This window comes from Moschus berezovskii, chromosome 20 (assembly GCF_049115385.1).
Source record: "Moschus berezovskii isolate FMDL1 chromosome 20, NW_MosBer_1.0, whole genome shotgun sequence".
NCBI classification, from domain to species: Eukaryota; Metazoa; Chordata; class Mammalia; order Artiodactyla; family Moschidae; genus Moschus; species Moschus berezovskii.
Window position 1 is genome coordinate 15,894,573 of NC_142479.1, and position 72,089 is coordinate 15,966,661.

Consider the following 72,089-nt stretch of genomic DNA (forward strand, 5'->3'; position numbering starts at 1 on the left):
TTATTGGAGCTATTGGGTGTTAGTTTGTTTTAATATATAGAGATGTGAGTGTTTTTCTTTCCTTCAAGTAGGAGTGTCCTTCATTTTAACAATAGCTTTTCCTCAGTGCTGTACCTGATGCTATAATAGAGTAGCGTCTCCTCCCGGATCTCCACAACTATGTACATGTGTAGGTGTGTGTACATACAAGCTCACAAAGGTGTGCTCGTGCATATCTTAGAAGAAATATGTTACTGGTAGTTGTCTTCCGTCTCTGTGTGCAGGAGATCTTCCCCCATTCTACCTTGTTGTTTTAGGCACTGCCAAAATAATTGCTCCTGCAGCTTTTTTGGTTGCTTAAGGGATTAACTCTTTCCTAAAGAAACTTCACTGAACTCAGAAAGCTGTTGAGAAAAACCTCACTAAAAGATTAATAAGACTTAAGTGTAACTAGCCTCCTCTGTATCTCCATCATAGAGTAGAAGTGTTGACTTTGGATGATCAGATTTCTCAGAGAGGACAGGTCCCTGGCCTAAATGAAGCCATCTGCAAGTGAAAGTATGCACCAGGGGAGGGAAGCCTCAGAGAAACAGCAGACACTGTGACTATATAGGTATTTGGGTGTGGGAGGGGGTCAAGATTTTTTGTAAAAATTCTATTAGGCTATGTCTGTATTAATTAGGGTTCTCTGGAGGAAGAGAACCAATGTAGAACCAATTCCTATGGAATCCATCGGAATGAGACAAAAAAAAAAAGACAGATTATTTTAAGAAATTGCTTCATGTGATTATGGGGAATGGTGAATCCAAAATCTACAGAACAGGACAGTATATGGAGACCCAGGGTAGTAAAAGCCCTTCTTTTGGGGGGGGTCTTCAATTATTTCTTGTAAGATCTTCAACTGATTAAATTAGGCCCACCCACATTATAGACGGTGATCTACTCTATGCAAAGTCTACTGATTCAAATGTTGGGCACATCTAAAAAATTACCTCAAAACAAAATGTAGATGGGTGTCTGACAAATGACGGGGTATCATCACCTAATCAAGTTAACATGGAAAATAAACCTCACAACTTCCCATCAACTGTGATTCTCTTCTCATTGTTGTCTGAAGGTAATCAAGATCTCAGACAGGAAAGCAAACATCTACTTGGGATATTTTGTATGCCTAAAATCACCTGAAGCATCAATCGCCCCAGTTATGCTATGCTATAAGATTATAGCTTGATTTCTTCTTTATAAAAAAATGTTTTTGTGGTAATAATAAATTAATATGTAGTTGTAAGAAAATACACAGAGAAATTCTATGTATCCTTTACCCAATTTCTCCCAATGGTAACATCTCACTAAACTCTAGTGCAGTATTACATCTAAGACATTAATATTAAAATAATCGAGATACAGAATATTTCCATCATCACCAGGTTCACTCATGTTTCCCTTATATAGCCAAATCCACTCCTTCCTGCCCCCACTACGTATTTGGCTGCTGGGAAATACTAATATGTTCTTTATTTCTGTAATTTTGTCATTTCAAGAATGTTATATAAATGAAATCCTATTACATAACCTTGAAGATTGACTTTCTTCATGCAGCATAGTTCTCTGAAGATTCATATAAGTTGTTGCATGTACCAATAGATTGTTCCTTTTTGCTGCTGAATAGTATTCCTTGGTATGACTTGTTTAACCATTCACCTTTTAAAGGACATCTAGATCATCTCCAGTCCTGACTATTAGAGAAGGTGCCATTAAAGAAGGTACCATTTTACACTCCAATGAGACATCCAGTTGCTTTGTATTTTTGATAACTTTTAGTACAGTCATTATTATTTTAGCCATTCTAATGGGGTATAGTGATACCTCATTGTGGCTTTCATTTTCATTTCCCTAATAACTAATGGAGGGCAAGGAAATCCAACCAGTCCATTCTAAAGGAGATCAATCCTGGGTGTTCATTGGAAGGACTGATGCTAAAGCTGAAACTCCAATACTTTGACCACCTCATGCGACGAGTTGACTCACTGGAAAAGACTCTGATGTTGGGAGGGATTGGGGGCAGGAGGAGAAGGGGATGACAGAGAATGAGATGGCTGGATGGCATCACCGGCTCTGTGAACATGAGTTTGAGTGAACTCCGGGAGTTGTTGATGGACAGGGTGGCCTGGCGTGCTGTGGTTCATGGGGTCTCAGAGAGTCGGACACGACTAAGTGACTGAACTGAACTGAATAACTAATGATGTTGAGTATCATTCCATGTGTTTATTTGACATCTGTACATCGTCTATATTGAAAGATTTCCTCAAATCTTTTCGCTATTTTGTGATTGAATTAGTTGATTTTTTTCCTGTTGAGTTTTGTGAGTTTCTTATATGTTCTAGATACTGGTCCTTTGTTGGATATGTGATTTGCAAATATTTTCTGCTAGTGCATCACTTTTCCTTCATCCTTTTAACCAGTCATTCTCAGGTTTGTCTTCTTTTATTTTTACAAAGGTCATTTTTATCATTTTTTTTCTTTTGTGAAATGAGTTTTTAGTGTTAAGCTTAAAAAATTTCACCTACACATATATACCATACACATTCAAACGTTTCCTCATGTTTTTTTCTAGAAGTTTTATAGATTTTGTATAGCTCTGTTTCTGGGTTCTCTAATCCATTAATCTAACAATATGTCTTGATTAGAATAGCTGCATAGTAAATCATAAAGTCCAATAGAAAGATTCCTTCCTCTTCATTCTGTTTCAAAATTAGTTTTACTATCCTTGTTCCTTTTCATTTCTCTATATATGTATTTTATAATAATTTTCTCTATACCTATAAAATTTCTTTTTAGGATTTTAATAAAAATTGCATTGCATCTGTATATTAAGTCGGAGTGAATTAATATCTTTACTATGTCAATTCTTCCATTCCATTCTATTTGTCTCCCCATTTTTTCAGGTCTTTGAAGCAATTTTCTCATCAGTGTTTTGTCATTTTTAGTGTAGAATTGTAGATATACTTTGTTAGATTTACACCTGTAATTCTTTCTTTAAAATGTAATGCAATATTAGTCTTTATTTCTTCATTGAGCAGACATTCTAGTCATTCTTGCCTCAATGCTTCTGTATATTCAGAGTTTATTAGTTGGACCTTCTGTTAATTTTTTTAAAAGCATGTGTTTACCTTTTAAAAACAATATCTTCTGAATGAAACATGTCAAAAATTGCTGATATAACTGACAGAATCAGAGAGAGCAAAAGCTTAAAATTAAGTCTGTTTGGTGAGGTTCATTCCTTTCCATTGTTTCTCATCAGCAAATGCCTTCTAGCAGCACTAGTAGAGTCCTAAGTCTTGTGTCTTTAATATATATTTTTCTTTGCCCTCAGTTCAGTCAGTTCAGTTCAGTCGCTCAGTCGTGTCTGACTCTTTGCGACCCCATGAATCACAGCACGCCAGGCCTCCCTGTCCATCACCAATTCCCGGAGTTCACTCAAACTCATGTCCATCGAGTCGGTGATGCCATCCAGCCATCTCATTCTCTGTCTTCCCCTTCTTCCGCCTACTTATATGCAAAGCCAGATCTTAGTATTTTTCCAGATTCATGATTATGTCTCCTTGTACTAGGACAGCATTCTGATGGAAGGTGGGGGTTTAGATGCAGAGCTTTTGACATAGAAAGTATACTTGACAATGAAGAATGAGATCCAGACATCAGGGCTCCTACTGGAATTAGTTTGCAGTTTACAGTGTAAACTATTGATATGCAGTGGCCTTGTGACAACACAAATATTTCATTGAGATGGAACAACATGTAGATAATGTGATTTATTTCTGAATGAAAGCTGTGTATTGCAAATAACTTCTTTTTTCTGGTTAATTCAAGAATTTTGCTATAGGTGCTAAGGTGTAAGGTTTCACTGCCACATCTCCTGAGGTTTTATGTGAAGGAAGAATGCAATTCAAAAAACTGAGGATGAATCCTGGTTTGTCATGCACAATGTGAAGCAAGTAAACCAGTGAAACTCATGGCAAGAAACCAGTTTCGCAGTTTGAAAGATCAAACCATAGAAAAGTAAAAGTGAATCTCAGAAGTAGAAAGAAAGGAAAGAGAATTGTGCTCAGAATCCATTGATTCAAGTTCTTGACGCTGCAATGACCAATTTATCCTGTTTTGTTCAGGACTCCTCAGTCCCAGTGTTAAAACTGAAGCCCCATATATCAGAAGCCCTGTATGCCCAGGAAAATGAGAACAGTTGGTCACCCTACCTCCAGCTTTTCCCCATTAACTTTGGGATTTCAGGTTAAACCTATCATTTACCTCTGGGTCTAGTTCCTCACCTTTAGAGAGTAGAAAGTGACCATTCTATCCCCCAAGAGAGAGTCTTTGAAATGAATATGTATAATATTGCAAATGGAATACATTTTAAATAGTAGCACACTATACAAATGTGTAGGTTTGGCATAATAACTCAAGGTCTTCCATGCTTACAATATACTTATCCTATGTTTTACCCAATTGGACTCTTTGGCAAAGAAATAGTCATAAAATTATGAAAAGCTTTACCCAATTGCTTGCTTCTTTCCAACCAGAACAATATTTTCTTCCAAACTCTAGAGAACCCATTAGCTAAACACAAAGTGTCATTTCCCCCCAAATTACTGCTAAATACTAGTTACTCTCCAATCTCCTAATTCTATTCATCTATCATCAATTTATGGATCTCTGGCAAATAGCACAGTTCAAGTGTACAAGCACAGGGAGTGAATTTGAATAACTGCAGGTTTATGTTCAAGAATATAATAAAATATTTACAAATCCAGTTCCTTTTCAAGAGCAATACACTATTCTATGTTATAGGCTATGGGCTATAGGCTGGTTTCAGATTGCCTTCTGCTTTATAATGATAGCATTTGGGAAACTAATCACAGGGCTTTGGTTAGAGGTTCTGTGCAAGTTCTGGAATGCAGATAGTTTGAGTGTAGCATACCAGCAAATTTAAACAAATTCATGAGACTTCAAAGTTAGTATCTGAAACACTGTCAAGTGCCAGATCTCTTGTTTCACTCTGTTAGTAAATGTAACAGATGGTTTGCAAACATGTTTGGGATCTGAAGGCTGACTGATCATGTCAGTCGGATAGAAATAGCATGCAGCCATTTACCACATCAGAATGTGAGAAAAGGAAAGCTTCAAAATTAAACCTTAAAAGAGAGCAACTTTCTCACTGGTGCTTACAAGAAAGAACATTGAGTTTAAAATGTCTGTTTCCTCATCACTAACTTCTGAGTTTTTCCTTTTATTTGATGCCAATATGGAATATTGGAATAGGGATCTGTCACCTTGCAAAAAATAAATAAAAACCATATGTGAATCTTTGATGCAGTAGTGAAATCACCATCATAGACAGAGTTCTGTTGCCATGGGAACGATTATGCTCTCACAAAATCCAGTAAGTCAATTTCTTTGTGAATCCAGCTAAATAAGAGACAAAATTTTCTACAGTCTGCAAATGAAAACACAGTTAACCTTGTAGAAAGGAGTGTTAATAGCTAGACTGCTCTATCTGCCTCTCCTCCACCTCTACCCTTCCCACCACCATGTCGAAGCATAATGTAGGTCAGCCAGGACCAAAGAGACTTGCTGCTATTATCTAAAATGCATGCAATGACTTGTTTAGCTTTATTCTTGCATCAGTTTGAGAAAGAGTGAGGAAGAAAATTTCCCCAATTCGAGACTCTGAAATGACAAGGTCAATGGCAGGCTGATCAGGGGTTTCTGACAGGGAAGGTGCACAAAAGCTCAAGTCATTCCAGGAAGATCACTGGTAAATGATTATTTGCTCTTGAATGCCCTCAAAATGGAGAAGGAAATGGCAACCCACTCCAGTGTTCTTGCCTGGAGAATCCCAGGGATGGGGGAGCGTGGTGGGCTTCCATCTATGGGGTCACACAGAGTCGGACACGACTGAAGTGACTTAGCAGCAGCAGCAGCAGCCTTCAAAATGGGGATGACTGGAAAATTATGGAATAGCTCTTTGAATAAGCTGTACTCACTTTCTTTTATTATTATCCAACAAGTTAATTGAAGACCTTCTCTGTGCCAGGCACTGCTCTGGCTACAGAAAATATAACTGAACAGACCGACAGTGTCAGTTATCACAGAGTTTACTTTCAACAGACACCAGGGGAGATCTTTCTGAGGTGGTCACATTTCAATTGAGCCTGGCTTTCTTCGTGACTCAACTGGTAAAGAATCTGCCTGCAACGCAGGAGACCTGGGTTTGATCCCTGGGTTGGGAAGATCCCCTAGAGAAGTGAAAGGATACCCACTCCAGTATCCTGGCCTGGAGAATTCCATGAACTATACAGTCCATGCAGTTCCAAAGAGTCGGACACAACTCAGTGACTTTCACACACTCCCTGGCTATACCTAACAAGGAGTGCCATTTTGTAAATGGCCCTGAAGTAATGTTACATTTTATCTTTAGCTTTTCTTTATGGTAAACATCCCCAGTTGGAGAAATTGAGTTGCAGAGTAGATAATATGTACCCAGCTATACTGCAAGGAGATCCAACCAGTCCATTCTAAAGGAGATCAATCCTGGATGTTCATTGGAGGTACTGATGCTAAAGCTGAAACTGCAATACTTTGGCCACCTCATGCGACGAGTTGACTCACTGGAAAAGACTCTGATGCTGGGAAAGGTTGGGGGCGGGAGGAGAAGGGGACGACGGAGAATGAGATGGCTGGATGGCATCACCGACTCTGTGGACATGAGTTTGAGTGTACTCCGGGAGTTGGTGATGGACAGGGAGGCCTGGCGTGCTGTGATTCATGGGGTCGCGGAGAGTCGGACACGACTGAGCGACTGAACTGAACTGAACTGATACATAGTAGTTATATGTACAAAAGATGCAAGGGATTTAACAGATAAAAAGAATCCAACAGCTGAAGCTCAATCACTAATTACATAGTTGTTGAAGTTATCTGAGCTTGAATATTTGAACAGTAACAAAGGGCAAAATGATAGGATACTGAATGAGGAATTCCCCAGGTCGGTAGGTGCCCAGTATGCTAATGGAGCTCAGTGGAGAAATAACTATAGAAGGAATAAAGGGATGGAGCAAAAGCAAAATCAATACCCAGCTGTGGATGTGACCAATGATAGAAACAAGGTCCGGTGCTGTAAAGAGCAATATTGCCTAGGAACCTGGAATGTTAGGTCCATGAATCAAGGCAAATTGGAAGTGGTCAAACAGGAGATGGCAAGAGTGAACGTCGACATTCTAGGAATCAGTGAATTAAAATGGACTGGAATGGGTGAATGTAACTCGGATGACCATTACATCTACTACTGTGGGCAGGAATCCCTTAGAAGAAATGGAGTAGCCATTATGGTCAACAAAAGAGTCTGAAATGCAGTAAATGGATGCAATCTTAAAAATGACAGAATGATTTCTGTTCGTTTCCAGGCAAACCATTCAATATTACAGTAATCCAGGCCTATGCCCCAACCAGTAATGCTGAAGAAGCCGAAATTAATCGGTTCTATGAAGACCTACAAGACCTTTTAGAACTAACACCCAAAAAAGATGTCCTTTTCATTCTAGGGGACTGGAATGCAAAAGTAGGAAGTCAAGAAACACCTGGAATAACTGGCAAATTTGGTCTTGGAGCAAGGAATGAAGCAGGGTAAAGGCTAATAGAGTTTTGTCAAGAGAATGCACTGGTCATAGCAAACACCCTCTTCCAACAACACAAGAGAAGACTCTACACATGGACGTCACCAGATGGTCAACACCGAAATCAGACTGATTATATTCTTTGCAGCCAAAGATGGAGAAGCTATATACAGTTAGCGAAAACAAGACCAGGAGCTGACTGTGGCTCAGATCATGAACTCCTTATTGCGAAATTCAGACTTAACTTGAAGAAAGTAGGGAAAACCACTAGACCATTCAGATATGACCTAAATCAAATCCCTTATCATTATACAGTGGAAGTGAGAAATAGATTTAAGGGACTAGATCTGATAGATAGAGTGCCTGATGAACTCTGGACGGAGCTTCGTGACATTGTAAAGGAGACAGGGACCAAGATCATCCCCATGGAAAAGAAATGCAGAAGAGCGAAATGGCTGTCTGAGGAGGCCTTACAAATAGCTGTGAAAAGAAGAGAGGCAAAAAGCAAAGGAGAAAAGGAAAGATATGAGCATCTGAATGCAGAGTTCCAAAGAATAGCAAGGAGAGATAAGAAAGACTTCCTCGGTGATCAATGCAAAGAAATAGAGGAAAACAACAGAATAGGAAAAATAAGAGACCTCTTCAAGTAAATTAGAGATTCCAAGGGAACATTTCATGCAAAGATGGGATCGATAAAGGACAGAAATGGTATGGACCTAACAGAAGCAGAAGATATTAAGAAGAGGTGGCAGGAATACACAGAAGAACTGTACAAAAAAGATCTTCATGACCAAGATAGTCATGATAACGTGATCACTGACCTAGAGCCAGACATCTTGGAATGTGAAGTCAAGTGGGCCTTAGAAAGCATCACTACGAAAAAAGCTAGTTGAGGTGATGGAATTCCAGTTGAGCTATTTCAAGTCTTGAAAGATGATGTTGTGAAAGTGCTGCACTCAGTATGCCAGCAAATTTGGAAAACTCGGCAGTGGCCACAGGACTGGAAAAAGTCAGTCTTCATTCCAATCCCTAAGAAAGGCAATGCCAAAGAATGCTCAAACTACCGCACAATTGCACTCATCTCACACGCTAGTAAAGTCATGCGCAAAATTCTCCAAGCCAGGCTTCAGCAGTATGTAAACTGTGAACTCCCAGATGTTCAAGCAGGTTTTAGAAAAGGCAGAAGCACCAGAGATCAAATTGCCAACATCCGCTGGATCATGGAGAAAGCAAGAGAGTTTCAGAAAAACATCTATTTCTGCTTCATTGACTATGCCAAAGCCTTTGACTGTGTGGATCACAATAAACTGTGGAACATTCTGAAAGAGATGGGAATACCAGACCACCTGACCTGTCTCTTGAGAAACCTGTATGCAGGTCAGGAAGCAACAGTTAGAACTGGACATGCAACAGACTGGTTCCAAATAGGAAAAGGTGTACGTCAAGGTTGTATATTGTCACCTTGCTTATTTAACTTCTATGCAGATTACATCATGAGGAACGCTGGGCTGGAAGAAGCACAAGCTGGAATCAAGATTGCTAGGAGAAATATCAATAACCTCAGATATGCAGATGACACTACCCTTGTGGCAGAAAGTGAAGAGGAACTCAAAAGCCTCTTGATGAAAGTGAAAGAGGAGAGTGAAAAGGTTAGCTTGAAGCTAAACATTCAGAAAACAAAGATCATGGCATCTGGTCCCATCACTTCATGGGAAATAGATGGGAAACAGTGGAAACAGTGTCAGACTTTATTTTTTGGGGCTCCAAAATCACTGCAGATGCTGATTGCAGCCATGAAATTAAAAGACGCTTGCTCCTTGGAAGGAAAGTTATGACCAACCTTGATAGTATATTAAAAAGCAGAGACATCACTTTGCCCACAAAGGTCTGTCTAGTCAAGGCTATGGTTTTTCCCGTGGTCATGTATGGATGTGAGAGTTGGACTGTGAAGAAGGCTGATCGCCGAAGAATTGATGCTTTTGAACTGTGGTGTTGGAAAAGACTCTTGAGAGTCCCTTGGACTGCAAGGAGATCCAACCAGTCCATTCTAAAGGAGATCAATCCTGGATGTTCATTGGAGGTACTGATGCTAAAGCTGAAACTGCAATACTTTGGCCACCTTATGCGACGAGTTGACTCACTGGAAAAGACTCTGATGCTGGGAAAGGTTGGGGGCGGGAGGAGAAGGGGATGACAGAGAATGAGATGGTTGGATGGCATCACCGACTCTGTGGACATGAGTTTGAGTGTACTCCAGTAGTTGGTGGTGGACAGGGAGGCCTGGCGTGCTGTGATTCATGGGGTCGCGGAGAGTCAGACACGACTGAGCGACTGAACTGAACTGAACTGAAAAAGTCTCTGTCAGAGAAGGCAGTGGCAAGCCACTCCAGTACTCTTGCCTGGAGAATCCCAGGGACGGGGGAGCCTGGTGGGCTTCCGTCTATGGGGTCACACAGAGTCGGACACGACTGAAGTGACGCAGCAGCAGCAAAAAGTCTCTGTGCTCTGTCTATTCACATTTACTTTCCTTCACATTAGGGAACCACTAATCTTTTTATTATCTCCATAGTTTTGCTTTTTCCAGAATGTCATATAGTTTGAATAATACAGTATGTATACTTTTCAGATTGGCTTCTTTCTCTTAGTAATGGGTATTTACGTTTCTTCCATGTCTCTTTGTGGCTTGATGGCTCATTGTCTTTTTTTAACCACTGAATAATATTCCATTGTGTGGACGTACCACAGTTTATTTATCCATTCACCTATTGAAGGACACCTTGGCTGCTTCCAAGATCTAGAATATAAATATCCATGTGTAGGCTTTTTTATGGGCATAATTTTAAACATTCTTAGGGAGAATGATTGCTTGATCATATGGTGAGCGAATGCTTAGGTTTTAAAGAAATCACCGAATTATCTTCCTAAGTGGATTTATCAGTTTGCATTCCTAGTAGTTAAGTACCAGATTTTGTTTCCCTCACCAGCATTTAGTTTATGTCAATGTTTCCGATTTTGGCCATTCTAACAGTATTTAGTTGAATCCCTCTTTTACTTTTAACTATAGCTTATTTATTAAAAGATATATAAGGTATAATATCAGTGTAATGAAAAATGCAAACACTGATGTTTTCCTTTACTTATAAAGAAATAGAACATTGCTAGTTCTCCAAAATTCTTCAAGTTTTCCACTCCTCATCCCCACAGAAATAGCAATTCTCACAAAATTATAATGCTTCTTTTATTCAACATTATTTGTATGATTTGTTAATATGGTTTGTCATGAGTATGGTTTATTCATGTCATGGATGTAAAATATTCTATTGTTGGGCTATACTTTGATTATTTGTCCATTCTCCTATTAAAGGACATTTGAGTTTTTTCAGATCTGGGAGTATTATGAATACAGCCATAAATATTCTTTCACTCATAACCTGATATATAACCCTGTGTTGAGGCAATCTGAGCAATGCCAGAAAAGAATTTTCAGAGGCCAATATTGTAGTAAAGAGTGAGTTTATTAAGAACAAACAACCGAGATAATGTGGGCACTGCATGTGCAGCGGGCTGACACCTCCTGACGGCCAGAGGGAGCCAATAGCTTTCATGGGTTAGTAGTGAACTTTTATAGCTTCAAGACAAAAGGAATTCCTTCTGGAAGGTTGGCATTAGGGGCTTGGCTAGGGAACTATAAGGAGACTTCCAGGGTGGGCATCTTTGTCTAATTTGTGGTCAGGAAGCCTGGTAGTGATGATCAGGGTAGCTTTTGGCAATAGTTACAAATGGGCTCCGTCAGCTTCGGGGGTGATCTCGGTTCTGGGCTCTGCTTCTGTGACCTTGGTACAAGGACTCGGCATCTCCCTGTTTTATCTATGGGCCAAATATTTGGCCCCTTAAGACCATGCTTATGTCTAACTACCTGCCTATCTCCATCTTGAGACATGAGGATCCAGGTCATTGGGGGAAGGGGCAAAGACCACTCTGGTTTCTTCTTGCTGGACAAGGGTGTCAATTATGGAAGGTGAGAGTCCAGGGAATGACAAGGCAGTTTGTTCCAGCATAGTTTGTGTATCAACCGACTTGTATCCTTGTTTCAGCACCATCTGGAGATTTATTTGTTGTATTCTAGAAGAGACAAACTTAACAAGAAAGTTCAAGATACGTGGTCTGTGCTGTGCTTAGTTGCTCAGTTGTGTCCAACTCTTTGCCACCCCATGGACTGTAGCTCACCAGGCTCCTCTGTCCATGTGATTCTCCAGGGAATAATACTGGAGTGGGTTGCCATGCTCTCCTCCAGGGCATCTTCCCAACCCAAGGATCGAACCCATGTCTCCTGCATTACAGGTGGATTCTTTAACATCTGAGACACCAGAGACGCCTGAGAATACTGGAGTGAGTAACTGATCCCTTCTCCAGGGTATCCTCCTGCGCCAGGAATTGAACCAGGATCTCCTGTATTGCAGGCAGGCTCTTTACCAGCTGAGCTACCAGAGAAACATAAATGGTCTGGAAATTAATAAAAATAGAAATGCTGCCAAGAGGTCTAGGAAAGGAACTAGCCAGGAACACCAGAACAAGACATTAGTCCATGATGCTGATGTTTCTCTAGGTATGAAGCAATGCAAGAATTGGGGCTCATGAAAATCTTTACTTGAAAATATCTAGCTATCTGAAGGCCTGTCCTACCAATTTTCCCAGGACATGTAGTACCTCTTTTCTGATTCCCAATCTGAACTCCTTTCAGGGGTCAGTAGCTGCAGCGGCTCCTGATTTAATCTTTCTAGAAGCAGATGCCAAGGTCAGGTTCCAGTTGGCAAGGGTCCTTCATGGCAATAAATTTGACTGTGGTTTGGGGGATATTTATAACCATTTTGTGCCAAGAGGCTAGGAATGTTCATTCCGTGGGCTGGTGAAGATTTTTCTGGTTGGCTACTCAATGTGCTATTACTGGAGTAAGTCTTGCAAGTAGCAAAAGTTATGGACCACATCTACCTTACTTGTAGTGCCTTGTAGTCCAGGAAAATATTCCCTCTTTCTGATTCTTCCAAAACCTAGAGTTACACCATTATAATCATTCATTTCATTAGAGGTTCAGTCACATACTTGATAATTTAAGAGACAACAATTTTGTTAAACAAGCAATAAAGAGAATAATATAGTTAGCAACAATAGCAAAGTTACAAGCAAAAATATGTCAACAACTTTTATTATGTGTAGTCTAGTTTGTAACACATCATCTGACTTAATCTGTTAAATGATCCTAGTTTGGTGTTAATTTTGTTGTTGATCATGGAGCATTTGAATCTTTATTCAAAGACTGATTATGAAGTTAGGCTTCAGAGAAACAAATTTAGAGTGTCCTTTTATTAACTCAATTAAATCTTTTAACAATATAACGTAACAGCAAAGGAAGTTAGTGAACCGAGACCTTAATTAACAAAACTAGTCTTTAATATCAGAGAAGGCAATGGCACCCCACTCTAGTACTCTTGCCTGGAAAATGGCAAGAGGATGGAGGAGGCTGGCAGGCTACAGTCCATGGGGTTGCGAAGAGTCGGACATGACTGAGCGACTTCTCTTTCACTTTTCACTTGCATGCATTGGAGAAGGAAATGGCAACCCACTCCAGTATTCTTGACTGGAGAATCCCAAGGAAAGAAGAGCCTGTTGGGCTGCCATCTATGGGGTCGCACAGAGTCAGACAGGACTGACACAAATTAGCAGCAGCAGCAGTATTTAATATTCAATGAAAATTTTTTTACTAAAATTATTCCCATTTTTATTAAACATAGTGAAGACTAATATGTTTTTAAAATAAGTTTGATCCACCCACTATATAGGATTCTTTCATATTGTGTGTGCTTAGTCACTCAGTCTTGTCCAACTCTTGCAACATGGGATTCTCCAGGCAAAAATACTGGAGTGGGTTGCCATTTCCTTCTCCATCTTTCATATTGACCCTGGTGGAATTCCTCAGATGTCTTAAAATTTCCAAAGACCTCTCAGAAATTAAAAAGAAAGAAAGAAAGCCATTCTATAGGTTTGTCATCAGATTTTGCCTAGGTATTTTTCTCTTCTAGAGGTCCCCTAAATACAGTGATATTCCTATTCATGTTGAAAACAGCCTTTTTATTTACCTTATACGGCTTTTATATAGGACTTCCCGGTAGTTCAAATGGTAAAGAATCTGCCTGCAATGCAGGAGAACAGGATTTGATCCCTGGGTTGGGAAGATCCTCTGGAGAAAGGAACGGCAATCCACTCCAGTGTTCTTGCATGGAGAATCCCATGGACAGACGAGCCTGACGGTCTACAGTCCGTGGACCGACAAGAGTCTGACATGACTGAGCAACTAACACAAACAAAGGCTTTTATTTACCTGCTAAGTCTGCTGAAAACTCAAGTATCTCCAGTTTCTGGAGGGCCAAGGGAGAGAAAACAGAAAAAAAAGTTTTAATTTTTTAAAATTAATTACATAATTAATTTTTTAAATTTATTTTTTATTGAAAGATAATTGCTTTACAGAATTTTGCTGTTTTCCGTCAAACCTCAACATGAATCAGTCATAGGTATATAAAATGTTTTAATTTTACCCACATATTTAAATTACCAAATTGCTTCAGGTAGCTTGGGAACCAGAACATTTTTATATCTGAAAATAAAGGTTAGAAGTTAGTAATATGTCTAATCATATTTAGTAGTTTACTTAACCCCATGTAACTAATCTTTGTTCTGTTCTTGTCCGATGATAGATAGTAACAGTGGTAGCTTTAAGAAGTTTGAGACGTTTTTGTTAAGGCTTGTATGATTTGTCCATTGAAATGGGTGCATTAATCACTGGCGATTGTAGAAAGTATACAAAAGTAGAAAACACATTTTTCTAAAAGGAAGACGTTATCCCATCAATTTTAAATAAAGGGGGGCGGTGGTTGTCATGGAGCCAGGAAAAGCCAACTAGTCATGTTGAATACTCCACAGCTGTGGCTGTTGGATTTATAGCCATTGTTTGTCCACTTTAAATTCCCTGTTTTAGGAGTAACTGTGGCCATGTTTATAGACATCAGGATGGCAAAAGTCTGACATTGATGGGTTAATTTTTGTAGAAGCAGAATGAGCTTTGTGTGTGCCATAATTTTCATAGATCATTGTGAAATAATGTTTATTTATTTTACCAAGGTAACAAATGGCTTCAGAAACATATATAAATCACTTGAAGTCAAATAAATTTACATAGTCCACTATCAAAAGCTACATTTCAAGAAATCTTTGTTCTTTTCACAGAGAAAGAAAATAAAATTCCAGTGTTGTAACAGCTTATATTCATTGTGAAACAATAGCTATTCATTTAGAGTAACAATAAAAAATTTCAAAGGCAGTTCAACATCTTATTTTTCCCTGGTCCACATTCCACATTTTTTTTTTATTTTTTATTTTTTGCTTTCTGTATTCATCACTTTGTTCATTGATAAATAGCCATCTGTAAGTGAGACCTCAGTTCAATTCAGTTCAGTTCATTCGCTCAGTCGTGTCCGACTCTATGTGAACCCATGAATCACAGCACACCAGGCCTCCTTGTCCATCACCAATTCCCGGAGTTCACTCAAACTCACGTCCATCGAGTCGGTGATGCCATCCAGCCATCTCATTCTCTGTTGTCCCCTTCTCCTCCTGCCCCCAATTCCTCCCAGCATCAGAGTCTTTTCTAGTGAGTCAACTCTTTGCATGAGGTGGCCGAAGTATTGGAGTTTCAGCTTTAGCATCAGTCCTTCCAATGAACACCCAGGACTGATCTCCTTTAGAATGGACTGGTTGGACCTGCTTGCAGTCCAAGGGACCCTCAAGAGTCTTCTCCAGCACCACAGTTCAAAAGCATCAATTCTTCAGCAATCAGCTTTCTTCACAGTTCTACTTCCACTTCAATAAAATGTAATTCCATACCTCATACCATTCTTGTTTTTTAAAAATACATATCCTTCTTAAGCAACTGTGAATTTTCCTTTATATTGGCACTCTGTAGACTGGTAAACATAAATTATCCAAAGCAATTATCATATCTGCATTTCTTTTTTCCTTAAAAGTTTCCTCACATCAAGTTACTTTCCTTGCTGACAGATTTTCAATAGAGATAACTAGATCTTATTGAGTTTATATTAAACCTAGGAACAATAAAAGTGTTTTATTTTATGTTGATGAAGCTTATGATATGTCTATATGAGTTAGATTAACAAATATTAGTATCGGGTATTAATCTAATAGTGAATATTTTCCAGTTCATGTGAACCTGAAATTCATTTAGTTTAATTTCCCTTGTTTTATAATTGTTTGATTTGTAAGTGTTTTCTTTAGGCCAATTAAATAGAGCTCATTTACAAATTAACCTCAGCAATATTACCCAAAGACAAAGACACACATTGAGACAAATATAAATCCAGACAGATAGAGATCTCAGAGCTTTCTTCTTGAGATTTAAAATGTTTCTTGGTCCTTTCTGTTTGTTTGTTTTCTTGGCTTGAAGTTCTACCAATTTGCCCAAGACTGAATTCTCAGGCAGAATGGGCTGTGTATCTCAAGGACATGATAAGAGTTAATGTCAGGCCTTTTTCCCAGGCATGTTTCTGTTTTCTCAGGGTCAGAGCTTCAAAAAAATATTTCAACAAGCCAGATTTTTCTAAATGTTCTTGCAAAAAGAACAGGCTTTGCAATTTCTAAAAGATTTTATTTTAATTAGTTTTCTCTGGAGCCTAAAGAATACCATGGCCATCCTAGCATTTAAAAAAAAAAAAAAATCTCTCTTTTTTTGTAGTCATAGAAAATTTAGACCAAATAGTACTCAAATTGTCTATGATGACAGGGGCAGACCGACAAGATGTTGTTCCAGCAGGGATTGTTCTTCTAGGGAGGTGGAATCTTAGTTTGATCAGTCTTAGTAAGATCAGTTTGATCTTAGTTTGATCAGTCTTAGTTTGATCTTAGTTTGATTAGTTCCTTTGAAAGAATAAAGGAACTTGCAGGAGTTCGGGAAGCTTGGTTCTTTCCCTATTTGCATATCCCCTCCATTCCTCCAACCCTCACTCTGAAAGATAGGAGAAAAGAGAAGAGGATTCTTTAGAATGTTTGGAGAGTTTTCTCCAGGCTTTTGATTGGTAGGAAAGTCCTACACTAAGAGATCTGATGGAGACAGAGAGGGAGACAGAAGGGGATGGAAATTAGGTCACAACAGAAAGATACATGTGGATGAGTCCCTCAGATCCAGATTCTAAGTGCCATGAAGTTTTGAATGTAAGAAATGGCAAAAGATCAAATTGGAGGATTATATTGCAATTTAGTGTGCCACTAAGAAGCCATATCTCTTGGTTCCCGCATTTGTACTGGCTCCAGATTTTTGTTAGAAAAGAATGTGAGCCTCTTCTTTTTAAGATTTTGGGGTCAATATTTTTCCACTTCCTGAGAATTACCTCTTAGCTAGAAGCAAGTCTGAGGGAGGTTCTTGAGACATATCTGAGCACATTCTTAGAGCTGCTAAGAGTTCCCTGGCCACAGAAGGCATCCCAACACCTCCCAATGAACCCTCTGCATGTGACTGAGGCACCACGCAACTAACGGCACAAATGACCAGCCATCCCCCAAATCACATCCAACAGTGAAGGGTGACCCCTGAGCTTGTGACAGAGAGTGGCACAAACTGCAACTGGCTACAAGCCTTGGCACAAACCATGGAAAATGCACACCGCAGCTAGTGCAGGAAAAGACAGACAAGGAACGAAAATGGGTGACTCACCCTTTGACCATTACCTGAAATATGGACGGCACTCCGGGATGACTCCGGAGCAATGCCGAGGCTCCTACAAATCAGTTCAGACCAATGGGTAAAAAGTGAAAGAGAGAGACAGGCTGGGGAACTCAGTTTGCTGTCCTGCTGGGAAGGTAGTGGCCAGAGGAGTGGGCTCAGAATTTTGCTTGAACCAACATGTGCCTGATGGTGAATGGAAGTTGCCTTGGCAGGGGGCAGAAGCTCTAATAGCCTGGTCTGTTCCATTGCCTCTTTATTCTGTCATGGGAGTCTCCCCGAGGCAGGCATTCTTATAGCTTTTAAGTGTCTGATCTGTGCCTGCACAATTTTCACTGAGCTGGTCCTCAGTTTAAAAGAAGAAAGAGGCAGAAGGGGAAGGGAGAGCACTCATTTGCATGAGTGGCAGCTCGGGGCCCTGCGGGCTGCAGAGCCTTTGGACTATGCCAGAGAGGAGCCCTGGCCAGAGTTCCTCCATTGCTTCCACTGTCATTTGCCTTGTCACCGAGAGCTTGAGGAAAAAGAAACAGGAGGAAGCAGAGTTGGGGAGAGCCCTCTAAGAGTCTCCACAGGTGCCACTCTTGAGGCAGTCCAAGCATGGGTTGGAAAAGAATTTTCATACACAGAGTAGCACAGTAAAGAGGGAGCTTATTAAGAACACAGTGCAGAGATAGTGTGGGCACCATGGGCTCAGAGGGTGGACATCTCCTGGCAGGTCAGTAAGACTTGACAGCTTTCCTGGGTTAGCAGCCAATTTTTATAGCCTCAAGACAAAGAAAATTCCTGATGGAAGGCTGGCAATAGCTGAGTGGTTAGGCTGTTATGGGGTGACTACTGGGATGGGCATATTTGACTAATTTGTGGTCAGAAAGCCTGGTAGTGATGACCAGGGTGGCTTTTGGCAGTAGCTGCAAAGGGGCTCAGTCAGCTTTGGGGGGACCTTGGTTCTGGACTCAGCTTCTGTGGCCTTGAGGCAGGACTCAGCAAAATGATACTTAAGTGTTTCTCTATTTAAGATTGTAAGTACTGTGTTATTGATCATATATTCAGCATTGTCAAAAAAATACCTGTTTTCAGAAACAACTATATTTGTACTGCCATTAACAGTATTAAATGGTCCTCACTATTCTATAACCTCAACAATATTTACCATGTTTAGGCTTTTAGATTATTGATATTTTGATGTGTGTGTAATTATACTTTGCTGTGGTTTTAATTTACATCCCTTGATTACTTAGGAAGTTTAACACTAATCGACATGTTGTTTAAAATGCTGACCCTTGAGTCTAAAAAGATCAGTTCTTATTTAACGATGAATAAACAAGCATTAGGTTTGTTGAAAGATTACTACAGCAAAAGGAAAATGCTTCATCATTCTTTAAATGAAAGGAAGGTAATATTCTTTGATCTAATTTTAATACTAAAACTTTTTCTGAATATGAAATCTATATGAAAACTGTAGTCAGATAAGCCAAGAGACTACATTAGATAACAAAAAATTATAAGAAAATAAAAATGCAATAGTAGAATGCAAAAAGTGCATTGTAGACAGCAAAGAACAGAACTTGAATATGGAAAATTAAACTGATGGTGTTTGTCCATGAAGAAAGAAGGGTAAATAAACTACAGAGACCTATAAGACCACTTCTTATCCTCACTTTCACAGGCACATGTATCCCAACACTTGACCTGCTTTCTGTTATTCTGGCTTTTAGCAGCATGTATGGGAAATAGATGGAAAAACAGTGGAAACAGTGTCAGACTTTATTTTTTTGGGCTCCAAAATCACTGCAGATGCTGATGGCAGCCAGGAAATTAAAAGACGCTTACTCCTTGGAAGGAAAGTTATGACCAACCTTGATAATATGTTAAAAAGCAGAGACATTACTTTGCCAACCAAGGTCCATCTAGTCAAGGCTATGGTTTTTCCCATGGTCATGTATGGATGTGAGAGCTCGACAGTGAAGAAAGCTGATCACCGAAGAATTGATGCTTTTGAACTATGGTGCTGGAGAAGACTCTTGAGAGTCCCTTGGACTGCAAGGAGATCCAACCAGTCCATTCTAAAGGAGATCAGTCCTGGGTGTTCATTGGAAGGACTGATGCTAAAGCTGAAACTGCAATACTTTGGCCACGTCATGCGACGAGTTGACTCACTGGAAAAGACTCTGATACTAGTAAAGGCTGGGGACGGGAGGAGAAGGGGATGACAGAGAATGAGATGGCTGGATGGCATCACCGACTCTGTGGACATGAGTTTGAGTGAACTCTGGGAGTTGGTGATGGACAGGGAGGCCTGGCGTGCTGTGATTCATGGGGGTCGCGGAGAGTCAGACATGACTGAGTGACTGAACTGAACTGAATAGCCACAGTACTAAAGTTTCTTTTGTCATGTGTTTTAAAAAAATTCCATTTTTTAAAAACGTCTCCATACTACCCATTCTGCACCAGTCAACTTCCAATTATACATGCTCCAGTTTCTTTACCAGAGCATGTCTTGGAACCATCTGTCATATCTTCATTCTGTTCAACGTCTTCCATTCCTCCTTTTGTCCACTGAATCATGACATTTATCTATTTCCATATTTTTGACTTTTTTCAAAACTCTGGCAGCCGTGACCAAGAGCTAAAATTTGGTGTTCATTCTTGTTTATTCTCAGTGGTTAAACAAATTATGTATAACAAATAAAGGTCTGCTTTAATGTTTGTTGCAAGATTTCTGCCATGCCTAAGAATTCATTAATTAATTGTGAGGCTCTTCCTCACCAATTATTTCTGAGATGTTTCTGACTTTAGAATAAATGCTAGAGTCTAAATATGTTGAGCTTAAATGTCGCTCTTGTTCTAATGTTAGTGACATTTTTCTAGTTAATATCAAATATAGAATTTTAATGGGTGTTTTTAAAGATGTGTTTAAGCTTATATAAGTGCATGCACATGTATGTGTGTTCATTTCAGGACTTTCAACCCAAGTAGTTTTTGAGATATTGATTTGATTCATATTCCAGAAGTAAATGAAGCCCTGAAGTGTTTCAATTTTTTGTTATTGTTTTATTTTCTATTCACACATTTGTATTGGAAGTGCTTTCTTACCTAAGCCAGCTAATTAGCCAAAAAGGACAGATAAATGCTGTGAAAAATGAATGTGTTGCTTGTAGACCTTCATCTCAAAAGCACACTTTTCAATTTCATTGTATATGTAGGTATTTCTTTTGTTGATATGAATGTTGTACAAAGACAAATCACATGAAACTTTAGAAGAGTGAGTTTCCAGTCCAGTTGGGCTTCAGCAGATATGACTGTGTTTAGTGTGTTATTGTTTAGTTTACTGCTGGTTTCAGCTTGAGAGGTGGCATTCTGTTTGAGGAAGAGAGAAAAGATATTTTTGATAAGATTTGGCAGCATGACAAAGTCTTGGAAAAATGGCCACGATACTGCCACTGATTCACTCATCTTGGTCCCCATGGGAAGATGATCGCTGTGGCACTTTGGGAGGGTGTTATATTATTTATTACTTATGTGAGTACCATTCTATCCATAGGTATACAGAGTGCATCTTACACTCTGTACACAGAGTACAACTTATATGCAGAGTGCATCATGCTAAATGCCAGGCTGGATGGAGCACAAGCAGGAATCAAGATCTGCAGCAAGAAATATCATTAACCTCAGACAGACTGGTTCCAAATAGGACAAGGAGTACGTCAAGGCTGTATATTGTCACCCTGCTTATTTAACTTATATGCAGAGTACATAATGAGGAACGCTGGGCTGGAAGAAGCACAAGCTGGAATCAAGATTGCCCAGAGAAATATCAATCACCTCAGATATGCAGATGACACCACCCTTGTGGCAGAAAGTGAAGAGGAACTAAAAAGCCTCTTGATGAAAGTGAAAGAGGACAGTGAAAAAGTTTGGCTTGAAGCTCAACATTCAGAAAACTAAGATCATGGCATCTGGTCCCATCACTTCATGGGAAATAGATGTGGAAACAGTGTCAGACTTTATTTTTTGAGGCTCCAAAATCACTGCGGATGCTGATTGCAGCCATGAAATTAAAAGATACTTGCTTCTTGGATGAAAAGCTATGACCAACCTAGACAGTGTATTAAAAAGCAGAAATATTAATTTGCCAACAAAGATACACATAGTGAAAGCTATGGTTTTCCCAGTGGTCATATAGGAATGTGAGAGCTGGAACATAAAGAAAGATGAGCTCTGAACAATTGATGCTTTTGAACCGTAGTTTTGGAGAAGACTCTTGAGAGTTCCTTGGACTGCAAGGAGATCCAACAAGTCCATCCTAAAGGGAATCAGTCCTAAATATTCATTAGAAAGAGTGATGCTGAAGCTGAAACTCCAGTAACTTTGGCCAACTGATGTGAAGAACTGACTCATTGGAAAAGATCCTGATACTGGGAAAGGTTGAATGCAGGATTAGAAGGGAAAACTGAGGATGAGATGGTTGGATGGCATCACCGACTCAATGGACATGAGTTTGAGCAAGCTCTGGGAGTTGATGATGGACAGGGAGGCCTGGCATGCTTCAGTCCATAGGGTCGCAAAGAGTCGGACATGACTGAGTGACTGAACTGAACTATTCATAGATCCACATCTTATCACAAGACATCATCTAATCTATCAAATTTCAGACCAGATGTGTTCAAAAACTATGATCATTTTTTAACCATAATCTAAAATCTCTCTGGAAAACAATCCTCACTAACCTGTAAAATCAGTTCAAATGATAACCCTTTATGTTAAAGCTTTTTTATATTTAATTCAAGTTTCTTGCATTTGTTATTCATGCTTATTATTTTTCATATTCTATCCATGGGAAAATATGATTAGAATTTAAAGCTGTTTCTGGTGCTACTGATCCAGCTACATAAAACAAATACTTGACATGGAAAAAAACATGAAAAGTGTTGAAAGGCAAACTAAAAACTGAGAAAGAAATATTTGGAATTTATATCACAAAGAATTACTTTAATATAAAAATTGCTTTTATAAGTCAGTAAGAAAACACCAATAGTCAAATATATAATTTGGCTAACAATCTAAACAGAAAGCTAAGAGAAAGGAAAGTATAAACTGTTTTGAAATATATGAAAAGATCCTCAGTTTCACTAAACAATGCAAGTCAAATGACAACTCTTTGTATGGAAATACAAAAAAACCTCGAATAGCCAAAGCAATCTTGAGAAAGAAGAGTGGAACTGGGGGAATCAACCTGCCAGACTTCAGTCATCAAAGCCACAGTCATCAAGACATTATGGTACTGCCATAAAGACAGAAATATAGATCAATAGAACAAAATAGAAAGCCCAGAGAAAATCCATGCACCTATGGACACCTTGTCTTTGACAAAGGAGGCAAGAATATTCTATGGAGAAAAGACAATCTCTTTAACAAGTGGTTCTGGGAAAACTGGTCAACCACTTGTGAAAGAATGAAACTAGAACATTCCCTAACACCATACACAAAAATAAACAAAATGGATTAAAGATCTAAATGTAAGACCAGAAACTATAAAACTCCTAGAGGAAAACATAGGCAAAACACTCTCTGACATAAATCATGGCAGGATCCTCCATGACCCACCTCCCAGAATATTGGAAACAAAAGCAAAAATGAATAAATGGGATCTAATTAAAATTAAAAGCTTCTGCACAGTAAAGGAAACTATAAGCAAGGTGAAAAGACAGCCTTCAGAATGGGAGAAAATAATAGCAAATGAAGCAACTGACAAAGGATTAATCTCAAAAATATACAAGCAACTCCTGTAGCTCAATTCCAGAAAAATAAACAACCCAATAAAAAAATGGGCCAAAGAACTAAACAGACATTTCTTCAAAGAAGACATACAGATGGCTAACAAACACATGAAAAGATGCTCAACATCACTCATTATCAGAGAAATGCAAATCAAAACCACAGTGAGGTATCATCTCATGCCGGTCCAAATAGCTCATATCCAAAAGTCTACAAGCAATAAATGCTGGAGAGGGTGTGGAGAAAAGGGAACCCTCTTACACTGTTGGTGGGTATGCAAACTAGTACAGCCGCTATGGAGAACAGTGTGGAAATTCCTTAAAAAACTGGAAATAGTACTGCCATATGATCCAGCAATCACACTCCTGGGCATACACACTGAGGAAACCAGAATTGAAAGAGACACATGTACTCCAATGTTCATCTCAGCACTGTTTATAATAGCCAGGACATGGAAGCAACCTAGATGTCCATCTGTAGACGAATGGATAAGAAAGCTCTGGTACATATACACAATGGAGTATCACTCAGCCATTAAAAAGAATACATTTGAATCAGTTGTAATGAGGTGGATGAAACTGGAGCCTATTATACAGAGTGAAGTAAGCCAGAAAGAAAAACACCAGTACTGTATACTAACACATATATATGGAATTTAGAAAGATGGTAATGATAACCCTGTATATGAGACAACAAAAGAGACACAGGTGTATAGAACAATCTTTGGGACTCTGCAGGAGAGGGCAAGGGTGGGATGATTTGGGAGAATGGCATTGAAACATGTAAATTAATATATGTGAAACAAATCGCCAGTCCAGGTCCGATGCATGATACAGGATGCTCAGGGCTGGTGCACTGGGATGACCCAGAGGGATGATATAGGGAGGGAGGTGGGAGGGGGGTTCAAGATGGGGAGCACATGTACACCCGGGGCAGATTCATGTCAGTGTATGGCAAAACCAATACAATAGTAAAAAGTAGTTAGACTCCAATTAAAATAATTTTTTTTTTTAAAAAAAAGGCAATTCTTTCACCTTTTAGAGTGTCAAAAATGAAAAAAAGAAAATGGGAGAGGTGGGAAATAGGCACTTCTTACACTGTCTGATTAAGGGTTATAAATTGTTACAGCTCTTGTCAATGGCAATTTGGCAAATACCTTTTGACACAGAAACTCTATTTCTTGGTTTCTCACCAATGTATTGGCACACATATTGAATGATACATATACAGAGTTATTAATTGCACACTTGTTTAGCAAAATACTCAAAATATCTTAAATGACTTTTATTATAGTATTGTGTTTTTTTTAAACTGAAGATCTTGCATGCTGCTATGAAAAAAGTCCACAAGATACATTTTAATAGAATTAAGCAATGTACAGAAAAATGTTTATAATGTGCTACTATCAGTTCAGTTCAGTTCAGTTGCTCAGTCGTGTCCAACTCTTTGCAACCCCATGAATCACAGCACACCAGGCCTCCCTGTCCTTCACCAGCTCCTGGAGTTCACTCAAACTCATGTCCATCGAGTCGGTGATGCCATCCAGCCATCTTATTCTCTGTTGTCCCTTTCTCCTCCTGCCCCCAATCCCTCCCAGCATCAGAGTCTTTTCCAGTGAGCCAACCCTTCGCATGAGGTGGCCAAAGTATTGGAGTTTCAGCCTTAGCACTGTAGTTGGACTTAAAAGTGTGGGCTATCTATATACCTATATTTTCTTATATTTATAAAGATTATTTCTGGAGCATTTTGTAAGATGAAGTAACCCTACTGTCCCTTAGGAAGGGAATTGCATGAGAGAAGCTACAGAACAGGAGAGCCATACATAAATTCACATACTTATTTTCCTCTTTGAATATTGTACCATGGGCAAGTATTCAAACTTCAAATAAAATAATTTAAATGTAAAATTTTAAATTTCTCATCAATACATTTGACTTCCACCTTTTAAAATTCATTTGCTAATTTGATATTAATTTTATATGGTTATTTGTATATATATATGTATCGGAGAAGGCAATGGCAAGCCACTCCAGTACTCTTGCTTAGAAAATCCCACGGATGGAGGAGCCTGGTAGGCTGCAGTCCATGGGGTTGTCACAAATCAAATGACTGAGCGACTTCACTTTCACTTTTCACTTTCACACACTGAAGAAGGAAATGGCAACCCACTCCACTGTTCTTGCCTGGAGAATCCCAGGGACGACGGAGCCTGGTGGCCTTCCGTCTATGGGGTCACACAGAGTCGGACACGACTGAAGTGACTTAGCAGTAGTAGCAGCATATATATGTATACATATACACTCATACATACTTACACACCTATATATCTCAATGATTCATTTTGGAAAGAAAAAATGTTGCATAAATTCTATTAGGTATACTGCTGGCAGGCACATGAATGATATATATATATATATATAATATAATATATATATATTGGTTGCAATTTGTCAACATTATAATAATCTTGCATTTCTATCTGAAATTCACTTTTAAAATGTATCCTGAAAAATTATATAAATCGGAAAGCACATATTACATCATTGTTTATAATAACAGATTTGAAGAACCTTGTCAACAGTGGGGATTAAGTAAACTATGAGGCATCCATTACAGTGGAAAGTCCCACAGTTTTTACACAGTCAGTACTTAATATCCACAGGTTCTACCTCCACAGATTCAACCAGCAGCCAGATAAACCATTTCATGTGAGGGATTTGAGCATCTTCTTGATTTTTGGTATGCAAGGGTTGGTCCTAGAAGAATCCACCAGTGTTACTGAGGGACAACTCTTTATGTTAATGAATGCTGATTTGGATGCAAATTTATAGGAATAACAGATTTTTAAGATTCATTATTATATGAAATAAAAATTATTTTAGCACATATCCTGAGTTCATTGGAGTTAACATGATCAAGGACTTGTCCCTGCATACATCCCAAAGCAGTTTACCCAGCTTTAGCATCTCAATCTGAGCCTAGAGCTTAATAGAGGTGACTTCATTGGACCATCCATTGTAGGTAGAGAAAGATCTATGCAGACCTGTCTATTTGTTCTTGAGGTTCTGTCTATTTCTTCAGCCTTATTTGGTGTCACTTTCTCCTCTAATTCATCTTGGTTTCTCAGCTCTGAACTGCCAATGGTTTCCAAAACAGGTGGTGCAATTTGGTTCCTCCACACTTTTGTGTATGTCCACTCAATGCCCTTCTTTCAAACTCTACTGTCTGGAAAATATTTATTCACCTTTCAAAATTTTGCTCAGCAAGCATCTCCTTCAAGATGGTTTTCAAGATTCCCCAGCATATCACCATGCCCACCGCTAAAGGAGATTGTCCTGCAAATAATATTATACATATTGTATTGATATCCTTTAAAATTGTATTATTATAAATATAAGAGGTTGTTTAGTTTTTTTCTACTTATGGTGAGCTTCTTGAAGGTGGAATACTTAATTTTAATTATTCATTTATCAATAATGCCTTATGTGTTGCATATCAAGAAATAAATGGACAAATGCTCCCAGAAGAAAAATAGAAACTGTGAAATTAAAAAGTATAATGAAAAATGATCGATTTGACTTTTCTTTATAATAAAGCCTCAGAAGTTAAATCTGTGAGTAAATCGTATTGAGATATTGAGAAGCTCAATATTAGATTCTTGCTCCCCCCAAATGTAAGGGATTCAGCACACGATGATTTACTTTAATTAAACTCATTCCATTTGCCTTTTCAGCAGAAGTGTTTTCAATTTCTACTTTTTAGATTTATATTTGACAAACTAAATGGCCTCATCAACTTTCTCTTGCTTTACAATGGAAAATTACAATGGGGAATAAAAAAAATCAACCTGGGAAAAATGGCAAATAACCATGTGACAAGCTCTTTGAAAGATTCAACTGCCCCAAGAAAAATAAATGTAAGGGTAAAACACTCTTACAGTGCTCTTCTCTACAAAGTAATTTTTTAAGAAGCAACAAGAGAACATTAATTCTCACTATCTTTGATTCCAGCAGTTCCTAATGTTGTTTCTGTGGCCTGACAATCTTCTAGCCAGCATCTCTGTGATTTCTTTGGCTGTAACCTTCTAAATGTTACTTCAGGACACCAAGACAGCTGCCCTGGTCCCATATTAAAAGTAGAAAACTAGAAAGAGGGAAACCTTTATAATTGCATTTTTCTTTTTTGATTGAGAAAGCAAATCTTCCCAGATTTGTTTTCTTGTCTCACAGGCTGGGTCCTAGCTACAGGGCAAAGAAAAAGGGATTCTAAATGGGTTTTAGGGAGTCGGTGAGCAGTAACCTCTATGTAAGACTAAAACAGAGAGTTTTTGGCTCAGGTATTGAGATACTTCATCTCTCCAGTCGTGTCACTTCCAAAAGACATCTTCCTTGACTTTCAAGGTTATGTCAGAGCCCCCACCTTATCTCTTCTAATAGGACCTGAACGTTGCTTTCCACAGTCTTTATCATAGTTACAATGAATACTTATACAAGAAAGTTCAGTTTAAAACTGGAATGTTTCTCAGATGGCGCTTTGGATTTGAATTTTTACAGCTCACTGTGCATGTATAATATGCCCCCAAACATTTACTTTATATAGCTTAGATGTTGCACTTTAAAGTTGGTTCATTTGCGATTTGAAAACTCACACCAGATCCTAATTTGTTCAAAAAATATGTTTGATGTGCATTTTTATTTCTATTATTTCTAAAAGTGAAATATAATTTCCTTCTTGCTATCCAGTTTCCATTTAAAGAATGAACTATACCACAAGCACAATTGCAAATTCCATTAAGTGTGACCTATGCTAACATATCGGAGAAGGCAATGGCAAGCCACTCCAGTACTCTTGCCTAGAAAATCCCATGGACGGAGGAGCCTGTTAGGCTGCAGTCCATGGGGTCGCTACAAATCAGATGACTGAGCGACTTCACTTTCACTTTTCACTTTCACATTGGAGAAGGAAATGGCAACCCACTCCAGTGTTCTTGCCTGGAGAATCCCAGGGATGGGGGAGCCTGGTGGCTGCCATCTATGGGGTCGCACAGAATTGGACACGACTGAAGCGACTTAGCAGCAGCAGCATGCTAACATATTAATTTAAAACAGAGTCTCTTTAAATTGTTTTCTCTGTGACATCAGGTGAATTGATCACAAGAGACTTAATAACTCTGGTTAAGTCTACATTCTTTATAAATCTATAATCACTTCACATCAGACATTCCATTAAAGAACTGATATTTGTACAGCAAATCAGTGGATTCTTCCCAAGAAGTCTGCTGAATGATCACACAAACTAATTAGTGTTTATTACAACCTACATATCTTTTAAGGGAAGCTTTAAGCCTGCAAAACAGCATATTTTAACAAAGAGCAATATGTAACTACTTAGAAGACAGAAAGTAAATTTGAAAGTTGACAAATTATTTTAAAACTGCCTATTAGCTTCTCAAACCAATAAACAATAATTCCCCAAAAGACGATGCATGGTCATTCTGATAAAGATAAATGTGCCTTGATCAATATATTTTAATTAAATAGAAAGCATTTATCAATATGGAGATGCACATTTCTAGGACTGGGCTGACTGCATCAGCTCAATTGTTGTAATTGTTTTAGGTGATCCTTCTTAGAATGCATGGACATATTAGTCCTGTTAGGAAAAACTTTCTATATTTAAATTGCAAAAAAAAATCTGCCTAGGAAAAGTGGCAAGTAAGCATGCAGCGCGGAGAAGGAAATGGCAACCCACTCCAGTGTTTATGCCTGGAGAATCCCAGGGATGGGGGAGCCTGGTGGGCTTCCGTCTATGGGGTCACACAGAGTTGGACACGACTGAAGTGACTTAGCTGCAGCAGCAGCAAGCATGCAGCGAGCACTTTAAAGACTACCTGTGACCCCATGTGAATATATATATATATATATTCACAATCTGTGGCTGAAATGAGAAAAACTTTAATTCTGCCTCTTTTATTCCTAAAACCTAGTGAGAAAGGAAAGAATATAGAATAGAGATAACCAATCTCACTATTCATGAAATACGATTTATGCCATCCAATCTTTTGTTCCAACAGTCTATTGGATCCCCAAGAAATTGCCCCAAAGGACCTCAAATACCTCTTTTCAAGGAACCACTTGATATTCCTAATTCACACCACTCAAGCACAATTAAGCTATTATCCAGTTTTGTAATATAACATTACCTATTTATATCTTCTCTCTTGCTTAATTATTTATGTTTTTTTTCCTTTTTATTACTTCTAGAAATTAATTTCTATGACAGCAAAGGCTATGTCTCTTTAGATTATCATAATAACCCCACAACCTAGAACATGATTTGGTATATAATATCCTCTATATTATATATCTCAATAATCCCTTGAGATATGAATGATTTAAGGTGATGTGCTTAAAAACAGCAACAACAACGGTCTGAAGATTCAATTAAGTGTTCGTGTTTTTTCCCCATAAACTTCAAATACCAGGATTGAAAACACAACAAAATTTTGTTCTTAGTGTTTTCTAGTCTGCTTAGAAAATGTTATCGTAGGCTTAATTCTCTCTTCTCTTCTGAATATTTTAAATAGGAAGTTTTCATCTCCACTGCTTGATAGAACATGTTATTGAACCAAAGCACATTAAAAAAAAATATCAGGGCACTGGGGAAGAACAAGAGACACTAGCCTGGCAGACTTTGAACATAATGAGGAGGATATAAAGTCCTAGGAGTGCAGTCCAAGCTATCTGACAATTCCTTCGGGTAAACAAGCATATTTGTTTTTGCCTAGATTACTAGAACATGATCCAGAAAGTTGATTCAAATATTCTGGGATAGACAAACCACAAGTGACACTTCTGTCAGCCAAATAGGGGAGACTAATAAGAATTTTCCACCTCCCTATTTCAGAAACATTATACCACATGTGGAAACAATTCTTTTTCATATCCAAGCCAGCTTGACAGTCTAAAATACTGCTGCTTTCTCTGATTTTAAGTTTTGGAAATCCCACTATAAATAGCAAACACCATGTGTTAAGAATTACTCAGTCAAACAAAGTGAGGATACTTCTTTCATGTAACTTAGAAGTTCTGATGTCTATTGACAAAATTCATTTAGAAGTTGCTTTGATAGTCTTAATTTCAATTTACTCTAATTTACAGAACTGTGGGGGAAAAGGGTAACGTGCTTAACTGGCTTTATTTGATTGTAATTTGGCTCAAGAAAATCTTCCATCTTTCATTATAGTCTTATTTTAAAAAATTAGGTTAAGAGGCATTCATATTCTCCCCTGCTAAACAGAAAACACTGGGAAAGCAAGAATTATCCTTGCCCCAAGTGCCTGATTTTCTTACTAGCATGGTAAATAATATTGACCATACAACTAGCCTCTCCACTACACAAATACCAGGCTTATGAAGAAAGCCACTGTTTAGAAGTCCTATTGACTAGGTTTGTAATACTAGGGCTTCTGTTTCCTTACACATAACATAGGTGTGAGGAAGGGTACAGTCCAGTTACCTTCCTTTTAATTAGAGCAGGGTAGCTATTTTCTACTTTAGTAGCCTGTACGAGTCAGCATAGTGGATTGAACGGTGGCTGTCAAAGGGATATATGTATGTCTTTAAAACTTTAAATATGACTTTTGCAGATGTAGTTACGGATCTTGAGATCATCCTGGATTATTCTGGTAGACTCGAAATCCAAAGGCCAATGTCCTTATACAGAGAGAGAAGACACAGGAAGATGCCACGTGAGCACAGAGGCAGAGACTGGAGTAAGGTCACTGCAAGCCAAAGAACTCTTCAAACCATCAGAAGTGTGAAGAAGCGAGGAAAGACTGTCCTCTAGAATATTCAGAGAAGGCAGAGTCCTTCCAACACCTTAATTTCAGACTTATGGCCTCCAGAACTGGAAGAGAATGTGTTTCTGTTGTTCAATTTGTTTCATTGGCATCTGAGTCTAATCATGGGAAAGGAGTCTAGTCGTGGCCTGACAGGTATTGGAATTCTACTCAAAATGATTATAAGAAAGAGAATTTCATGAAAGTACTTTTGAGAGAGGCTTGGGCAAGACTGAAGGATGCAAATAAGCACTTGGGGATAAGCAACAACATCAGATCTAGGCCTCAAGACACAATAGGAAGAAGCCAACTTTACCTTTGCAGAGCCAGAGCCACGCAGGAAGAGCTAACTCCCCAAGAGGCTGTTGCGAGGGTGCATCAGCACCGAGGGAATGCGAGGCCAAGGCCTCAGAGGAGCCTGAGCAGAAATACAGAAAATACACGGTGATCTCTTCCTCCTCCTGGTCCTCTCGCACTTGGTGTTTCCTCTCATTGTCCAAAATACAACCAAAAACAGAGAGCAAGGAACCTGAGGGTAGCACCCCTCAGAGCTCAGCTCTCTGGGGGACAGAGCAGGGCAGAGGATGGCTGGTGGAAGTTACACAGGGGAAATCGTGTGCACCCGGGGCGGATTCATGTCAATGTATGGCAAAACCAACCAATATAATATTGTGAAATAATTAGCCGCCAATAAAAAAATAAAAAATAAATAAAATAAAAATTAAGAAAAAGAAAACAAAACAAAAAAAAAAAATTATTACCTCAAAAAAAAAAAAAAAAAGAGAGAATAACCAACAGAAGTGCCAAATAAAATTAAGTTTTTAAGAAGAAATTTGTTGGGAAAAATAAAAGCATGAAATCTCTGGAGATTATTTCCAGGAACTATTTTAACTCTGACAGTCTATATACTCTGAAACACTGTATAAAAATATGCTTCTCTTTCCTAAATTTCAGTTTTCTCTGCTTTGAAAGAAATTGCCTCCTCAGCAAAGTTTAATAAATCTTTAATAAATATCTTCAATCAGGCCAGTAGAAGGAAACTGGCATTTTTCCCAACACTTCTAAGAACTATTGGCGGTTATTCATATAAATTCTCAAGTAGACTTTATAACAACTATATAATGTAATATGAATTATATAAAATTCAATGGAGACTCAGAGAAATTGAATGAAATTTCATGACTAATAAACAACTTAGCTGAGGTCTAAGTCATTTCTTTCTAACACCAAAAGTTGCTCTTGCCACTCTTCCCTGATGCCTTAATTGTACCTATGATGCAAAAATTAAGGTATTATTTTCCCATCCCCCCTACTACCCTACCTTCAAACTAGAAAACTATGTAAACTAAAATCCTGCTGAATGAAAACAGACATATATGATACTGCCTTCTGAAGTTCTATTTTTATATCATTTGACAGCTTCAAGATCAATCCCAGCCATATGTGGAATAGGAAAATTAAAATATTATGATTACCACCAAATTATAATCTTTATCAATATGTTCAAATCATCCTCACATTTTCTCATTATTATTTGAAAAATGTATCTTATTCACAATGCTGGAATAATAAGAACAAAGTTATCATTCCACTGGCAACAAATAGCTGAAAAAAGTGTAAGACAAATGTTTTCGGAGATTAGACAACAGGGAGTTTATATGATTATGATCCTTTATATACGGGAAACAAGTGAAAAAGTAAAGGCATTGCTCTGTCTTTCTGCCCAGAGGCTCATTTCAGACTACAGTGTGAAGGGTGGAGTCCAAGCAGACACACAGGTCTTGCTCTCTTGAGATAGGAGATTAGATGTCAGCTCAGTTCAGTTCAGTTCAGTCGCTCGGTCATGTCCGACTCTCCGCGACCCCATGAATCACAGCACGCCAGAGCTCCCTGTCCATCACCAAATACTGGAGTTCACTCAAACTCATGTCCACAAAGTCGGTGATGCCATCCAGCAATGTCACTCTCTGTCGTCCCCTTCTCCTCCCGCCCCCAATCTTTCCCAGCATTAGAGTCTTTTCCAGTGAGTCAGCTCGTCGCATGAGGTGGCCAAAGTATTGCAGCTTCAGCTTTAGCATCAGTCCTTCCAATGAACACCCAGGATTGATCTCCCTTAGAATGGACTGGTTGGATCTCCTGGCAGTACAAGGGACTCTCAAGAGTCTTCTCCAACACCACAGTTCAAAAGCATCAATTCTTCGGCGATCAGCTTTCTTCACAGTCCAACTCTCACATCCATACATGACCACGGGAAAAACCAGAGCCTTGACTAGATGGACCTTGGTTGGCAAAGTAATGTCCCTGCTTTTTAATATACGATCAAGGTTGGTCATAACTTTCCTTCCAAGGAGTAAGCGTCTTTTAATTTCATGGCTGCAATCAGCATCTGCAGTGATTTTGGAGCCCAAAAAAATAAAGTCTGACACTGTTTCCACTGTTTTTCCATCTATTTCCCATGAAGTGATGGGGCCAGATGCCATGATCTTTGTTTTCTGAATGTTGAGCTTCAAGCCAACCTTTTCACTCTCCTCTTTCACTTTCAACAAGAGGCTTTTGAGTTCCTCTTCACTTTCTGCCATAAGGGTAGTGTCATCTGCATATCTGAGGTTATTGATATTTCTCCCAGCAATCTTGATTCCAGCTTGTGCTTCTTCCAGCCCCGCATTCCTCATGATGTACTCTGCATATAAGTTAAATAGCAAGGTGAAGCCTTGACGTACTCCTTTTCCCACTTGGAACCAGTCTGTTGTTCCATGTCCAGTTCTGACTGTTGCTTCCTGACCTGCATACAGGTTTCTCAAGAGGCAGGTCAGGTGGTCTGGGATTCCCGTCTCTTTCAGAATGTTCCACAGTTTATTGTGATCCACACAGTCAAAGGCTTTGGCATAGTCAATGAAGCAGAAATAGATGTTTTTCTGGAACTCTCTTGCTTTCTCCATGATCCAGCGGATGTTGGCAATTTGATCTCTGGTGCCTCTGCCTTTTCTAAAACCTGCTTGAACATCTGGAAGTTCACGGTTCACACATTGCTGAAGCCTGGCTTGGAGAATTTTGAGCATGACTTTACTAGCGTGTGAGATGAGTGCAATTGTGCAGTAGTTTGAGCATTCTTTGGCATTGCCTTTCTTTGGGATTGGAATGAAGACTGACCTTTTCCAGTCCTGTGGCCACTGCTGAGTTTCCCAAATTTGCTGGCATATTGAGTGCAGCACTTTCACAGCATCATCTTTCAAGACTTGAAATAGCTCAACTGGAATTCCATCACCACCACTAGATTTGTTCCTAGTGATGCTTTCTAAGGCCCACTTGACTTCACATTCCAAGATGTCTGGCTCTAGGTCAGTGATCACGTTATCGTGACTATCTTGGTCGTGAAGATCTTTTTTGTACAGTTCTTCCGTGTATTCTTGCCACCTCTTCTTAATATCTTCTGCTTCTGTTAGGTCCCTACCATTTCTGTCCTCTATCGAGCCCATCTTTGCATGAAATGTTCCCTTGGAATCTCTAATTCTCTTGAAGAGATCTCTTGTTTTTCCTTTTCTGTTGTTTTCCTCTATTTCTTTGCATTGATGACTGAGGAAGGCTTTCTTATCTCTCCTTGCTATTCTTTGGAACTCTGCATTCAGATGCTTATATCTTTCCTTTTCTCCTTTGCTTTTCACTTCTCTTCTTTTCACAGCTATTTGCAAGGCCTCCTCAGACAGCCATTTTGCTTTTTTGCATTTCTTTCCATGGGGATGGTCTTGGTCCCTGTCTCCTTTACAATGTCATGAACCTCCGTCCAGAGTTCATCAGGCACTCTATGAGATCTAGTCCCTGAAATCTATTCATCACTTCCACTGTATAATCATAAGGGATTTGACTGAGGTCATATCTGAATGGTCTAGTGGTTTTCCCTACTTTCTTCAATTTAAGTCTGAATTTGGCAATAAGGAGTTCATGATCTGAGTCACAGTCAGCTCCTGGTCTTGTTTTTGCTAACTGTATACAGCTTCTCCATCTTTGGCTGCAAAGAATATAATCAGTCTGATTTCGGTGTTGACCATCTGGTGATGTCCATGTGTAGAGTCTTCTCTTGTGTTGTTGGAAGAGGGTGTTTGCTATGACCAGTGCGTTCTCTTGACAAAACTCTATTAGGCTTTGCCCTGCTTCATTTAGTGCTCCAAGGCCAAATTTGCCTGTTACTCTAGGTGTTTCTTGATTTCCTACTTTTGCATTCCAGTCCCCTATAATGAAAAGGACATCTTTTTTGGTTGTTCTTTCTAAAAGGTCTTGTAGGTTTTCATAGAACCGTTCAACTTCGGCTTCTTTAGTGTTACTGGTAGGGGCATAGGCCTGGATTACTGTAATATTGAATGGTTTCCCTTGGAAACGAACAGAAATCATTCTGTTTTTTTTTAAGATTGCATCCAAGTACTGCATTTCGGACTCTTTTGTTGACCATGATGGCTACTCCATTTCTTCTAAGGAATTCCTACCCACAGTAGTAGATATAATGGCCATCTGAGTTAAATTCACTCTTTCCAGTCCATTTTAATTCACTGATTCCTAGAATGTCTATGTTCACTCTTTCCATCTCCTGTTTGACCACTTCCAATTTGCCTTGATTCATGGCCCTAACATTCCAGGTTCCTATGCAATATTGCTCTTTACAGCACCGGACCTTGCTTCTATCATCGGTCACATCCATAACTGGGTATTGGTTTTTCTTTTGCTCCATCCTTTCATTCCTTCCAGAGTTACTTCTCCACTGAGCTCCAGTAGCATACTGGGCCCTTACCGACCTGGGGAATTCCTCATTCAGTATCCTATCCTTTTGCCCTTTGATACTGTTCATGGGGTTCTCAAGGCAAGTATACTGAAGTGGTTTGCCATTCCCTTCTCCAGGGGACCACATTCGGCTGTGGTCCATGTGATCAGATCAACTAGTTTCCTGTGATTATGATTTCAGTGTGTCTGCCCTCTGATGCCCCCTCGCAATACCTACTGTCTTATTTGGGTTTCTCTTACCTTAGTCGTGGAAAGTCTCTTCCCAGCCGCTCCAGCAAAGTGCAGCCGCTGTACCTTACCTTGGATGAGGGGTATCTCCTCAAGGCCGCCCCTCCTGACCTTGAACGTGGAGTAGCTCCTCTCGGCCCTCCTGCGCCCACGCAGCCACCGCCCTTTGGACGTGGGGCAGCTCCTCTCCGCCGCTGGGCCTGGCCTCAGGCGTGGGGTAGCTCCTCTCGGCGTGCCTCTTTGCCTGGTCGGTTGCGCCAGGGCCGGCGTCTCTCGCGTCTGCGCCGCCAGGGCCGGCATCTCTCAAGGCAGTGGGAATTTACTAGGCAAGAATATGGAGCAGAAGCAGTTACACAGAGAAAAATACAACAGTAAATTAAAGATTATTAATTTTTTAAAAGCTCCAAAAATCTCCACTGGGGTTTCCTTGCAGTTTTCTAAAAATTACCTATGCCTAAAATGAAATTCCTTGGATTGGGCAAAGACCAACTGGGGCATTATTAACTGAATAATTTCCAAAGCTCACACAGGACATGAAGAGAATTTAGCTCTGAGCAGCCAGAAAGAAACATTCTCTTTTAACACTTGCAATATTCAGGTGATACCCCAAACTAGTCATGCCATAGTAGTAAAGCTAACTTATCTCTAGAATACAAACTTGTGTAGACTTCCTCTAATACAATTTACAATGAACCTTGAATAGATCAAGGTAATCTGCAAGTAATTTAACTGTCGAAACAGAGCATAACTCTTTAAAGAGGAAGGCAACAAAATCTAAGCACCAAGCAGTATAATATTCATAAATTACAGAATCCAATAAAAATTTCTAGATGTGTCAAGAAATAGGAAAATATGTCACACGTAGAAGAAATAAGCCAATAGAAACAAAGCTCAAAATTATAGAGATGATAGAATTTGGAAATGACTTTAAATCAACTCTTGTATTAATAAATAGGTTCAGTGTGTCTAAACATTTAAGGAGAACATAAACTCAATAAGAAGAGAAATAAAGTATAAAAAAGAACTAAATATATGAAATGAAAATTCCACTTGATGAAATTAATGGAAGACTGTAGGAAAATAGATCAATAAGTTGAAAGAATTTAAAGTGAACTATTACTGGGAATACAGAAGACCATTTCATAATGATAAAGGGTCAATCCATCAAATAAAAATGTAACAATCCTAGGAGCATGTACCCAATAACAGAGCTTCAAAATATATAAAGCAGTATGCTACAACTTCTTTTCAGTCAGTGTACTTTGGCAGTTAGTAAAAAGTTAAATATACACGTTCCATGCTGCCATTCCATTCTTAAACATATACCAAGAGAAATGAAGCATCATTCCATATAAAAGACTTGTACACGAATGTTGTAACAATTTTATTTGCAGCAAATAAAAATTAAAACAAGCCAAATTTCTATTACAGATGCTTGCATGAATAACCAAATTGTGGTATATTTATACACATAGGTACTTCTAAAAATAAATACTGATTAGAAAAAAATCAGTAACAGAGCTGACTATTAAAAAGTTTAAGATACACATAAGGAGTTAGACAGGCTTCGCTGGTGGCTTAGCAGTAAAGAATCCACCTGAAAAGTAGGAGACACGGGTTCGACCGCTGGGTCAAGAAGATCTTCTGGAAGAGGGCATGGCAACCCACTCCAGTGTTCTTGCCTGGAGAACCCCATGGACAGAGGAGCCTTGCTTGCTACAGTCCATGGGGTCACAAAGCATCAGACACGACTGAAAAGAGTTTGCATGCACATATGAATGCAAGGAGTTAGACACAGAAGAGCATGAGCTGCATGTTTCCACCTATAAAAACTGGAAATTCAAATCACTTCTGAAGTGACAGAAATTCCAACAATTCCATGGAGTCTGGATGCACGTGCGATGACCGACTGGGAAGGAACATGAAAAAAATTTTTGTGCTGTAAAGGAAATGTTCTACACTGTAATTGTTGACATAGTTATCAAGTGTGTCCATTTCTTGAATTTATCAACTGTACACTTATAATGAGTATATTATATAGTATATATTTCCACTACAATAAAGTGGATATAAAACATGATATGCATTTTTAAGTTAAATAAAAATTTGCAAATACATTTTACTGCACAATACTGTTAATATTGTCTCCAAAGTGTCAAAAGATGCTAGAATAAAATTTGGTCTTTTTCCTCCAAGCATTCATAATATAGTAGGGCACACTGTATAATCACTTCAAACCAAAGGCAGTGGATGTTGAGTGTCTGCATACTTCTAAGAGTTTTCATGGTACTGTACCTCTCTAAATATTCTCTTTATTTGTGATTTCTCACAAACTATAAAAAAATTTAATAAATGATATAAGAATGTTTTGCTCAAATCTTTTCATTTGGAGTAAATGCAGCATTTGAAAAGTATAGCAAATAAATGGGAGAAGGCATTGGCAACCCACTCCAGTACTCTTGCCTAAAGAGTCCCGTGGATGGAGGAGCCTGGTAGGCTGCAGTCCATGGGGTTGCTGGGTATCGGACACGACTGAGTGACTTCACTTTCACTTTTCACTTTCATGCGTTGGAGGAGGAAGTGGCAACCCACTCCAGTGTTCTTGCCTGGAGAGTCCTAGGGACAGCAGAGCCTGGTAGGCTGCATCTATGGGGTCACACAGAGTCGGACACGACCGAAGCAACTTAGCAGCAGCAGCAGGAAATAAATAACTTTGTAGAAGATATATAAAAGTTGAAAATTTCTGGATCACCACATTCCACACTTTTGAATTCCCTTTACCTTGCTTGTGGTGCTGAAAAGTTGGGGTATTTTTCTAACTGCTTTTTGAAGCCTTAATAAAATGCTTCATTTGCAAAATGTTTTAGCATCCATAGTGAACTCTGCCCCTCAGGCATAATCTCAGTTGTGTCTTTTGTTTTCCCAGATTACTGGGCAAACTGTTAATCATAAAATCTTAAAGCTAAAGAACTAAAAATATTGCAGTAACTTCTACTTTATACAGTAACTTTCTTTCTTCCATTCTATCTCTCTGGCCTCCATTCCTTCCTTCCTTTCTTCCTTCCAACCTTCCTTAAAAGGAAGATACTCTAAAGAAAGTAATTATATCTTTGTAGGCCCTCCTTCACCAAATAGTCCAGACCTCGCATGGAATCTCCTGTATTATAACACTAACTTTTCCTCATCAGGAACAGCACCATGGCCAATTTATTTGTTCTGATTTATGCCTACATGAACTGCATGTGTTGATTTTAAAAATAGTCACAATATAGAAGTTGAGAGCTATGTTTTATTGGGTGAGAATTATTTAGGACTTCAAGCCCGGTAGACTTCATCTCAAGTGACTCTGAGAGAATTAATCTGAGGAGGCAGCAGGGAAGGAGTTAGGCTATATAGAAGTTTTCAACAAGGGATAAATAGTCTGAACATCAAAAGATTATTGTTAATTAAGGAAAACAGACTAGTTCCAAATTGGGAAAGGAGTACTTCAAGGCTGTATACTGTCACCCTGCTTATTTAATTTATATGCAGAGTGCATCATTTGAAATGCCATAAATTAGGGTTTGGGTTAGGGTTCGGGTTGGATGAAGCACAACCTGGAATCAAGATTGCTGGGAGAAATATAAATAACCTCAGATACACAGATGACACCACCTTTATGGCAGAAATTGAAGAAGAGCTAAAGAGCCTCTTCATAAAAGTGAAAGAGGACACTAAAAAAGTTGCCTTAAACCTCAACATCCAGAAAACTAAGATCATTGCATCCAGTCCCCTCACTTCATGGCAAATATATGGGGAAACAATGGAAACAGTGACAGACTTTATTTTGTGGGGCTTCAAAATCACTGCAGATCGTGACTGCAGCCATGAAATTAAAAGGCACTTGCTCCTTAGAAGAAAAGCTATGACCAAACTAGATGCATATTAAAAAGCAGAGACATTACTTTACCAAAAAAGCTATGGTTTTTTCTGTAGCCATATATGGATGTGAGAGTTGGACTATAAAGAAAGCTGAGCGCTGAAGAACTGATGCTTTTGAACTGTGGTTGTGAAGAAGACTCTTGAGAGTCCCTTGGACTGCAAGGAGATGCAATCAGTCCATCCTAAAGGAGATAAGTCCTGGGTGTTCACTGGAAGGACTGATGCTGAAGCTGAAACTCCAATAATTTGGACATCCAAAATCACTGCAGATGCTGATTGCAGCCATGAAATTAAAAGACGCTTACTCCTTGGAAGGAAAATTATGACCAACCTTGATCGTATATTAAAAAGCAGAGACATTACTTTGCCGACAAAGGTCCGTCTAGTCAAGGCAATGGTTTTTCCCGTGGTCAAGTATGGATGTGAGAGTTGGACTGTAAAGAAAGCTGATTGCCGAAGGATTGATGCTTTTGAACTGTGGTGCTGGAGAAGACTCTTGAGAGTCCCTTGGACTGCAAGGAGATCCAACCAGTCCATTCTAAAGGAGATCAGTCCTGGGTGTTCATTGGAAGGACTGATGCTAAAGCTGAAACTCCAATATTTTGGCCACCTCATGCGACGAGTTGACTCACTGGAAAAGACTCTGATGCTGGGAAAGATTGGGGGCGGGAGGAGAAGGGGACGACAGAGAATGAGATGGCTGGATGGCATCACCGACTTTGTGGACATGAGTTTGAGTGAACTCTGGGAGTTGGTGATGGACAGGGAGGTCTGGCATGCTGTGATTCATGGGTTCGCGGAGAGTCGGACACAACTGAGCGACTGAACTGAACTGAACTGAACTTATGCGAAGAACTGACTCATTGGAAAAGACCCTGATGCTTGGAAAGACTGAAGGCAGGAGAAAAGGGGGATGACAAAGGATAAGATGGCTGGATGGCATCACCGCCTCAATGGACATGAGTTCAAGTAAACTCTAGGAGTTGGTGTTGGACAGGGAGGTCTGGCATGCTGCAGTTCCTGGGATCACAAAGAGTCCAACATGATTGAGTAACTGAACTGAACTGATTACTTTGATTGAATTTGAACCAAATCTCTTTTCTTGAGTCTTCAGTTCAGTTCAGTTGGTCAGTCGTGTCCGACTCTTTGCAACCCCATGAATCGCAGCACGCCAGGCCTTCTTGTCCATCACCAACTCCCGGAGTTCACTCAAACCCACCTCCATCGAGTCGGTGATGCCATCCAGCCATCTCATTCTCTGTCGTCCCCTTCTCTTCCTGTCCCCAATTCCTCCCAGCATCAGGGTCTTTTCCAATGAGTCAACTGTTCGTATGAGGTGGCCAAGGTATTGGAGTTTCAGCCTAAGCATCAGTCCTTCCAATGATCACGCAGGACTGATCTCCTTTAGGATGGACTGGTTGGATCTCCTTGCAGTCCAAGGGACTCTCAAGACTCTTCTCCAACAGCACAGTTCAAAAGCATCAATTCTTCGGCGCTCAGCTTTCTTCACAGTTCAACTCTCACATCCATACATGACCACGGGAAAAACCATAGCCTTGACTAGACGGACCTTTATTGGCAAAGTAATGTCGCTGCTTTTTAATATGCTATCTAGGCTGGTCATAACTTTCCTTCCAAGGAGTAAGCGTCTTTTAATTTCATGGCTGCAATCAGCATCCGCAGTGTTTTTGAAGCCCAGAAAAATAAAGTCTGACATTGCTTCCACTGACTCCCCGTCTATTTCCCATGAAGTGATGGGACCGGATGCCATGATCTTAGTTTTCTGAATGTTGAGCTTTAAGCCAACTTTTTAACTCTCCTCTTTCACTTTCATCAAGAGGCTTTTTAGTTTCTTTTCACTTTCTGTCATAAGGGTGGTGTCATCTGCATGTCTGAGTTTATTGATATTTCTCCTGGCAATCTTGAGTCTTAGCACAGCTAATACAAACTGGAGGTTTCTTAAAGACTTTTCTAAACACAAGGGATAACAAAAGTTAAATACACTCAGTGACTCTGAACACTCTAAACCCCTTGGCTAACAAATTACGGGATTCTGTTATATAAGCTATCTGGTCTCCAAGAAAGAGTGTTATTCTTTTGTCTAGTTTTCAACTTTGTAAATCGAGCAGTAACTCACCTCTAAAATGACGTAAATATGACTTATCAGTCAAGAAGCAAGAAACTGGGTAAGAGATTGCTCCTACTCATCCAGCATTTTCAGTTCTGATTTCCAATCTGAGGGTTAGGCATCTTTGTGAAATGGATACCTGGAATGATATCTCCTTTAACATGACTCTTATCTTCTAGATAGAGATGTGCACCTTTGTTTCCAGTATAGGACTTACAGTATATAATATCTCATTGAAGCTTTATGTTTATGTAAGAGACATTTTATCTAAGCCATGAAATGATTGTCCTTCCCTTACAAAGGCTTTCAAAGAACAGACACGTCTATGTACAAAGAACTAATTTAGTAATATCTTCTGAAAGGAACTTGAGGGCTCCAATTCTATCATTTTTGCCTTCCCTTGAAAATCCCCTGAAAATGATTTCTTCCCATTTTTGAAGAAGGCAGGTTTTGTATCTATTCTCTCTCTTACCTTTGTGCTTTCTAAAGAAGAGTTATAAGAATTTTAGATAACACCAGGTCAAGTGATAGACTTAAATTTTATGAAACCCAGGAAATAAAAAGGTGTGTCAAGCAGAATGTCATTTGAATCCACCTTCTGGCATTCTGTTATCATTGCTGTCGAAGTCATTGAGCCCTGACAAAGCACAAATACAACTCTGATTACTAAAGACGTAGGAAGGCAAGTGATGGGCTTTTTAGTGAGGTAGAATCTTTAAATCCCTGACAGCAAACCTCTAAATTCCTGACAGTAGCCCTCCTGTGATATTCTAAGCATTTCTTTGGGTTATCTGGTGTGCCAGGAGTTTTATAGACATGGAAATACAAAGATGGGTGATAGGGAATGAAATTCACTGCTGGACACAAGCTTTCTACAGAAACACTGGTAAAAAACAAACGTATATGGGACCAGGGGAGAATATAAGATAAAGATTTAAATCCTCCTTTGAATTTCATTAGGATGTTTCATAGTTGTGCTCTCCAGTCTGAATATGATATTAAAGGATTACTTTTTAAAGTAATGATTTAAAGATGCAATCATGACTCTCATACAAATATAAAATAATCATATGAAACATTTTATTTAATTCATTTATTAATGAGGGAACTAGCCAGCTCTTAGAATAGGTTCAAAGGAGAATTCAAAGTACCACCCATAATAGGCACATAAAGAATCCTGAAATGAATTTACAAATAGAAGTAAATTGGCAATTTACAAAGAGAAGTAAAATAAAATTTCATTCTACCAAATGCAATTAATTGCATTTCTATGGACCAGAATCACTGGAAATTTTCTAACAAAGTGAATGACTTTTCAATGAATTTAAGGAGAGCTAATTAAACAAAGCGGTTAATGTTTTGATTTACCTAACTGGTGGTTGAAAAAGATAATGTAGAGGCTTGCATGTGTGCTCAGTCACTCTTTTTTTTTGTAATTAATTTATTTTTTATTGGAGGCAAATTATTTTACAATATTATATTGGTTGGTTTTGCCATACATTGACATGAATTCGCCCTGGGTTTACATAAGTTCCCCCTCCTGAACCTCCCTCCCACCTCCCTCCTCCCTTTATCCTCCCTCTGGGTCATCCCCACATGCCAGCCCCGAGCATCCTATAACATGCATTGACCCTGAACTCTGACTCTTAGCAACCCCACAGACCACAGCACAGCAGGTTCCTCTTGTCCATGGAATTTTCCCGGCAAAAATACTGGAGTGAGTTGCCATTTCTTCCTCCAGGGGATCTTCCCGACCCAGGGATCCATCCATGTCAATTCCATGGCTCCAGAGTTTCCTGCATTGGCAGGCATGTTCTTTACCACTGAGCCACCTGAAATTCCCATAATGTAGAAACAGCGTTAAGTAAATTCTAATGTTTTAAAATTCTAATTTATTTCTTTTAGTGCAACATATGTGTTACTTCTTTATTATCAGCAAAGCCCTCACTCAAGAAGAACAATTACCGTCACATTTTTGCAACTTCTTAAATCACTGCCATATCTGAAAACACAGCCTTCATCTACTCTCGTAAAGAATATTTAAAAAGTAAAGCATTTGGAATATATCTTCAAGATTAAGCTACTTTAAAGTCATTAAAATGCTATAGAAATTCACCTCCAAACATTTATCACTCAATGAGAAAAACATCTAAAAAGGACAGAGAACGAATGGGTAAGGTCAGAGGGATACAACTAGGAAAATGAGAAAAGGCCAAAAGATCTTTGGCGGACCCAAGGCTTTTGCTGATAAATTAATGAGGTCTCAAGCCTCTAAAATATTTAGACCCCCAAAAGAAATTAATTTTTTAATGCTCGTCTGCTCTAGATAACAACTTGAAAATATCTCTTTAATATTTTTTGCATTGCATGTTTTTATCATATGTAATTGATGTTGTACTTAATGCAGGGTGATACTTCAAGTGATTAAGGGCTTGATGGGGGCATTAACAATGTGAGACCTAATTCACATTTACACTAGTGATGTTATAATGGGGATTTTATTATATTAATTATAATTAATAAATTATATTTATTATATTAATTATGACTGCTGCTGCTGCTGCGTCACTTCAGTCGTGTCCGACTCTGTGTGACCCCATAGACAGAAGCCCACCAGGGTCCCCCGTCCCTGGGATTCTCCAGGCAAGAACACTGGAGTGGGTTGCCATTTCCTTCTCCAATGTGTGAAAGTGAAAAGTGAAAGTGAAGTCGCTCAGTCGTGTCCGACCCTTAGCGACCCCATGGACTGCAGCCTACCAGGCTCCTCCATCCATGGGATTTTCTAGGCAAGAGAACTGGAGTGGCTTGCCATTGCCTTCTCCGATTAATTATGACTACTGGGGGTAAAAAAAAAGCAGATGTAATACAGCTATTACCAAATTTATTAACATAAGTGGTTATTTGTGCAAAGGGAAACACATAGTCTTTTTGACTGTTAATCATTACAAGCTTGATGTGCTTAATAATTACTAAATTAATCTATTATTGCTGAGTTTTAGAAGTTTCTTTTGCTTTTTATCTCCATGGCATGAAATACAAATTAAATCTTTATATAGCTAAACCTTCATCATTTGAGTTGGTTGACATGCAAGTCAAGTTGATTTGCTCCACATTCCTGTACCTGCCAACCTCCCAACCCAGTCTAACAGAAGAGCCCAGTTCACAGCTAATATTTTGTTTCTGTCTTATAGTGTTTGGATGGTGCAAGTTTTAATATGCTAAATTGCTTATAGGAGAAAAATTACTAGATCCCATCACTCTGGAGGTGAGGAGGTAGCCTAAAATAGCTATTGCTGTTGTGAACCCAGAAGTCCTCACTGAGGGTAATTAGAGAGATTCGGTATAATTTTAAACTATTTTGTCTTTCAGGGGCACAATAATTTCTTCGTGTTTGCGCAGAAAGCTTTTTCTACAGAGGTGAACATCTGAGGCTGTCAAATAAAATATCATTTGGAAGAAGAAGCTTTCTGACAGCCCCACCAACCAGTCAAGTGCAGGGAAGTGAGCTCATCTGGCAGTCAAGACTTCAGGGGGCAAGCAAGTCAATATTTGTGGATAATTATGGATTGCGTTGTTCCTTAAAAGCAGTAGAAACTAGGAAATGGTGTAATTTTCCATGCCTGTTTGTTACTCCAGCAATATACTGCTTGTAATAAGATTTCACACTTTAATTCATCTGAAAACCTTGCGGTGTTTTACAAGCACTAATTACTGAGAATCTCACCATGCTTAACTAAGACAAGCAAAGACTTCTGCACAGATCCCATTTTTTTAAGTTGGTAAATAGGAAGAAAAAATTAGCCATTCTGAAGAGCACTGAGGAAGAATTAGGAGAAAAAACAGCTTGCTGACATCACAGGCTTTTCTTTTAAGGCCATTGCTACCCTAAAAGAATTTGAAATACATCCTAAGAATAATATATTATCTTTCTAATCATTATGCAAAATTTTTATTCAGTGCTTCTATGTGATAGGCATTGAGCAAGGCAATGCAGACAGTGTCCCATAACTGCCATAAGTGCTGTGCTGAAAGTACATATATAAAAGCCAAGGCGAGCAGAAAGCAGAGTGTCTTAATCTACTCAGAAAAGTTGCAATTGTGGTTGGAGGCACTAGGGCAGGAGCAGGGGATGGGTTTTCAAGCAAAGCAGAAGCAAACCAAAAACCCACTTCATTTGCAAAGGCATGGAGACATTTCTAGAGCAGCAAATATCTCCATGTGATCATGGTTTAGCTGGGCAAGAAAGCAATAGGGTTGGGTTGCAGTATGCAAGGGGAAGAGTGAGTAGGATTGAAGAGATGACTGTAGGTCACAATAAAAATGCCTTATTCAGAAAGTAAACACCTATTCTGTTAAGAAAAACCTGAATTTAGATCACTTGGTACTTTAAAATTATATGAGACATGTGCTTTCACAAAACTTGTATTTAATAGTGACTCCCCAGATCTAATTAATTAATATAGCAGCTGCTTAGCTTTTTAGATTTTTCTAATCTTATTAGAAAAAGATGAATTGGACTCTTTTATTCCAAAATTCCCTTATTCTGAAGGGATTAGAAGCAGGTTTGCATTGTAAATTGGGTTTTCTTGCTTTATTGACGGTAAATAGTTCTACCCTTAATATAGATATAATATAATTTCTGTCAATTTTCATTGGTAGCTTTGTACAAGTTCTACTTTTAAATACAAGTACATTTTTTACACTTCCACCGAAGTTGAAAACATGAGCATGAAAAATGTATTTATCTGTTTCCTTCCCCTTAGACTCAAAATCAGTTTAAACTTAAAAATTTTAGAAAGCCGTTGACAAAATGGATGAAAAAGTGTTTTGCAAACCAAAATGTCATCACTGTCACTGTTAATTTGCTTTAAATTGCCATAGAAAGAAGATTCTCATTTCATGCTGGCATTTCTCATTGGCTCAAAACCAACCAGTGAATATTATGTTTTATGAGCTCAGACGTGACATGTATGGGCAAATATTAATCTTGCAAACTACTACTACACTTACTGCCAGAATCACATACCTCGTGGACTAAAGCAATAAAATAATGCATGGCTCAGTTAAAATACTGAAGTGGGACTTTGAAAAATGATGTCACTATTCCCATTTGAAATGATTCTAGACTCTGCAATGGACTTCATTGTTTCTTGTGAGGTCAGAGATATCCTGGATAAAGTAAAAACTAGCACTATGTGAAATTTTCACATTCAGTGTCTCTAGTATTTCCTAGAAAGTGTGAAATCTGTTTGAAACCATTAGAAAGATTCTATAGAGAGGACCCATATGACAGCTTGGGATGAAGACCATTCATTTATCTATTTCAGCAAACATTTATTGATCTACAGGTATTAGTCAAATGAAATATAGTGTTCTGTACTAAAAATAATTCAAAAACTCTTTGTATCTTGCCATATATTTGGAAGAAACATATGTTATTAAGTAAGAACAATTCAGTGTGATCAGAGTTACAAAATGTTTTTAGAGACTGAAGAGATTTCTGACTCTGACTATGAGGGTTAAGAAAAACTTCACATTTATGCTAAATTGAATAATTGTGTTCGATCAAACTTCACTATGATAAAATAATATATCTACACTTTGAATTCCTCATGATGAGTGGAGTGTACTCACTACTCCTGAATTTTTAATTTGGCCATATTTTTTATTTCAAGCAAGGGAATGTTAGTGAACATAAGACTAGAAGTATAAAACTTGCTCGAAGATTTGGGCTTACCACTGCATTCCAAAAGAATATACCCTGGAGAGCTGCTGTCACTTCAGCAGAGGTTTCAGAGCAAACTGGCAGTCCAGAAACAAACCCAGCTGGCAAACAGCCTGAAGCAGAGATGCTGAACTAAGTCCAGTTTGGATCACTTGAAAATAGATCTCTGAACATGAGAACAAATACCTGTTGGAAACAACAGAGGTGTGTGTGTGTGTGTGTGTAGCAAAGCTACTTAATAAATATTTAGTCTGAACTTTACAAGATGAATAAGAATTTTCAAGGAGGACAAAAAGGAAAGATGTTCCAGCTAGATGGAAGACAATGTGGGAAAAGGAATGGAAGCAAAAAATGGCAAGTTAAGGTTTAGAAGCTATGAGTAATTGTTGCTTTTGTTAAGTCACTAAGTCACGTCCAACTCTTTTGTAACCCCATGGACTGGAGCCTGCCAGGCCTTGCCAATTTCCAGGTTACACAAAGTGATTGGCTCAAAATTAAACTGGAAATATTGGTTGAGACCACACTGATGAAGAGTTTGGAATGTATTCCCTAATGAATAGATATTTTTAAGGAATAATTAATAGATATTGAATAATGAATAGATATTTTTACAATGAATACTATCTTCGAATAGATATTTTTAAGGAATATAATGTTACAATTAGTCCCTGGGTTAAGCTGTTAGGCATGAAAGTCAAAGGGCCCACTTGTGATCTTAACTGAAGCATAGGCCCAAGGTTGAGTATTGACCTGATTTATCCTTTATATCATCACACGTTGAGATGGTTTTCTTGGTGCATTATTTGCTGTCTGGTCCAATGTTTTTACAGCAAGAACTAAAGTGAATTTTATTCTTTAATTTGGCAACCAAGATGCAGTGTCATAGGGAAAGGGAGGAAGCAACAGTTTGACATCTCTCTGACTTTTTCAGGTCCCATTTGTGCAAGGAATCATCGTGAAGGACCATTTGTGTTTTTTTTTTTTTTTTTAAGGTTTTAAGGTCAGGATTTTATTTATTTTTTAATTAGTGGAAAATTGCTTTACAATTTTGTGAAGGTTTTTACCCTACAACAACGTGAATCAGTCATAATTATATGTATATATCCCTCCCCTCACTCATTAATAGAGAAATGCAAATTTAAATGTAAATTAAAATGCAAAATAGAAACGTGGTTTTCTTAGGGTATACGCCCAGTAGTGAGATTGGTGAGTCAAATGATAGATTTATTCCTAGTTTTCTAAGGAATCTCTATACTGGTTTCCATAATGGCTGTATCAGTTATATACCCATCAACAGTGCAGGAGGGTTCACTTTTCACCACATCCTTTCCAGGATTTATTGTTGTAGTTTTTTTTTTTTTTTTTTTTTTGATGACCATTCTGATTGGTGTGAGGTGATACCTCACTGTAGTTTTAATTTGCATTTCTCTATTAATGAGTGATGTTCATCATCTTCGCACATGTTTATTGGGCATCTGTATGTCTTCTTTGGAGAAGAATCTGTTTAGATCTTTTGCCCACTTTTTGATTGAGTTGTTTATTTTTCCGATATTGAGCTGCTGCTGCTAAGTCGCTTCAGTTGTGTCCGACTCTGTGGGACCCCATAGACGGCAGCCGACCAGGCTCTGCTGTCCCTGGGATTCTCCAGGCAAGAACACTGGAGTGGCTTGCCATTGCCTTCTCTGTGAGTGGCATGAACTGTTAATACATTTTGGAGATTAACCTTTTGTCAGTTACTTTGCTTGAAAATAATTTCTCCCATTCTTAGAGTTGTCTTTTCATATTGTTTATTGTTCCCTTTGCTGTGCAAAAGATTTTAAGTTTTATTAGGTCTAATATTTTTTTCTTTTTCTCTTTCCATTACTCTAAGAGGTCAATTAAAAAGAATCTTGCTGCAATTTATGTCAAAGAATGTCCTGCCTATGTTTTTCTCTAAGAACTTTACAATTTCTGGTTGTATTTAGGCCTTTAATCCATTTTGAATTTTTTTGTGTGTGTTTGGTTTTAGGAAGTGTTCTAATTTCATTCTTTTATATGAAGATGTCCAGTTTTCCCAGTACCAATTATTATTGAAGTGGTATCTTTCCTCCACTGTATATTCTTGCTTCCTTTGTCAAAGATAAGGTGCCTATAGGTATGTGGGCTGATCTCTTGGCTTTCTGTCTTGTTCCATTGGTCTATATTTCTGTTTTTGTGCCAGTACCATACTGTCTTGATGACTGTAGCTTTGCAATAGAATTTGGAGTCAGGGAAATTGATTCCTCCAGCCCTATTTTTCCTTCTCAAAACTGCTTTGACTATTCAGAGTCTTTTGTGTTTCTACACAAATTGTGAAATTATTTGTTCTACTTCTGTGGAAAGTGTCAGTGGCAATTTGAGAGGGAGTGTATTGAATCTATAGATTGCTTTGGACAGTATGATCATTTTCACAATATTGATTCTTCTAATCCAAGAACATGGTATATCTCTCCATCTGTTTTTCCCATCTCTGATTGCTTTCATCAGTGTCATATTTTTCTGCATATAAGTTTTTCATCCCTTTAGGTAGGTTTATTCCTAGGTATTTTATTCATTGTTGTAATGATGAATGGGATTACTTCCCTAATTTCTTTTCTGATTTTTCATTTTTAGTGTATAGGAATGCAAGGGATTTTTGTGTATTAATTTTATATCCTGTGGCTTTACTAAATTCATTAACTATTTCTAGTAGTTTTTTGGTTGGTTTTTACAGGGTTTTCTATTATAATATCATATCATTTGCAAACAGTGAACTTTATTTCTTTTTGAATCTGGATTCCTTTTATTTCTTTTTCTTCTCTGATTGCTGTGACTAGGACTTCCAAAACTGTATTGAATAATACCGGTGAGAGTAGACACCCTTGTCTTATTCCTAATCCTTTCAGTTTTTCATTCTTGGGAATAATGCTTGCTGTGGTTTTGGGTCACACATGGCCTTTTTTATGTTGAGGTAGGTTCCTTCTATGCTGATTTTCTGGAGATGATCATATGGCTTTTATCTTTCAATGTGTTAATATGGTGTATCACACTTATTGATTTGCATATATTGAAGAATCCTTGCATCCCTGAGATAAACCCCATTTGATCATGGTGGATGATTCTTTTAATGTGTTGTTGGATTCTGCTTGACTGAACTTCATTGAGAATTTTTCCCTTTATGTGCATCAGTGATGCTGGCCTGTAAATTTCCTTTTGTGGTATCTTTGGTTTTGGCATCAGGGTGATGGCAGCCATGTAGAATGATTTTGGGGGTTTTCCTTCCTCTGAAATTTTTTGGAACAGTTTGAGCAGAATAAATATTCAGTTCAGTTCAGTTCAGTCACTCAGTCGTGTCCGACTCTCCGCGACCCCATGAATCACAGCACGCCAGGCCTCCCTGTCCATCACCAACTCCCGAAGTTCACTCAAACTCATGTGCACAGAGTCAGTGATGCCATCCAGCCATCTCATTCTCCGTCGTCCCCTTCTCCTCCCGCCCCCAACCTTTCCCAGCATCAGAGTCTTTTCCAGTGAGTCAACTCGTCGCATGAGGTGGCCAAAGTATTGGAGTTTCAGCTTTAGCATCAGTCCCTCCAATGAACATCCAGGATTGATCTCCTTCAGAATGGACTGGTTGGATCTCCTTGCAGTATAAGGGACTCTCAAGAGTCTTCTCCAACACCACAGTTCAAAAGCATCAATTCTTCGGCGATCAGCTTTCTTCACAGTCCAACTCTCACATCCATACATGACCACGGGAAAAACCATTGCCTTGACTAGACGGACCTTGGTTGGCAAAGTAATGTCTCTGCTTTTTAATATACTATCAAGGTTGGTCATAACTTTCCTTCCAAGGAGCAAGCGTCTTTTAATTTCATGGCTGCAATCAGCATCTGCAGTGATTTTGGAGCCCAAAAAAACAAAGTCTGACACTGTTTCCACTGTTTTTCCATCTATTTCCCATGAAGTAATGGGACCAGATGCCATGATCTTTGTTTTCTGAATGTTGAGCTTCAAGCCAACCTTTTCACTCTCCTCTTTCACTTTCATCAAGAGGCGTTTGAGTTCCTCTTCACTTTCTGCCATAAGGGTGGTGTCATCTGCATATCTGAGGTTATTGATATTTCTCCCGGCAATCTTGATTCCAGCTTGTGCTTCTTTCAGCCCAGCGTTCCTCATGATGTACTCTGCATATAAGTTAAATAAGCAGGGTGACAATATACAACCTTGACGTACACCTTTTCCTATTTGGAACCAGTCGGTTGTTCCATGTCCAGTTCTGACTGTTGCTTCCTGACCTGCATACAGGTTTCTCAAGAGGCAGGTCAGGTAGTCTGGGATTCCCATCTCTTTCAGAATGTTCCACATTTTATTGTGATCCACACAGTCAAAGGCTTTGGCATAGTCAATGAAGCAGAAATAGATGTTTTTCTGAAACTCTCTTGCTTTCTCCGTGATCCAGTGGATGTTGGCAATTTGATCTCTGGTGCCTCTGCCTTTTCTAAAACCTGCTTGAACATCTGGGAGTTCACGGTTTACATACTGCTGAAGCCTGGCTTGGAGAATTTTGAGCATGACTTTACTAGCGTGTGAGATGAGGGCAATTGTGCGTTAGTTTGAGCATTTTTTGGCATTGCCTTTCTTTGGGATTGGAATGAAGACTGACCTCTTCCAGTCCTGTGGCCACTGCTGAGTTTTCCAAATCTGCTGGCATATTGAGTGCAGCACTTTCACAGCATCATCTTTCAAGACTTGAAATAGCTCCACTGGAATTCCATCACCTCCACTAGCTTTGTTCGTAGTGATGCTTTCTAAGGCCCACTTGACTTCACATTCCAAGATGTCTGGCTCTAGGTCGGTGATCACATTATCGTGACTATCTTGGTCGTGAAGATCTTTTTTGTACAGTTCTTCTGTGTATTCCTGCCACCTCTTCTTAATATTTCTGCTTCTGTTAGGTCCATACCATTTCTGTCCTTTATCGCGCCCATCTTTGCATGAAATGTTCCCTTGGAATCTCTAATTTTCTTGAAGAGGTCTCTTGTTTTTCCTATTCTGTTGTTTTCCTCTATTTCTTTGCATTGATCACTGAGGAAGTCTTTCTTATCTCTCCTTGCTATTCTTTGGAACTCTGCATTCAGATGCTTATATCTTTCCTTTTCTCCTTTGCTTTTTGCCTCTCTTCTTTTTACAGCTATTTGTAAGGCCTCCTCAGACAGCCATTTCGCTCTTTTGCATTTCTTTTCCATGGGGATGGTCTTGGTCCCTGTCTCCTGTACAATGTCACGAACCTCTGTCCAGAGTTCATCAGGCACTCTATCAATCAGATCTAGTCCCTTAAATCTATTTCTCACTTCCACTGTATAATCATAAGGGATTTGATTGAGGTCATATCTGAATGGTCTAGTGGTTTTCCCTACTTTCTTCAATTTAAGTCTGAACTTCGCAATAAGGAGTTCATGATCTGAGCCACAGTCAGCTCCTGGTCTTGTTTTCGCTAACTGTATACAGCTTCTCCATCTTTGGCTGCAAAGAATATAATCAATCTGATTTCGGTGTTGACCATCTGGTGATGTCCATGTGTAGAGTCTTCTCTTGTGTTGCTGGAAGAGGGTGTTTGCTATGACCAGTGCATTCTCTTGACAAAACTCTACTCGCCTTTGCCCTGCTTCATTCCGTGCTCCAAGGCCAAATTTGCCAGTTACTCCAGGTGTTTCTTGACTTCCTACTTTTGCATTCCAGTCCCCTAGAATGAAAAGGACATCTTTTTTGGGTGTTAGTTCTAAAAGGTCTTGTAGGTCTTCATAGAACCGATTAACTTCGGCTTCTTCAGCATTACTGGTTGGGGCATAGGCCTGGATTACTGTAATATTGAATGGTTTGCCTTGGAAACGAACATAAATCATCCTTTCATTTTTAAGATTGCATCCAAGTACTGCATTTCGGACTCTTTTGTTGACCATGATGGCTACCCCATTTCTTCTAAGGGATTCCTGCCCACAGTAGTAGATATAATGGTCATCCGAGTTACATTCACCCATTCCAGTCCATTTTAATTCACTGATTACTAGAATGTCGACGTTCACTCTTGCCATCTCCTGTTTGACCACTTCAAATTTGCCTTGATTCATGGACCTAACATTCCAGGTTCCTATGCAATATTGCTCTTTACAGCACCGGACCTTGTTTCTATCATTGGTCACATCCACAACTGGGTATTGGTTTTGCTTTTGCTCCATCCCTTTATTCCTTCTATAGTTATTTCTCCACTGAGCTCCAGTAGCATACTGGGCACCTACCGACCTGGGGAATTCCTCATTCAGTATCCTATCATTTTGCCCTTTGTTACTGTTCATGGGGTTCTCAAGGCAAGTATACTGAAGTGGTTTGCCATTCCCTTCTCCAGGGGACCACATTCGGCTGTGGTCCATGTGATCAGATCAGCTAGTTTCCTGTGATTATGATTTCAGTGTGTCTGCCCTCTGGTGCCCCCTAGCAATACCTACCGTCTTATTTGGGTTTCTCTTACCTTGGTCGTGGAAAATCTCTTCACAGCCACTCCAGCAAAGTGCAGCCGCTGTACCTTACCTTGGACGAGGGGTATCTCCTCAAGGCCGCCCCTCCTGACCTTGAACGCGGAGTAGCTCCTCTCGGCCCTCCTGCGCCCGCGCAGCCACCGCCTGTTGGACGTGGGGTAGCTCCTCTCGGCCGACGGCCCTGGCCTCAGGCGTGGGGTAGCTCCTCACGGCCGCACCTCTTTGCGTGGTTCGTTGCGCCCGGGCCGGCGTCTCTCGCGTCGCGTCTGCGCCGCCGGGGCCGGTGTCTCTCGCGTCGCGTCTGCTCTTCTCTAAATGTCTGATAGAATTCACCTGGGAAATAATTTGTCCCTAGGCTTTTGCTTTTTGGAAGATTTTGGGTCACAGTTTCAATTTCAGTGTTTGTTGTTGTTCTGTTTATATTTTCTACTTCTTCCTGGTTCAAACTTAGAAGGCTGCACTTTTCTAAGTATTTTTCCATTTCTTTCAGGTTGTCCATTTTATTGGCATGTATTTACTCATAATAGTCTCTTACAATCCTTTGTATTTCTGCATTGTCTGTTTTAACTTGTCCTTTTTCATTTCTATTTTATTGATTAGAGTCTTTTGACTCTGTTGATTTTATTGATTTGAGTCTTCTACTTTTTTCTTGATTCCTGACTAATGGCTTTCCAATTTTATCTTCTCAAAGAATCAGATTTTAGTTTTATTGCTCTTCTTTCATTTTTCTTTTCTTTTTTTCATTTATTTCTGCTCTGTTCTTAATGATTTCTCTTCTTCCAACTTTGGGGTTTTCTTGTTCTTTTTCTAGTTGCTTTAGGCATATGCTTTGGTTCTTTATTTAATGTTTTTCTTGTAGTTTGCAACAGGTTTGTATTGCTATAAACTTTCCTCTTAGCACTGCTTTAAATGAATCTCATAGATTTTAAGTTCTGTTTTCACTTGTATTTGTTTCTAGGTATTTTCTCATTTCCTCTTTGATTTCTTCAGTGACTTCTTGGTTATTTAGAAACATATTGTTTAGTCTCCATATGTTGTGTTTTCTACAGGTTTTTCCCTCCCCTGTAACTTATATCTAATCTTATAAGCATTGTGGTCAGAAAAAACACTTGATACACTTTCAATTTTCTCAAATTTACCAAGGCCTTATTTGTGACCAAGATTTAATCTATCTTGGACAATGTTCTATGTACTGTTGAGAAAAAAGTGTATTCTGCTGTTTTTGGATGAAATATCCCAGAGGCATCAATTAAGACTATCTCATCCAATGTATTATTTAAGGTTTGTGTTTCCTTATTATTTTCTGTTTGGATGATCTGTCCATTGGTGTGAGTGGAGTGTTAAAATCCTCCACTACTGTAGTGCTTCTACCGATTCCCCCTTTTATAGTTGTTCGTATTTGTTGTACACATTGAGGTGCTCCTATGTTGGGTGCATATATATTTATACTTGCTATATCTTCTTCTTTGATTGATCCCTTGATCATTATGTAGTGTTCTTCCTTGTATCTTTTAATGGTCTTAATTTTAGCTTATTTTATCTGATATTAGTATTGCTACTCCTGCTTTCTTTTGATTTCCATTTTCATAGGATATTTTCAGCACCTCACTTTCATTCTCATGTGTCCATAGGTCTGAAGTGGTTCCCTTGTAGATAGCATATACAGGGGTCTTGGTTTTTGTATCCATTCAGCTAGTCTGTGTCTTTTGGTCAGAGCATTTAGTCCATTTACATTTAAGGTAATAATTGATATATGTAATTACCTTATAGACGCGAGAGACGCCGGCTCAGCAGCGCAGACGCGAGAGAAGTCGGCTCCGGCGCAACCGACCAGGCTCAGAAGAGTAGCCGAGAGGAGCTACACCATGCCCAAGGTCAGGGCGGTGGCTGAGAGGAGCTGTCTGATGTCCAAGAGGCAGTGGCTATGCGGGCATAGGAGGGCCAAGAGGAGCTATTCCACTTTCAAGGTTAGGAGGGGCGGCCTTGAGGAGATACCCCTCGTCCAAGGTAAGGTACAGTGGCTGCACTTTGCTGGAGCGGCTGTGAAGAGATTTTCCACTATCCAAGATAAGAGAAACACAAATAAGACGGTAGGTATTGTGAGGGGGCATCAGAGGGCAGACACACTAAAATCATAATCACAGAAAACTAGTTGATCTGATCATATGGATCACAACCATGTCTAACTCAATGAAACTAAGCCATTCCGTTTGGGGCCACCCAAGACGGATGGGTCATGGTGGAGAGGTCTGACAGAATGTGGTCCACTGGAGAAGGGAATGGCAAACCACTTCACTATATTGCCTTGAGAACCCCATGAACAGTATCAAAAGGCAAAATGATAGGATACTGAATGAGGAATTCCCCAGGTTGGTAGGTGCCCAGTATGCTACTGGAGATCAGTGGAGAAATAACTCCAGAAAGAATGAAGGGATGGAGCCAAAGCGAAACATATACCCAGTTGTGGATGTGACCGGTGATAGAAGCAAGGTCAGATGCTGTAAAGAGCATTATTGCATAGGAACCTGGAATGTAAGGGCCATGAATCAAGGCAAATTGGAAGCGGTCAAACAGGAGATGGCAAGAGTGAACGTTAACATTCTAGGAATCAGCGGACTAAAATGGACTGGAATGGGTGAATTTAACTCAGATGACCATTATACCTACTACTGTGGGCAGGAATCCCTTAGAAAAAATGGAGTAGCCATCATGGTCAACGAAAGAGTCCGAAATGCAGTACTTGGATGCAATCTCAAAAACGACAGAAAGATCTCTGCTCGTTTCCAAGGCAAACCATTCAATATTACAGTAATACAAATCTATGCCCCAACAAGTAATGCTGAAGAAGCCAAAGTTGAACAGTTCTATGAAGACCTACAAGACCTTTTAGAACTAACATCCAAAAAAGATGTCCTTTCCATTATAGGGGACTGGAATGCAAAAGTAGGAAGTCAACAAACACTTGGAGTAACGAGCAAATTTGGCCTTGGAGCATGGAATGGAGCAGGGCAAAGGCTAAGAGAGTTTTGCCAAGAGAACGCACTGGTCATAGCAAACACCCTCTTCCAACAACGCAAGAGAAGACTCTACACATGGACATCACCAGATGGTCAACACCGAAATCAGATTGATTATATTCTTTGCAGCCAAAGATGGAGAAGCTGTATACAGTTAGCAAAAACAAGACCAGGAGCTGGCTGTGGCTCAGATCATGAACTCCTTATTGCCAAAATCAGACTGAAATTGAAGAAAGTAGGGCAAACCACTAGACCATTCAGATATGACCTCAATCAAATCCCTTATGATTATACAGTGGAAGTTAGAAATAGATTTAAGGGACTAGATCTGATAGATAGAGTGCCTGATGAACTCTGGATGGAGGTTTGCAACATTATACAGGAGACAGGGACCAAGACCATCCCCATGGAATAGAAATGCAAAAAAAGCAAAATGGCTGTCGGAGGAGGCCTTACGAATAGCTGTGAAAAGAAAACAAGCAAAAAGCAAAGGAGAAAAGGAAAGATATAAGCATCTGAATGCAGAGTTCCAAAGAATAGCAAGGAGAGATAAGAAAGCCTTCCGCAGCGATCAATGCAAGGAAATAGAGAACAACAGAATCGGAAAAACAAGAGACCTCTTCAAGAAAATTGGAGATATCAAGGGACCATTTCATGCAAAGATGGGCTCGATAAAGGACAGAAATGATATAGATCTAACAGAAGCAGAAGATATTAAGAAGAGGTGGTAAGAATACACAGAAGAACTGTACAAAAAAGATCTTCACGACGAAGATAATCATGATAACGTGATCACTCACCTGGAGCCAGACATCTTGGAATGTGAAGTCAAGTGGGCCTTAGAAAGCATCACGACGAACAAAGCTAGTGGAGGTGATGGAATTCCAATTGAGCTATTTCAAATCCTGAAAGATGATGCTGTGAAAGTGCTGTCCTCAATATGCCAGCAAATTTGGAAAACTCAGCAGTGGCCACAGGACTGGAAAAGGTCAGTCTTCATTCCAATCCCAAAGAAAGGCAATGCCAAAGAATGCTCAAACTACTGCACAAGGGCACTCATTTCACATGCTTGTAACGTATGCTCAAAATTCTCCAAGCTAGGCTTCAGTAATATGTGAACCGTGAACTTCGAGATGTTCAAGGAGGTTTTAGAAAAGGCAGAGGCACCAGAGATCGAATTACTAACATCCGCTGGATCATGGAGAAAGCAAGAGAGTTCCAGAAAAACATCTATTTCTCCTTCATTGACTATGCCAAAGCCTTTGACTGTGTGGATCACAATAAACTGTGGAACATTCTGAAAGAGATGGGAATACCAGACCACCTGACCTGTCTCTTGAGAAACCTGTATGCAGGTCAGGAAGCAACAGTTAGAACTGGACATGCAACAACAGACTGGTTCGAAATAGGAAAAGGAGTACGTCAAGGTTGTGTATTGTCACCCTGCTTATTTAACTTATATGCAGAGTACATCATGAGGAATGCTGGGCTGGAAGAAGCACAAGCTGGAATCAAGATTGCTGGGAGAAATATCAATACCCTCAGATATGCAGATGACACTACCCTTATGGCAGAAAGTGAAGAGGAACTCAAAAGCCTCTTGATGAAAGTGAAAGAGGAGAGTGAAAAGGTTGGCTTGAAGCTCAACATTCAGAAAACAAAGATCATGGCATCTGGTCCCATCACTTCATGGGAAATAGATGGAAAAACAGTGGAAACAGTGTCAGACTTTATTTTTTTGGGCTCTAAAATCACTGCGGATGCTGATTGCAGCCATGAAATTAAAAGACGCTTGCTCCTTGGAAAGAAAGTTATGACCAACCTTGATAGTATATTAAAAAGCAGAGACATTACTTTGCCAACCAAGGTCCGCCTAGTCAAGGCTCTGGTTTTTCCCGTGGTCAAGTATGGATGTGAGAGTTGGACTGTGAAGAAAGCTGATCGTCGAAGAATTGACGCTTTTGAACTGTGGTGCTGGAGAAGACTATTGAGAGTCCTTTGGACTGCAAGGGGATCCAATCAGTCCATTCTAAAGGAGATCAATGCTCGGTGTTCATTGGAAGGATTGATGCTAAAGCTGAAACTCCAATCCTTTGGCCACCTCATGCGATGAGTTGACTCACTGGAAAAGAGTTTGATGCTGGGAGGGATTGGGGGTGGGAGGAGAAGGGGACGACAGAGAGTGAGATGGCTGGATGGCATCACCGACTCGATGGACTTGAGTTTGAGTAAACTCCGGGAGTTGGTGATGGACAGCGAGGCCTGGCGTGCTGTGATTCATGGGGTTGCAAAGAGTCGGACACGACTGAGGGACTGAACTGAACTGAACTGAATTGATATATATGATCCTATTACCATATACTTTATTGATTTGGGTTTGTTACTGTATGTCTTTCCTTTTTCTTTGTTTCCTGTTCAGAGAATTTCCTTTAGCATTTGTTATAGAGCTGGTTTGATGGTGGTTATTTCTCTTAATTTTTGCTTATCTATAAAACTTTTGATTTCTCTGTCAAATATGAATGAGATACTTGCTGGATAAAGTAATCTTGGTTGTAGTTGTTTTTTGTTGTTGTTGTTTTTGTTGTTGTTTTCTTTTTTTCCCCTTTCATCCCTTGAAAGTATATTCTGCAACACCCTTCTGACTTGCAGAATTTCTGTTGAAAGATCAGCTCTTAACCGTATGCAGATCCTTTTGCATGTTATTTGTTGCTTTTCCCTTGCTGCTTTTAATATTTGTTCTGTGTGTTTACTTTTGCTACTTTGATTCATTGTGTCTTGGTGTGTTTTTCTTTGGGTTCATCCTGTATGGAGCTCTCAGGGCTTCCTGAACTTGGGTTACTATTTTTTTTCTCATTTTAGGGATTTTTCTTTTTTTCTTTTTTTTTTTTTTTTTAGTATAATCTCCTCAAATATTTCCTCTTGTCCTTTGCTTTTTCTCTTCTTATGGAATCCCTATAATTCAGATGTTTCTTTTCACCCTTTTTTTTAAATTCTGTTCTGCCTCAGTTATTTCCACCATTCTATCTTTCATTTCACTTACACATTTTTCTGCCTCACTTATTCTGCTATTTGGTTCCCTCTAGTGTATTTTCTATTTCAGTTATGTTGTTTATTGTTGCTTGTCTGTTCTTTATTTCTTTTAGATCCTTTTTAAATGTTTCTTCTATCTTCTCAAGCCATGACTCCATTTTATTCATTCATACCTCCATTTTATTTCCAAGGTTTTGGATCAGCTTTACTGTCACTACTCTGAATTATTTTTCAGGTAGACTGCCTATTTCCTCTTCATTTGTTTGGTCCGGTTACAGTGGGTTTTACCATGCTCTCTCATCTGCTGTGTGCTTCCCTGTTTTTCTTTTTGTTTAATTTGCTGTGTTTAGGGTCTTCTTTCCACAAGCTGCATAGTTGCAGCCCGTCTTATGTGTGGAGTTTACCCCCAGTGTGTGAGGTTGGACCAGCACCCTGTGAAGGCAGCTTGGTGAGGGAGACTGTTCACTACGTTCTGGTGCCTGGACCTGAATTTTGTCCCTTTAAAAGGAAGTGCCACACTCGGTGTTGTGTTATATGGTTTCTGTGAGCTTCGTATGACTTTGAGCAGCCTGTCGGCTAATGGGTAAGACTGTATTCCTGTTTAGTTTGGCATGGGTCATCTGGCACTATAACTTGCTGGCCTTTGGGTGAGTCCAGATCTTAGTTTTTAGATGGAGGCCTTTGGGAGAGCTCTTGCCAATTAGTATTCCATGGGGTTTGGAGTTCCCTGGTGGCCCAATGTCCTGTAATCATGTTTCCAACCTTGGAGGTGCTGGCCTGACCCCTTGCTCGAACACCAAGACTTCATAAACCACACAGCACAGAAGGGAAAAATAAATGAATAGGAGGGAAAATCAAACTAACCTACAAACAAAAAAGAACAGACAGACAAAACCCCAAGACAAATGGCAAAAGTAATAGTAATCAGACAGTAAGACACAAAGAAACTCACATTCACCAAAAAAAGAATAAAAAAAGGAAACAAAAAAGGAAGAGAGCAATCAGACCAATAAACAAACCCATAAATGAAAACCAGTGCTAAAGCCTAGGGTAGGAAAAATACAAAACCAAAAATATGGGAAAATGCAATCTAATGAAAAAGTGTAGAAAAAGGAAAAATACAATAAAAAAGAATTTATTTAAAAATAAAACACTAAAAAGGAAAAAGTAAGTAAAAATAAAAAGGATTATTTAAAAAGGAACAATAGAACAAAACAAAATGAAAAAATAAGCATATACATTATGTGTGTGTGTGTATACACACACACACACACATATATATATATATATATATATATATATATATATATATATATATATATATGTAAGCAATCCTGGGTGTTCATTGGAAGGACTGATGCTAAAGCTGAAACTCCAATACTTTGGCCACCTCATGCGTCGAGTTGACTCACTGGAAAAGACTCTGATGCTGGGAGTGATTTGGGGCGGGAGGAAAAGGGGACGACGGAGAATAAGATGGCTGGATGGCATCACCGACTCTGTGGACATGAGTTTGAGTGAACTCCGGGAGTTGGTGATGGACAGCAAGGCCTGGCGTGCTGTGATTCATGGGGTCGCAAAGAGTCGGACATGACTGAGCAACTGAACAGAACAGAATAGAAGTAAGTGTTCGTCACTCAGTCATGCCCAACTCTTTGCACCCCATGGACTGCAGCCCACCAGGCTCCTGTGTCCATGAGATTTTCCAGGTAAGGATACTCGAGTGGGGTGCCATTTCCTTCTCCAGGGGATCTTCCCGACCCAGGGATTGAACCCGTGTCTCCTGCACTGCAGGCAGAATCTTTACTGACTAAGCTAAAAGGAAAACCCATATATATATATATATATATATATATAGAGAGAGAGAGAGAGAGAGAGAGTGATAGTAAGAATTTTATCCTGTGATGTCAGTTGTCCTCATTACAGTGTGCTCCAGTCAATCTGTCTACTCAGAAAGTCCCCCAGTGTTTCTAGGAAGGTCTTTGAGCCTGCTACAGGCACTGTGGAGTCAACTCCTACTCAGATCTGGCCTTATACCAGCTTCTTTTTGCTTCCAAAGTTCAAAATTGCCCCCAAAATGCAGTCTCAAGCTACTTGTGGGGACTTAATCCACTGCACCTGCTGCTGCATGGGCGAACTCCCTCCTTCTCCCTCAGTCACACAGTCTGTGGCACTCCTCTTTGCTTTTGGCCCTGCCTTTACTGGTAGGTCACCCTCTGACTTCTGTTTCCCACCCAGGCAAGAGGGAGCAGAAGCCAAGGCTTATTAAGGCTCACTTGCTAAACCTGGTGGGGAGAGGCAGAGGTATGGCAGCCGCAGTTGGGATGTGCAGGGAGTGCTTGCAGTGGTAGAGGCCTGTCGGTTGTTGCTGCAGTCTGAGGTGGGTTGTGCACTCTCCTAGAGGAATTAACCCTGGGTTCTGTGTCAGTAGGAAGAGCCAAGCTGTACAGGCTCCTAGGAAGTTGTGAGCAGTGACCTGCACCTGCTCACAACTGGGTGGCTGCTGCAGCATGGCAGCCTTGTCAGTGGCAGGTCCGCAGATGTGCTCATCTCTGGAGTTGCCAACCCCAGCCAGTCCTTCCCAACTATAGCACTTACAAAGTCAGGGTCCTGTAGTCTGGGAGCACATAGAGTTAGAAGTTCTGGGAGTTAGAAAGTCCTTGGGACAATGATCTCTTTCTATTTGGCTTTTATCAGCATTTGCACTGGCATCTGGTCCCATCACTTCATGGGAAATAGATGGGGAAACAGTGTAAACAGTGTCAGACTTTATTTGGGGGGGCTCCAAAATCACTGCAGATGCTGATTGCAGCCATGAAATAAAAAGACACTTATTCCTTGGAAGGAAATTTATGACCAACCTAGATAGCATCTTAAAAAGCAGAGACATTACTTTGCCAACAAAGGTTCGTCTAGTAAAGGCTATGGTTTTGCCAGTGGTCATGTATGGATGTGAGAGCTGGACTGTGAAGAAAGCTGAGCGAAGAATTGAAGCTTTTGAACTGTGGTGTTGGAGAAGAGTCTTGAGAGTCCCTTGGACTGCAAGGAGATCCAACCAGTCCATTCTAAAGGAGATCAGTCCTGGGTGTTCATTGGAAGGACTGATGCTAAAGCTGAAACTCCAATACTTTGGCCACCTCATGCGACAAGTTGACTCACTGGAAAAGACTCTGATGCTTGGAGGGTTTGGGGGCCGGAGGAGAAGGGGACGACAGAGAATGAGATAGCTGGATGGCATCACCGACTCAATGGACATGAGTTTGAGTGAACTCCGGGAGTTGGTGATGGACAGGGAAGCCTGGCGTGCTGTGATTCATGTGGTCGCAAAGAGTCGGACACAACTGAGTGACTGACCTGACCTGACCTGACTTTAATTTAGTGCATTCAGTTTTTCCCCAAACCTCTGCCTTCCCTGCAAACACAGCAAACTCATTCAAATCTTCACCAACCACAGGAAACACAGCATCTGAGGAACCCCTCTGAAGTTTCTTAAGGAGGCAGGTGATGTGGCTACTGTCACAGTGAATATGCTGGAAATTTATGGAATCTATGATTGTGTTGCAGGGAGCTTGCTCACACAGACATAAATCTGTGTAAAAGAGTCAGTCAAGCCATATAAAGAAGCCATGAGGAAAACCACAACTGTCAAGGGCTGTACTTATTAGCATTATGAAATTAAGGACTGTTATAAATCTTATTTATGTATAGATATACGCATCTTGTTCTAAGCCATCTTCATATTTAACAGTATTTGTCTATCACCAATCAATAGAGCAGGTCATAGTTAGAGGGAAATAAATCAGTGATTAACAAAGAAATATTATGATGATTTCTTACATTTATGTAGTGCCCTCTAGTTTACAAAGTGCTTTCAAGCTCACTTTCTAACTTTTAAAGTCACTATAAACTTGTGAGTCAGCAGTGCATATATCTTCTAACTTCTTCTGTGAATCTGATAACCCAGCCTTAGAAAGATAAAGAAAAACTTTGCTTAAGGTCTCAATGTATGTTAATAACTTTGTACTCAGCATTGGTCTTTTGACTCCAAGGCCAAGACTCTTGACACTAATTGAAGGAATCTCAGAATAGTCACACTTCTGCTGTATGAACTCTCAGAAATACACTTGTATCCAGCCGTGGTGTAGCTAATGCTGTAAACTGAATGTGTGTCTCCTAAATTCACATTTTTGTTGCTTAGTTGCTCAGTGGTATCCAACTCTTTGCAAACCCGTGGACAGCAGCACTCCAGGCTTCCCTGTCCTTTACCATCTCCTGGAGCTTGCTCAAACTCATGTCCATCGTGCCAGAGATGCCATCCAAACATCTCATCTTCTGTCATCCCCTTCTCCTCCTGCTTTCAGTCTTTCCCAGCATCAGGGTATTTTCTAATGAGTTGGCTCCTCACATCAGGTGGCCAAAGTATTAGAGGCTCAGCATCAGTCCTTTGAAAGCATATTCAGGGTTGATTTCCTTTAGGATTGACTGGTTTGACCTACTTGCAGTCCAAGGTTCTCTCAAGAGTCTTCTCCAACACCACAGTTCAAAAGTATCAATTCTTCAGTGCTCAGTTTTCTTTGTGTTCCAACTCACATCCATGCATGACTATCGGAAAAATCATAGATTTTATGATTTTTGAGGCTATATGGACCCTCAATGATTGAGGCTATATGGACCTTTGTTGGGGAAGTAATGTCTCTGTTTTTTAATATGCTTTCTAGGTTGGTCATAACTTTTCTTCCAAGGAGCAAGCGTCTTTTAATTTCATGGCTGCAGTCACCATCTGCACTGATTTTGGAGGCCAAAAAAATAAAGGCTGTCACTGTTTCCACTGTTTCCCCAATTATTTGCCATGAAGTGATGGCACTGGATCCAGTCCATGGTGACTGGACTAGAATAATCATCAATTTTGTTCTATTTTCCTACTCAACACTACTGCTATATGAGCAGTCTAATGAAATGAGCTTCTGTGAGATGGAAGCAGGTGATTAACCAGTAAAATCATAATATCCTTTACATTTATGTAATGCCTCAGAATTTAAAACTTCCCTGGTGGCTCAGATGGTAAAGAATCTGCCTGCAATGAAGGAAACCAGGGTTCAATCTCTGGGTTGGGAAGATCCTCTGGAGAAGGGAATGACAACTCACTCCAGTATTCTTGCCTGGAGAATCCCTTGGACAGAGGAGCCTGGTGGGCTACAGTCCATGAGGTCGCAAAGACTCAGACACAACTGAGCGAGTAACACTTTTTCAGAATTTGAAAAATACTTTTATAACTAAAATGGAAATTACTGATTTTAACTCTGTTATATATTTCCTCAGGGGAAGCATTTGCATCAAAATAGGACTTATATAAATTCTTATACATCACTTAATAAACTCTAATTTCATGATTATTCAATTGAGGAAACATATCCCCCAGTAGTGAAAGATTTACAAGAATAACTCACTCAGTTAATTACCTGAGACTCAAAACCTGTTTTCCTAACTCCCAGGTCAGACATCACACAATTATGATGATATATACTGTGCTGGGGAATGACAGCTTTATCTTATTCCCAACTCCAAACACCCAACCACAGTTGACACATGTAAACCACACACATGTAATCCTAATTCTTTAGGATTATTGTCTATATATAAGTGTCTACTTGTATCACCCAGTTCTTTGCATATACCATAATCAATATTGTTCTGGCCAGCAACATTTTTGTAAATATCCAAAGGCTTAGTTTTCATGGCCTGATTTTCTGATGACTGATTTCACTTATCTATCACCTCCAGCAGCCATTCTCTTTTGTCTGTTCTATAGCAAGCCAAAGTAACACTCAGCCTTTTTTCTTTAATTTAATTTAATTTCAAAAATAATTAAGTAACACACTTATGAACAGCAAAGTTTACTGAAGGCTTTGTGTGATTGGAAGGCCTTATATCACAGAAAAACATATAACTTAAAGTATTAGCTATAGCTATTGAAAAGCACTCTTCAACATCCCACACTAAGTAATTTCTCAATGGCCATTTAATTGGTCATATTCTCAATGACCACCCTCATAATTTAATTTTCATTACAAATCTGCAGAAAATTTTGTTTTCCATCCATTATTCTACCTACCTTTGTGTATGCAAAGATTCTTTAATTACTCTGATATAATTAAGGCCATATATTCAGATTTCTTTTGTGGTAGGACAGAGGAATTGTCACAGGCCTTTAAAAATTCACCAATCTTTCCTTCCTTCCACCTAAGTCACTTTATGTGGAAGGTTGCCATGATGAAGTTCAATTCTCATACTAGGCACCCACATCAGAGAGTAGAAGTGACTATGCTCAATTCAGGTTTTAAATCACGGTTTTTACAATCCTGCTCTAGGAGATAAGCAAAGCATTTCCCTTGGAAATAGAGGGTGGCTGTCAAACTTGCTTGACATTATGTCAGTACAAGATACCAATCCTAAGTTTCGGCAACATCAATCACAGACTGAATAAACCGTGTTTAAACAGGAAACCTAGAGTGTACATATAATCATTCAAGGTGCTCATAAAACAGGTACTTCTCATGATTTAATTAAGTAGGAAGTTTCTCTTTATATTTTGTAAAAGCAATGTGTTGCCCTGATTCTCAGATCTCTATTTCCTAGTCACTGCATTCCCTTAAGTAAAACCCACTGTTGTTTTTTGTCTTGGGTCCTGGGTACAGCAGGTAATAAAAATTAGAAAGAAAATATATATTCCCATAATTTTTTTCAGTTAAAGATACTTTTTCTGATGCCCACGCTAGGGAGAAGCTCATGCAGCTGTCTCCATACTGAGTTTGGAAGCTGGTGATGATGCTAAAGTTGGTATCATGGTTAAGTACATGGTACTAGAGTCAGAGTTCTTTAATCAATAATAAATCTACAAATGTCATCTGATTTAACCTAACAGCAGCATGTGACAGTTTATCACTTCTCCTTGAACTTCTTGCTCCCTTGCCTTTCAGGATACCACCCTCTTCCACTTTATTCTGACACAGTGGCAGCTCTTTTGCAGTTTGCTTCATGGATGCTTCCTAATTTCTTTAACCTCAAAACGCTGAGATGCCTCAGAGATTAGTCCTCTACTCATTTTCTATCTACTCTCACTTCCTTAGTGACCTCAACCAGCTTTATGGCTTGATTTGGTTATATTATTTCTCTCCTGAACTCCAGATTCATATGACCACCTCAAAGTCCAAAACTGAGTTCATGATCAACAGTCCCCCACCACTAATAAACCAGTTCTGCCTGAAAACTTCTCCATCTCTGATAATGGCCAATATTTCTTTTCATCGTCCTTTTCTCTCATGCTTATTTTCAACCTATCAAAAATTTCTATTTTATCTTCAAACATATCCACTTATCAGTGTCCTCACTACTTTCAAGTCATAAAATTCTCTTGCTAAATTATTGTGATAGTTCTTCTTTTGATTTACCATCTTATATTCTATTAGCAACAGAGAAGCAAGAATCATCTTGTGTCCAAATGCAAGTAAATGTCCATGATTTGTCTTTTGGCTCTTAGATTTGGACTTGCTGTATATTTACCATTCTGTTTCTGAGCTAAAAGCATGAAAATTACAATTTCAAGTCTCTTTGGCTAATTCTGCTCTTGTTGAGACATATCAATGAGAAGCACTGGTGAGATTTTAGCAGTTTAGAAAAAGTAAGAATATATGTTCTCTGCTTCTTGCTCCTGTAGTAGCAGCAGCAAGAGACTTCAAGTAACCAAGTGTTCCAGCATCATATAGTGAGTGTCATTGGTGATATAAACATCAGCAGGGGAAACTCCAGCTCAGTGATGCCTCCTGTAACAACAACAGCAACAATGGTGACCCAATTGTCCTGTAGAAATAGCAATGAGAATTCCTTCAATCCAGCAACCAGGGCAGGTCTATGGGCTACAATAGGAACTGTGGCAGAGTTCCCATCTCTGGAGAAATCCTGTTCTCCTTTTTGCTCTTCCAATTCCAATGCCTTATTAAAGTCACTCTCTTTCTGTTTTCCTGACTGGATATTCATCAACATTATATAGATGTAATAAATTAGGGTAAGTGCTATGATTGTTATACAGGAGTAGTTGATGTAGAAAAATAATAATCTTCATGAAAGAAACAAGAAAAAAACTTCATATGGAGGAATTTCTTGCCAAGGATCTAAAAGATTGAGTTAGTGAGGGATTGGAGTGAAGAAAAAGAAGAAAAAAAACCCACCAAGTGTAAAGCTACATAGACTTTTTAAAAGTATATTTTAAGAAGGATTACCTAAAGACTTAAAATGGACTCTATTTTTTCTAGGACTTTTTTCTTCATTGTTTTCAAGAAATCACTCTACCCTAGTTGAGTTATTGTATCCAGACTTTTACTCTCTCATTAAACGTGATCTTCTTAACCCCTTTTAACTGCACAGGATTATATACGATAAGTAGCCAAGAGCAAATTTGGGAATAAAAAAGGTTGTATAATAAAGTTCCATACATCATATTTGACAGATGAAAAAAATCAGCAGCTATGGAACCCAGGGGAATGCATTGAAACATATTTAATCAATGTTTGTAAATTGCTTTGAGATTCTGAATGAGTGTGTTCATATGAAAAGTTATATCATCATTTTTCTTATCTTTTCTTATAGTGTAGTCTGTTTGTGAGATTATAACTTGGTGAGTAGCCTGGAGAATCCCAGGGACAGGGGAGCCTGGTGGACTGCCATCTATGGGGTCACACAGAGTCGGACACGACTGAAGTGACTTAGCAGCAGCAGCAGCAGAAAGTAGGTAGCTGCCAGATTTAGTTTAAGAAGGACAACTTTATATCATGAAAATAGTAAAGTTCTATTAAATTTTATTAAGATTGCTTTTTTATACCAAGCAATAATAGTTATAAATAATTAAACAATAAAACAAGTCTAGGCATGTGTGATTCAAATTCTTATAATGCATGCCTCAGGCACATGATAAGTCATAATGATAGAATCAAATTGACTTTAATCAAGAAACCTGCATTAATGATCTAGTAATTCATACCCTGTTGTCTATTTATTGCTATAATGGCATCAATGTTTTTACAAGCTCAAAGATCTGCTTTTTCTTTGTGCACCACATATACGAAAGCACCCAAAATTCTAATTAAGCACAGATGTCCTCTTCTCAATGCCAGAATTTTAATATTAGCTGCAAATTCTTGAAGGTGCTTTAGCTTTAGATGTCACATTTTAGGGCACAAAGCAAGATGTGAAAATAGCAGTTCTTTTCACTTTCCATCTTGTTAGATTGTCCCTGTGATACAGTTAAACAGACCATGAAATGGGCTCTCTCAAAACTAAATTTCAATAGATTGAAATCTATAAGAATTTTCAGACACTTATTTCTCTGATCTTGTAAATAGGGCATCTCAAAATAGTTCTTTAAAAATTGAAAATTAATGCCTTAAAGAGAGATAATTTGACTCTATTAAAATTTCAAAAAGATTTTCTCTTGCATGCAAGCTTGTCATCAGTTTGTCTCAGAGCTCTACACTTGCCAAAATACCCTATATTTTCATGGTATCTGGTAAGCAACAACAGAAAAAGAGTAGGTCTGATCAATATTTATGCTATAGTGAAACATTCTGAAGAAAACTAATAACACCCTGAAACCCTGTCTCTGTGAGGCCCAAGGAGACTAAGCTCTGTGGCTCCTAAGACACCACTCATGTTGTACTCTGTCTGAGAATTGCTTGAGGCCCAGCTGGCGAGCAACTCCTGGATGAGTCTGATGAGGTTACAACTATTTCATCCCAGGATTCTAGCATTGAGGTGCAGTTCATTCAATTCATGGCTTTATTCTCTTTTAGATGTCCCTGAGGTCTTGAAGGATGTCACTGTTCCTCGTGGTTCCTTGATTTAGGCATAGCAGAGGATAGCAGTCACTTGGATTATATACCAAAAAAGCATATCAATCAGTTTCCATTTAAAGCCCTTTCCTTTTCCTATTTCAAAGAAAATTGCTTCATATGCCAAGAGTTACCAAGTAGATAATATTCTCCTCTTTTTTCATGCCATGCCTAGGCCTAAGTCTTTGATGGTTCTCCAAGGCCTGATAATTAAATCCAGGCTGAGGAGCTCAGCATTTAGCGTGACCTCAGTTTATTGCTCTTACATCAATTCCCTCCAACATTCCTACCTCTTCCTAGGTACAATGAGCTCCACACACAATAGAATACTCCACAATTTTGCAAAAGATCATGTACTTTGATGCCACCATTTACAATATCCTCAGTGCTTAAAATAACATCTTGGATATTTTTTTCTCTTGAAAAGATTATATTAATTCTTTCAAACCAGTTTTGTTGTTGGTGGTGGTTTTTTTTTGTCCCAGTGACACATTGACTTGCCTAGTCAGGAATATTTTATTCATTCAACAGATATTCTAATGTGCCTTTTCTCTGTTGGGCATTAAAAGCTAGAAACTCTACAGTGAACAGAGCTTTGGACCTCTACAAATTTTATCAAAGAAGCAATCACAATTTAGGAGACTGAGTAAGATAACAAAGAGAGTACTTAGTGGTGTGGTAAGGATAAGCCTTGGGGCAACTAACCCAATTCTGATGACTTAAGAAAGGGTTCTTGAATGGTGAAATATACAAGGAGAAACATGAATGATAAGCAGGAGTTAACTGGGTAGAGCTAAGAATCCCATTTCCGTTAAAAGATCAAAATTTTCCCCAGAATATAATAGAGTACCTTGCATTATGTAAAGCTTATATATACATCATCTCCTCAATTCTTATAATTTTGAATTAGGTACATAAAATTATTCCCATTTTATGAACTGCATGAAAAGGCAGAAAGATATGACCCTGAAAGGCGAGCTCCCCAAGTCAGTAGATGCCCAATATGCTAATGGATAAGGCAGAGAAACAGCTCCAGAAGGAATGAAGAGGCTGAATCAAAGTGGAAACAACAGCCATTTGTGGATGTGTCTGGTGGTGAAAGTAAAGTCTGATGCTGCAAAGAACAATATTGCATAAAACCTGGAATATAGGGTCCATGAATCAAGGTAAATTGGAAGTAGTCATAAAGGGGATGGCAAGAGTGAACTTCAATACTTTAGGAATCAGTGAACTAAAATGGATATAAATGGATGAATTTAATTCAGATGGCCATTATATCTACTCTATGGGCAAGAATCCCTTAGAAAAAAATGGAGAAGAAAAGAAATCCCATAGTCAACAAAAGAGTCTGAAGCAGTACTTGGGTGCAATCTCAAAAATGGCACAGTGATATCAATTAGTTTCCAAGGCAAACCATTCAATATCACAGTAAGCCAAGTCTATGCCACAACCACTAATGCTGAAGAAGCTGAAGTTGAATGATTCTATGAAAACCTACAAGAATTCCCAGAGCTAACACCCAAAAGAGATGTCTTCATCATAGGGGACTGTATCATATGGGAATACAAAAGCAGGAAACCAAGAGATACCTGGAATTACAGACAAGTGTGGCCTTGGAATACAGGATGAAGCAAGGCAAAGGCTAACAGAGTTTTGCTAAGAGAACACACTGCTCACAGCAAACACCATCTTCCAACAGCACAAGAAAAACTCTACCCAAGGACATCACCAGATGGTCAATACAAAATCAGATTGCTTATGTTCTTTGCAGCCAAAGATTGAGAATCTCTATACAGTCAACAAAAACA